The sequence below is a fragment of the Acomys minous genome, assembly GCF_964271855.1.
Source record: "Acomys minous genome assembly, chromosome: 8".
Lineage (NCBI taxonomy): Eukaryota > Metazoa > Chordata > Mammalia > Rodentia > Muridae > Acomys > Acomys minous.
Genome location: NC_140489.1, coordinates 8,518,852 through 8,587,379, shown reverse-complemented (window position 1 = coordinate 8,587,379; position 68,528 = coordinate 8,518,852). Strand labels below are relative to the sequence as shown.

Here is a 68,528-nt window from a genome sequence, read left to right as displayed (position 1 = left end):
CAACTCATGAAGGGAACTGACGTGTGCTCATCACTGCTGGCCCAGTCTACTCCATGTCTGGGCCTATGAAGCCTGGACCAGTCATGGCAAAGGTCCTTTTGTCCATGTGCAGACAGACCCGCCAGCTACTCACCACTCACCACATGTATCACATCTAGTTTGCTTTTTTGTTTTTGTCCTTTTTTTTCTTCTTCTTCTTCTTCTTTTGAGACAGGTTTCTCTGTGTAGCCTTGGCTGACCTAGACTTACTTTGAAGACCAGGCTGGCCTCAAACTCACATCAATCTACCTGCCTCTGCCTCCCGAGTGCTGGGATTAAAGGTATGGTGCCACAATGGCCCGCTGCTTTTGTTTTTCGAGACAGGATTTCACTATATAGCTCCAGATGACCTGGAACTCTATGTAAGGCAGGCTGATCTTAAACTCACAGAGATCCACCTGCCTCTACTTCCCAAGTGCTGGGAATAAAAGCGTGCACCACCATCTCACAAGTGTTTTCATTTTTAGCTTTACCAATGTTACGGGGCTGTTCTGGCAGGATCTGTAGTATTCCCCTAGGTCAAAATGTAAAGTGTATGTAGAAGACAAGATTTAAAAGTCTCATGTCGGGGCTGGGAGTATAGCTTAGTTGATAGAGGCCTTGGCTAGCACCCACAAAGCCCTGCACTCAGTCCTTAACACCCCACAAATCACGCATCGTGGCACATGCCTGTAATCTGAGGGTCAGAAGAACCAGGCAGGATTCAAGGTCAATTTTGGGAGAGAGATCCCTCAGCCTGGGATATGAAAGCCTGCTTTTCAATTTATTTTTTAGTCTCTATCCTAGGGGCCTTACAAAGGTGATAATTAGGAATGCGTGTGAGAGGTGATACTTCCGTTATCACTGAGGACCTGATTTTTGGGGGGTGAATGAGCTGGAGGTAGTTAATGATCCAAAAATCAAGCCTTGAAGAACCGCAAGCTTTCTGCGTGCTAGAAGTCACCAGAAAATGAAATTACGATGCTGGAAAGAAGAAAGGTTAAGTAGGGGTTTTGTTTAGGGGTGCTCACTTGTGCCAAGATATGGCCTGCCTGCTCCCCACCATGTAGTCACACTGATTTAATCCAGTGGGTGCAGATAGCATGGGCAAGAACCCCACTTACAAGCCTGCCAGGCTGTGAGACTGCAGGCTTCACCTTTCCGTGTAAAACAGGGCATCACAGAGAGTGCTGCTGAGGCCGTCTTGGCCCCTGTGAAGCAATTCCCAGGCAACAGCCATTATGTCTCTGAAATGTCTCCTTCAAGCTACACTGCCAGCCTTCTGGGGTTCCCAGGACCCTCAAGAGTCACTAAAAGCCACAGATGCAGGTGATGGGGCTCCCTAAGGCCCAGATGGCCCCTAAGCCTGAGCCTACATGACACCCTTTCTTGGAGAGGATCCTGGCTAGGACTTGCAGCACCCTAGCCATCTTTGTGAGGCCTGTGAGTGCCAGGAGAACTCCCGTCATAAGCTCAGCCTGTGTCATTGGGAGAAACTTGAGTGGCCCACAATCCGTAGCTGGTTCCCGTAAGTCACGCCAGTTCAGAGAAGGGCCCATGTCAGGGAGGGCTTGAAGGGATGGAAACTATGATTGCATCATTGCTTGAGAGCTGTTAAGAAAGGCTGGCCAATCTTCATCAAAACAGCTGGGCCTGGGGAGGAGAGCCGCGCTCCCAGGGACCGCACTGCACTGCACTCCTCCTAAACCACAAGCCTGGCTTCTCTCAAGAAGCCCCACCCCCACTCCCACCCCACCCCCCTAACCAGGCTAGGTGTGCAAGTGCAAGCCTTTAGTCCCAGCACTCAAGAGGGAGAGGCAGGCAGAACTCTGTGAGTTTGATGCCAGCCTGCTTGACTGAGGGAGTTCCAGGACGCCCTGGAGCTGTACAGTGTGTCTTGAAAACAAAACATTAAGAAAAAAAAAAAAAAGACCCTTGACCTAAGTTGAGGCAAGGAGGTAGACCAGGCTCAATTCCCCATCTGGCGAATATGAGTCCGTGGCTTGTTACATCCTAGGAAGGGGAGGGGGCACTACACCTGCAAGCAGCTTACAACTGCTGAGTGGCCTCTGGTCCCAACGTCAGAGGTCGGGCATGCCATTAAGGTGGCTTCTTGGTTGGCCCGTCCTGGCCAGCTTATGCTGATATCTGAGGATGTCATCAGACCCCAGCCCCTTACAGCTGGTGTCCTGAGCAGGTCACTTCCCAGGAAGGCCGGGAGAAGGAGGATGACAGCAGCAAAGCCTACCTTGGTGCCCCCTTCTCTGAGACTTGTTTTCCCCATCTGTCCACAGGAACACACTGGCTTTGTTGAGTGCCATGAATGCCTGGGGTGTCCCTAGGAAACTAGAGAGTCTGGCCAACATCCTAAGTCTGGTGATGACCTGAGAAGTGAAAGGGAAAAACGGTTGTCTTGGCAACCAAGGTCAGGCCAGTGGGAAATGCAAGTCATTAGCCAGAAGGAAGTGGGTCCAGTGACCGGGGAGGACTGGAAGACACCCTGGAATGCCTTAATCTTCCTTCCCAGAGGGTCCACTTCACCACCAGCATGGCCCTTGGGACCTAGGCGACCAGCCACGCCAGCTGGTTCAGTCTGTCCCCTTGGCCAGGTTTTCCACACCTGCCTGATCCCCCGACGGTGGCACTTGTACCCGCTGAGCATTACCCCACAGTGCTTCTCCTTCTGCTCTCAGGTTCTCTTCTTGAGCGCTTCCTCCAGCTACTCTCTCAGCCAGCCAGGGAATGAATAGAGTCAATAACACACCACCCAGGCCCAGCGTGGTGGCGCACACCTTTAATCCCAGCACTCGAGAGGCAGAGGCAGTCAGATTGCTGTGAGTTCAAGGCCAGCCTGGTCCACAAAGCTAGTCCAGGACAGCCAAGGCTACACAGAGAAACTCTGTCTCGAAAAACCAAAATAAATAAATAAATAAATAAATAAATAAATAAATAAAACACCCTGTATTATTCTCTGGCCAGAGCAGCAGTATAGCAGACTATAGCTCTATACTGACTGGTGGATGGCAGGGGCCTATCTACCCCTGTTTCCTCACCTGTGAAAAGGGATGGTTAGGCAGTACCTAATTCATACTCTTATGATGAAACCTATTAGTGATCACAAACACTTAGAGACTAGCTTAGCAGTTCTAAAGGTCAGAGAAAGTCTACTGTCCACCCACATGAACTGGAAGCTGGGGCCTGACTGGAGCTTTGAGTTAGGTCAGTGCCCCCCGACATCACTATCACAGCAGCCAAGGCGTCCATCAAGAACAGCAAAATACACCCCATCCATAGGACAGAATACAATTAGGACATTTACAGAATACAATTAGAGAATTCCAACTCAGCCGGGCAGTGGTGGCGCACATATTTAATCCCAGCACTCGGGAGGCAGAGGCAGGTGGATCGCTGAGAGTTTGAGGCCAGCCTCGTCTACAAAGTGAGACCAGGACAGGCAAGGCTACACAGAGAAACCCTGTCTCAAGAAACCAAAAAAAGAAAAAAAAATTTCCAACCCGATCAATGGCATGGAGAACACCATGCTAGCTAAAACAAGCACTCATGTGAGAACAGTTTCTGGGAGAGATGAGCTTTAAAGTTTGCCTTTATAAATCAAGCTCTCACTCAACCTGTAACCAGGTTAGTGTCATACTTTGAGATCTTCTATAACCTCTAAGAAAAAAATGTTACAATCTTACTGTACTCTGGACTGCAAACATAATTAAGTCTTGCAAGCTCAGCTGAACGCCCAGCTTAAATACCTAGCTTTATCTTTCCTATTTCTCTTTTGTAACTGTTGTGGGACACTCTCCCTGGGGAGATAGGGTCAAATGTCCACTAATAGGGGATAGGCCAAAGTACAGATATGAAGTTCAACTTGGTGAACCAGTGAGTTCTAAGTGGGTTATATGAGGGATCACTTTACAGGAGCAGAAATGACTCAAGACAGCTGTTATTACCAAAAGCCACCTCCAGCATGCTGACTGTTTATAACAGCAGGGCAGGGCCTGGAGCTCACAGTGAGCCACCTATAGGCAGCTCGGTAGGTGGGGGTGTCCTTTACAGATAGCTCAGGTAGTCTGAGAGTCTTCCAGCAAGTCTGGCTGGTTTGGTGGATCTCTGTTTTTCCTAGGAGCCTCAGCTTATCTGAGAGTTCTCAATTGGCCATTCTTTTTTTTTTTTTTTAAGATTTATTTATTATTTATACAATATTCTGCCCACACGTGTGCCCGCCCACCACAAGAAGGCACCGGATCTCATTACAGGTCGTTGTGAGCCACCATGTGGTTGCTGGGAATTGAACTCGGGACCTTTGGAAGAACAGAAGGTGCTCTTAACCTCTGAGCCATCTCTCCAGCCCCCTCTTGGCCATTCTTACAGCTTATATACAAGCTTGAAGAAGGAGAAGCCTAGTGAATCTGGTCACTTTCAGGGTCTTCCTGAAGCTATTCTGAGGTGTTTACTTCTCATCTCAGTTTCCTTGCTGGATGGAAGGTATCACCTCCCCAGCATGCTGTTGTCTCGCCTCCCTGTAAACGCTCTGCATCTCTAGGAGCCTCCCTCCAACAATGAAGCTGCACAGCAAACTCATTCAAAGCAACGTGTGCGCAGCGGGCAGGTCTTGGACCTTAGTGCTGGAAGCAGGGAGGCACACTGTAAACAATGCCACAGGCCTCCCCCAACAGAAGCGCCCATCCTTCTCCCTATGAAATATGTTGAAAACAACTTGTGGTTATAGCTTCATCAGACTTGGTTGTTGATTCTCTGAGTCAGTAGGGCCAGTGATTTTTTTTTCCTCCTTTACGAGATGCTAAGATATCTTATGTAAAACCTGTTAATGATTAAGACCAAAGTCATTCATCCCTTTTTACACTTGCTACTCTGCTCTTCAGCATAGAGGGAAGACCACCTTGACTCAGGATCCTTCTTAGATTAGGACTCTTAAATTAGACTCTTAGACCTATCCTAATTAGACTGTAAGGACAGGAGAGAACCACTCTCTGTTGGATAAACCAGGTCCAATCTTGGGTAAATGGCACCACAATTAGTCTTTTTTCCTTTATGCAGCATCACCACACCAAGGCTGTATCCACCTACTCACAGAAATCCACGGAGCAGACACAGCCATAGAATAGGGCACCAGAGACTCAGAGGACAGAAGGGAATGGGGGACTGTGGTTCAGTTTTGCAAGGGAAGAAAGTTCTGTGGGGCTGGAGGGGATAGCTCAGTTGTTAAGGCACCTCCTGCTCTTGCGGAGCACCCATTTAATTTCCAGCACTCATAGTGAGCAGCCTCACAGCTGCCTGTAACTCCAGCTCCAGGGATCCAACGCCCTCTTCTGGACTCCCAAGCACCTGCACCCAAATGTGTACATACACACAGGTGCATGCCTACGTGTGTGTGTGTGTGTGTGTGTGTGTGTGTGTGTGTGTGTGTGTATGGAGGGTGATTGTAGCTGCACATCAGTTTTAGATGTGGCTGCACATCACTTATAATACCAACAGCTAGAATGCCCAGCACTGTTCAAATGGTACATGCCTTGTCATACATATAATTAAAAACATAAACTAAGAGTCGGTGGTGGTGTATGCCTGTCATTCCAGTGCTCAGGATGTAGAATAGGATAGTTTTGGACTCTAAAGATCTTGTACCACCCAAGAGATAGAGTCCACAGTTGTTATTTGGGGTGGAGAGGCTAAGGCTGAGTTTCGTGCAAGGAGCAGGCCATGCCTCTTGGCCAGATGCTGGCCGGGCAGGGCTTCTGTGATGAACTAGGGGCCTTTGCCAGCCTACTCCTGGCTGCTGCTCTAACCCTCAGGCTGCTAGATTGGGAATTGGGAGAGCAGCTTGCCAGGCTATCCAGACACTTCTTTCCTGTGGGATCTGTTTCTTGGCTGGCTTTTGAGTGACTGTTGAAAGGAGTTAGACTTTCTTGGGCCCTGAAGATCAATTGATTGTGGGTTATCCAAATAGCCTTTCACATTCCATTTGTGTGGGGAACTTCACACAGGAACTTTAACCCTCATCCCGAACTAGGTGCAGGGAAATGCGTTGGCTTCCGCTGGCCTCAAGTCTGCCCTGAACAAGGTAATGTGGGCATCTTGAGGCATCTGTCCCACAACACAGCCCATAGGTTTCAAGCAGACGTGGATTCTTGAAGGCCTGACTCCCTCTCTCGACCCTACCTGAGCAGCTTCCCAACCATTTCCTAATGTTTAAAGTTAGGAGTAGAACAGATAGAGCACAGACTGCGATGACTCTGGGGCAGCGGCAGCCAGGATGTGGTAGGCTGGGACTCCTGGGTTCCTGTCCTCTTTCTGTGTTTAGATGCAGTTGTGGGTGAGACCCTAAGCGCTTGGTCTCCCCTGGGTGCCCTGTGGAGCAGAGGAAACAACTCCCAGCTTGGGCCCTGGGACACTCAACAGCAAATGGCACCCATTAGAATCTCAGGGACAAGCCAGGCAGTGGTGGCGCATGCCCTTAATCCCAGCACTTGGGAGGCAGAGGCAGGCGGATCGCTCTGAGTTCGAGGACAGCCTGGTCTACAATGCCAGTCCAGGACAGCCAAGGCTGCACAGATATGCTCTGTCTCAAAAAAAAAAAAAAAAAAAAACCACACACAAAACAAACAAACAAACAAAAACAAAAAACAAAAAAAACCAAAACAAGACTCTCTTAATCTCAGCACTCGGGAGGCAGAGGCAGGCGGATTGCTGTGAGTTCGAGGCCAGCCTGGTTTACAGTGCCAGTCCAGGACAGCCAAGGCTACACAGAGAAACCCTATCTTGGAGGGAAAAAAATCTCAGGGACAAAAGGTGGCATCTGGTTTGTGTTCTGAGACAGTCTCACTATGTAGCGCTGGCTACCTGGAACTTGATGTGTAGACTAGGCTGGCCTCAAACTCATAGAGAGCTCTCTGCTCTGCCTCCCAAGTGCTGGGATAAAGGTGTCCTGCATCACCACCGCCAAGCAGCCTTCTGTGCTTGCTTCTACAGTTGCCAAGGTATAGAATGGAGGAGAGCCTTCTTAAATCTGGCCCTTGGCCACTGCTCCCCAGGAGGAAGAGGAAGTTCTGGGTTCCCAGGGACAATCCCTAAACATAACCCACCCACATAGCTGCCCTTCCTTCTCCCCTCAAAGCCCGAGCTTAGGCAAGCAGGGGAAGAAGAGAGGGCCGAACAAAAGATGGGGAGGAGCTGAGCTCCAAGCAGAGGCAAAAAAGAAGCTGGTGTGTAGCTGGGAAATTCCTGAATGAGCCCATTTTCCAGGGGGCAAAAATTCCTAGGGGAGGGTAAAACACCCCCTTCCTAGGCTAGCCTACAACCCCACCCTCCCCAAGGCAGACCCTGAGGAAAGACCCGCAGAAGGGAATTCTGAGAGTCTGGCCCAAGTCCAGCCCAGGGAAGCTGGTCAGTGGGAGCCCCCGGGGAGGCAAGCTGTCTGTCATCTCTTATTGTGACCTCAGGGTAAAGATGAAGGGGCTCCTATCGCTCAAAGCTTGGTGGTGAGAGGTCTTAAGAGATCCCACCCAGTACGAGCCCTGTGCCCAGCCGCCTTTAGGATGCTTCCTCCAGGAAGCTTGCCTGTCTTCCAGTCTTCCATGGACACAGCGGTCCGAGATTTAACAGCACGTGGCCTTAGGCGTTGAGGTGGGAGAGGACACTCCCCAGACCTAAGTAGGTGCTGACATTGTGACGTGGGACAGCGGGTCTGGGCGTGCTCCCTGCTACGCAGCCAATTAGAGACCTTCGTAGGACAATGGCCCGACACCTAACGGAACTCGTGGGCCCCCTGATGCCCTTCCCAGCACACACATACCCAGGCCACGCTTGGCCAGCTCTGCCACACTTTTTCAAGCTGTTGGGAACCGCGAAGTGACCCCGCCTCTCTCTATTGGCCAGACCCCGCCCCCCCCAGCTCTGGAATCGACCGGGCCTTGGCCTCCGCCAGCGGATTTTCCGCGGTTGCAGCTGGTGAGGCAGGCGGAGCCCGGGCGGAGCCTGCGACTATTTCAGGCTGTGCCCAGCCAGGGCCAGGACTAAGGCGTCCTGTCCCGGACACAGTAAGTGACCTCTGCCTCTGTGCCTCTGTCCCTACTGCTCTGCGTAGCTTCTAATCTAGTTCTGGCAGAGAGTCTCCGACAGGATTCCCCGAGGGAATGGCCCTGAGTGGCCAAAGAGACGCGGGCGGGATATTTAGAGGTCCCTTGACCTCCAGCATACCCAGTGCTAGGGACCTACAGGGTTTATTCTGAGCCCCTCCCGCCAGGGTCCGGGGTCCCCGGAAGGGCAGCGAAGGGCTCTTTCCTGTTCAACAGGGACAAAAGCTAGGGAGTTTCAGGTTTACAATAGGAGGGTCCCGGCACCCATGGGTCTCCCTTGACTCAGTGGTCTCTTGTGGGGGCATGCGTGTGCTCTCATCACCTGGGAACAGAGGGAGTAGGTTGCTAGACCAGTGAGATTCTCTGTGGTCCAATGGCGTCTTGAATTTAAGGAGGTGACACCATCCAGCCACCAGATGTAGCCATCCCATGTGACTCTGAGCAGGCCCTTTCCTGCCTCAGTGGGCCCAGCTTGGGTGATGCTTCAAAACATCGCCTCATCACTCTCCTCCTGTCACCTCCTGCGCCCCGCCCCCCTCCTCCCCGGGTCGGGGGAGCCTGCAGTCCCAGGGACACAGGGGACTCGCTCTATAAGGCTCATCCTGTGCCAACCTTCTGGCTTGTGAGTTTGCCGCATCCTCCGAGCAGAGTGTGAGGAGGAGTGAGAGGGAGGGCTCATCCTCATCTCACAATGGGGAAAATGAGCTACTGAGGTGAGGAAGGGCACTGTTTAGACTTAGAAAGAGAGGTGTGGCCGAGCCCACAGCTGGGCTTTCCCTCTTGTACAAACAGCCTCTGGCGCTGGAGGGCACTAGGGCCAGACATTCAGGTTGGGGCTGAAGCTCTGTCAGCCAGACCAGCCCTTATGGGTGTTTGCCATGCAAACGGGATAGGTTGGTATAGGCCTTAAACTACCTGGTCCTACCTGGAGTTCTCAGGCCTCATGAGGTTAGAGAGAGGGGAGGGGCTGTCTCTGTTCAGGGTACCTGGCGAGGATGATAAGAGCTAGGGTGGAGGAGCCCAGGTTCTTGTCTAATCAGGGTGCCCTATCTATGCCCTCCTTATCGGACAAGTCCCCCAGGAAATGGGCCAGGTGGCCAAGCTGGTGGGGGCAGAGAAGCCATGGGAAAGGGCTTATCTGAGACCCTAGAGTCCACTGTGCTTGAGGGAAGCGCCCGCCTCTGCAGCTTCCGTTTTCTCCTCCTGTGTGGCGATGGGCATTCCTACCTTCCTTACAGGGCTGTTCCTGGCTCACTTCAGGTCATTTTGATGACCCGAAGCTACAGCTTGGGGTGTTTGTTCTTGGGGTTGAGAGAGGCAGGCCAACTCCTGGTAATGGGACCCTCTGGGCTAGCCTTATTTCCTCTGGTTATCCTCCTCAGTCTGCCAATCCAGGCACAGCAGGGGATGTGGGCGTGAGAAAAGCCAGAGGACGCTCAAGCCATTGACTACAAGGTTATTTTAAACAAAATAACACACATGCTGGGGAGAGAAGACATGGTCTGGGTGCCTAGGAAGGGAGTGGAAACTAGGTTTTGTGAAATTATGTCACCCCATTTGTAAGCAAACAGAGTTAGCTGGAAACCAAGCAGTGTGGGTTCCCCACTCAAGTTGCTGTTGAGACTTCAGGGAGCCCTGTGCCTTGCTCACATGCAAAAAAAAAAAAGGCTCCCTGGGGTCGTTTGTCCAGGGTTTGAAGTCTGGCCAGCGTAAGGGACAGGCTCTGTTCCTCTTGTGGTCCCAGGACAGCTGCTCTGCTTCGCTTGTGGTATATCTCTGTGACCCCAAAGCTAGATAAGAATGCTGAAAGGCATGGGGCTTGGTGGCGCACGCCTTTAATACCAGCACTTGGGAGGTAGAGGCAGGCAGAATGATGTGAGTTCGAGGCCAGCCTGGTCTACAGAGTGAGTTCCAGGAACAAAACAAAAACAAAAACAAACTAACAGATCCCCCCCCCCAAAAAAAACGGTGAAAGGAGGCAGAGGGAGGAGGCGGGCTGATCTCAGTGGGAAGGGTTCTAGGGTTCCATGACTCCTGAGTGGCTGTGAAGAATTTAGCCTGGTTTCTGCTGTCCCATCTCCTCTCTTCTTATGTTCCTTTGCCTCCAAGAGGATGATGCACTGTCAAGGGAGGATTTGCCCACAGCAGAGACTGCGCCTTCAGTCTGGGACTCTGAAGCCTCCAGTCTCTTCCCTCCATAGGGAGACAAGCCGTGGGCGCTACAGTACTCATGGCCAAGGAAGTGATTTCTGGTGTTTTCATTTTTCATCTACAGGCCTGAGCCAGGGTGAGTGATGCTGAAGATGGTGACTTTCTTCCAAGGGCTTCCTGGCCAGCAGTCTGTCCCAGGGACCCTGGACTTCCCTGGAAGCCTCCAAAAGTCACGCTCCACATCTGAGGCAGAATCAGAGGCCTCCATGTCAGAGGCTTCCTCCGAGGACCTGATGCCAGCCCAGGAGGCTGGCATGGCTCCTGATGGGGAGGAGTCTGCAAAGAAAAAGGAGAAGAAGTCCAAAGGATTGGCCAACATGTTCAGTGTTTTCACCAAAGGGAAAAAGAAGAAGAAGAGTCAGCCTAGATTATCCGATCCGGAGGTCCAGCCCAAGTCCGAGCCCGAGCCCGATGGTCCACTACCCACAGGTAGGCTGTGGCCGTAGCTGGGGCCAGAATAGCACCAAGTGGGCGAGGCTCATAAACCACCCAGCCAAGACAGTGGGCAGATGGACCGGCTAAAGCGAGTCTAGAGCACGGGGTTCTCTCCTCAGGTCTTGTCTGGGACATTGGGGGTATTGGTCCCTGGAATCTCAGCTTCCTCTTGTCCCGAGTGGGTTTGTCGGCCTAACGCGGGTTTCTGCTCTTCAGTGGAGGAGATCAAGGAGGCCCTGGAGCGCGGGCAGCTGGAGGCAGCGAGGCAGGTGCTCTCATTGGAGCGAGAGCTGGAGGCTGCAGCAGCGGCGGGTGGCTCGAGCGAGGAGGAGCTGGTGTGGCGACAGAGCAAGGTGGAGGCGCTGTATGTGATGCTTCGCGACCAGGTGCTCGGGGTGTTGCGGCGGCCACTGGAGGCTGCACCCGACCGCCTGCGCCAGGCTCTGGCCGTGGTGTCACAGCAGGAGCTTGAGGACCGTCGGGCGGCGGAGGGACCCGTGGCGACTGCACTGGCGGCCACGCGCCCGCGGCGCTGGCTGAAACTGTGGAGAAGCGTCGTGGCGGAGGTGGCAGCGGAGCGCCTGGACGCGCAGCCGGCCATGGTGCCCGACGGCCGTTCCGAGGCCGAGAGCAGGTTCCTTCACATGGGCCTCACCATGAAGGAGGACCTGGAGGCTGTGGTGGAGCGTCTGAAACCGCTCTTCCCCGAGGAGTTCAATGTGGTGCACACCTATGCTGAGAGCTATCACGAGCACTTTGCGGCTCACCTGTGCACCTTGGCGCAGTTCGAGCTGTGTGAGAGGGACACCTATTTGCTGCTGCTCTGGGTGCAGAACTTCTACCCAAAGTGAGCAATGCCAATGGTTGGGATGCGCCCCTCCCCCCACTCCCGCATCTGTAGGAAGGGGAGCTGAGACACCTGAGCCAGATAGCCAGTGATGGGGTGAAAGGGAGAGAGTCGGGAATTGTACCCAACAGACTGGCTTTGACTTCAATTTCCTGGACCTTTCCATTCTGCACTTGGGGAAAGGGAGGCACAGAAAACAGACTTTATTTTTCACTCTCGAAGAACCTCAGCCCTAGCCCCACCCCCACATCAGATGAAACCGAGTAGGAAGGGCTGGGTCAGAGGCATCTGGACACGGGGGAGGCCAGATCATGGGGGCTTGAGAGAAGACCAGGTCAGGGGGAGACAGGGAGTCTTATGTATTGAGTCAGTTCACGTTTTAATGAATGCACAGTCAGGTAGGGAGGGGACAGGGCGTACAAGAAAGAAGTAGGGAGGACAGTTCTCCAGGCAAGGGGAGTGACATTCTGGGAGCCGAGCTGAGCTGTTATGTCTCAACAACCCCAAACAATAAACACAGCAACAGTGGCGTGGCACTAGGTGTCCCTCTTGGGGAGCCTCTGTCAGACAGACTCACACTGGGAGCCCACTGAGATCTGGAACACCTCAGGCAGGAGACTGGCTGTGCCCAAGGTGGACAGTTTGGTACTCAGCTAGGTCCAGCCTTCCTGTGGGAGGGTCGGAGAAAGGACACAGCAGGGGTGGTAGGTGAAGCCAGCAAGACACAGGGAAATCAGGCAGAGACTTCCAGAGCCAGCAGGCCCTGACCTAGCGCCTGCTGGGTTTCCTTGACTCATCAGGAAGTGCCAGACACTCATTCCCACTCCCTGCAGCATCACCTTCCTGCCCCTGTGAGACTCTGGGGTCTCCTGATCTGAGGTGCAGCTGCAAAGCAGGAAGCTAAAGCCAGCCTGGACATGGAGGCCAAGGGAGGCATGTTGAGGCCTGTGAGGACCAAACTGTGGCTCACGTGCATCCAAACTGGGTGAAGGGCACAGAGAGGGTCATTCTTAAGGTTCTAGGCAAACAAAGGGCCTTTAGGAAGTGCCAGGGCTGGGCAGGTCCCCTGGGAGCTCTGGGCCACTTGAGGCACCAAGAAAGCTCTGTGGGGCAGTTCCAGGACAGCCCTTCCTGGTCAGCCACAGGGCTGCCCTGGTGGGAGCGGTGAGACTGGCTTGCAAGGCCAGCGAGGTCAGAAGCTGTGTTTGTATCTGTGCAAAAGGGGAACCCTGGGGTAGACAGAAAGATCAGATTTGAGAGCTAGCTCTGGGGCAAAGGCATTGTTGGTGGCCAGGGCAGAAGCGAGGGGGTAGGAGGAAACTCCTTCAATAAGCTGGTCAAGAAAGGATGAGGGCTGCCAGGTATACAAGGCAACCTCCAGGCCACCAGGAGTGGATGAGAGTGGGGGGTGAGAAAAGGCAGGGTGAGTCCAGCCTGAACTAAACTGACTGTGGTCAGACATGATCAGCAGGCGAGGGGTGTGTCTGCCGAGGTGGTGGGCTAAGCTAAGGGCGTGCTGCTGGGGGGTGCCATCTCATACCGGTATCTCTCTGCTCACAGTGAGATTCTGAACAGCCCTAAGTTGGCACAGGAGCTGCAGGGCATCAGTCTTGGGAGCCTCCTGCCTCCCAAGCAGATCAGGTTGCTGGAGGCTGTGTTCCTGTCCAATGAGGTGGTGAGTTCTAATGTTAGGGATCGGGCCTGGGAGGGCCAGGGCAGAGATGGAAGAGAAGAGCAGAGACATGACACAGGGCTCCCAGAGTGCGACAGACACTTCTGGTTGAGCTTGGTGACAGGCTTCATGCTACTCTGACCTGTATTTTATTTTCCCCCTAGGCCAACGTGAAATTGCTCATGACCCGAGCTTTGGAGCTAGAGTCTCGGCGCTGGGCCCAGGATGAGGCTCCCCAAAGCCTGGATGGCCACTGCCACAGTGAGCTGGCAATTGACATCATCCAGGTGCCACTATCTGCCCACGCAGGCCCATGGTGTGCAGGGACAGCCACAGCTCGCCTTTGGTGGGGAGAAGGTCACCGGGATTCCAGCCCCATGTCCCAGCATGCACCTCTCTCCCATGCTCTACCTGCCCCAGTCCAGAGAGGCAGCTCCTATGCTCACCCTCTGTTCCCTGCAGATTATTTCGCAAGGCCAGGCCAAGGCTGAGGACATCACTTCCGATGTGGGGGCCCAGATAAAACAGTTGCTGCTGGTGGAGCTGGCTGCGCTACTGAGGAGGTAGGTGTGTCCACAGCACACAGGGTCCCCAGCGCCTCTGAGAGTCATGGCCCTCTGTGCTTAGGATGGGGGAAGCCAAGCTAAGTCAGTCCTGGCATGCCCTGTCAACTACAGCCCAGAATCCTCTGGACAGCAGAGCCTCTGGTGGGGTGACCTCCACAGTGACTCCGTGCTTCTTGCCTTCCTCCTCATCAGCAAAGCTCCCTGGCAGAGCAGTCTGTAGCTTCAAAGAAGATATATAATGAGGATGGGAGTGCCCTGCTGCCCCTTCCCATGACGCCCTCAGAATTCCCGGGTTTCCTCCCCACTTCTGAGAACACCCTTTGGCCGCCCAGTTAGAGAGGGGACCGGGAAAGAGTGGGGCCCCAGAGTCAGGGCAGCCCTAACAGGACTCTGGCTCCTCTGAGCTCAGGTTTTGCAGCCTGTATGTAATATGGTGTTTAGGAGCTATGGCCCCTCCCAGCAGCCCGCAGACCGAGGGGAGTGGCTTATGTTGTCCCAGTGTTTGAACTGGTCCTGAAGGCCCGCCCCTTCTGGTTTTGTCAGCTACCAGCGCACCTTTGATGAGTTTCTAGAGAAAAGCAAACCGCTGAGAAATTATAGGGTCAACATCATCGCCAACATCAACAACTGCCTGTCCTTCCGGTGAGTGCTGGGCAGATGTTTCTGATGGAGAGACAGGGCAGATGGGAGGTGGGTGGGGCAAAGAAGGGGAATTAAGGGTCACAAGGCTGTGAGGAAATGACTGGGCCGGGAGCAGCCACAGCCATGGGGTGGAGTGCCCAAAGAGTCAGCAGGATGCAATTGATTTATTAATTCAGTCTTATTAAAAACAACAACAACAACAACAACAACAACCCGTGAGGCAGAAGTCAAAGGTTGGAGAGCTGGAGACTTGCCAGAGGCAGAAGGGGATGTGTCTGGGGCATGGGGCATACACGGGGAGACTTGGGCGGGATCCCACAGGGAATGTGGAAAATACTGAGGGGCCCAGATCAAAGACCTAAGTAAGGAAGGCTAGCCCAAGGACCACTGTGCGGTGTCGTAGGCTGAGCAGGCTGTCACCTCTTCCTTCTCTAGGACATCTATGGAGCAGAAGTGGCAGATACCTCATGACTCTCTGAGGCACCTGATGGAGCCATTGAAAGAGATCAAGGCTCATGGCTTTGACACCCTGCTCCAGAGCCTGTTTTTGGACCTGAAGGTATGAGGAGCCCCGCTCTGGGGAGCATCCTGAGGCCTGGCACAGAGGGGAAGGCGGGGAGAGGACTACGGAAGAACCCATCTCAGACATGTGGGAGGCACAGATGGGAAGGTGCAGTGTTGCTGGGGATGTCCATGTGGTGGCACCGTAAGTGCTCTCCAGCTGGCCACCCACATCCTGGCTTTGCCTGGAAGGGGCACAGAGCTAGGAGTGTCTAGCGAAGGCTCAGTCCCCACCCCCGACCCCCATTCCTGGCTCCCAGTTCCTGGGGCTCAGGACCTTTGATAGCTGGGTTCCCTCTCCTGAGGGGCCCCTCAGGAAGCAGAGGAGACGGTCCTTGCTTACCTTCAGGACTGGAGGTGCTGCAAAGGGCAGCCTGTGGGTATGGAAAGCCCACAGGGTGACCCTGGGCGACCTGGCACAGGGCTCAGGTCCAGCCAAGCGCAAGGTCTTGTTTATGCAGGAATTTATTTATTTAAGAGGGAGGCAGTAGAAAAGACCTCAGGGCTGCAGACAGGCTGTCCAGGCTCTCCCGAGCCACAGCTGGATGACCTTGGATAGAGGGTACAAACAGACTGCCTCTGCATCCGATCTCAGAGCAGGGACCTGAAAGCCAGCCAGCTCCTGGGAAAGCCCTTGGGACCCCACTGGTCATGAGTGTCTATGTGAGGGTGTCTGCGCCTGGCCGCCCTTCCTCTCCGGGTGTGACCAGACATCCTGCCTCTTGATTGTCCCAGCCACTGTTCAAGAAATTCACCCAGACCCGCTGGGCAAAGCCAGTTGAGACCCTGGAGGAGATCATTGCTACTGTGGACGTCAGGCTGCCTGAGTTTTCAGAGCTGCAGGATTGCTTCCGGGAGGTAAGGCCAGCGATCGGAACAGTCTGGAAATGCATGATGACCAGCAGTGTTCAGTACCCCACAACCACGTGTGTTCACACATGCACACGGGGGAATGCAGACACCCATGTTCACACTTCACCTCTATGTATGCCTGGGTTTTGGGCTTGGGAGCTTCAATCCAGGGGAGGAGAGGAGCCCCTCGGGGGTAGGTGTCAGTGGGTGGCTCACTCTCCCTGGCCTCTGCCTGCCCAGGAACTCATGGAGGCCGTGCACCTGCACCTGGTGAAAGAGTACATCATCCGGCTCAGCAAAAGGCGCCTGGTCCTCAGGACAGCCGAGCAGCAGCAGCAGCTGGCAAAGCACATCCTGGCCAACGCTGAAGCCATTCAGCATTTCTGCACTGAGAATGTGAGCACCCCCACCCACCCTGAGGGCCCTGGAGAGCCCCCGTAGGGCCTTTCCAAGCCTGGCCAGTTGCTTCTCTGAGTCTCTCTTAGTGTCCCCAGAGGAAAGGGACATCATCCATCAACCAGCCATATTTCTTCAGGGCTCCACCGCAACCTGGCTGTACCGTGCCCTCCCCACCATCGCCGAGATTATTCGCCTACAAGATCCCAGTGCTATCAAGATTGAGGTGGCCACATACGTCACCTGTTACCCCGACTTCAGGTGAGCACTAGAGGCCCCCAGGAGCTGGTTTGTCCATGCCCGGGACCCACTGTGCGTTGAGGATGCTGGGATCAGAGTCCCCTCGTGACCACTCAACTACTAAGGCTCCACCAAGATAGGGTCATGACCTCTGACCCATACCTGGGTGCCAGGCACCATGCTAAGACCTTTGCCAGGAGCACAAACATTTGACGTCACCAGAGCCCTGTAAAAAAGGCTGCCTATGTTTTATCATGCGCAGCTGAGGCCTGGGGGAACTGAAGGGATGTGACCAAGGCAACATAACTAGTCGTGACAAGGCTGGGTAGCATGCTCTACAACTCATGCGCTGAGCCTTATGTGATAATGCTAGTCAAAGACGAACGTGAGACCGGGGTCTATCCCTCAGCCTGGGGGTGACTTGCACCCTCACGTTCCTGTTAAGGACCTGTCTGAGGCCCTTGTGAACCGTGGACTGTGTTCCTTCCCAGGTTGGGTCCTCTGATGTGAAAGTTTGAATTGGTCTTGAGTCTGGCTGACCTAGCTGAGCCTAATCTAGTCTGTGGCTGTCCCACCCAGCCTGTTCAGTCATCTATCTGCATATATTGACCTGCATCCCTACAAGCCCCCATGCGCTAATCTATGCACTTATTCTCTTGCCATCCACGTAGCCGATTTACCTGCTTTCCCGTGTAGTTATCCGTCTGTCCTTCTGCTAACCCATCTATCCATTCTCCTATTGCTCTGCCCATCTTTCTACTTAACCTACTTGTCCACCTGTCCATCCATCCAACCACCCACCCACCCTTCCATGCAGTTACCCATCCATCCCTCTACGTTCTCGCCTACCCACCTGTTTATCCACCTGCCCACGGACCCGAGCACACTCCCTCTTTCCTGATCACACCAAAGTCATTTATCAGTATCTTGGATACTGGACTCTGTGCTGTTCTGTTCTCCAGGGTGCAGTGAAGTGCTGGGCAGCCTGGGTATCAGTCTTCTTCCTGTAATTTACAGCCCAGCGAGGGCTAACCATGATGGGGTCATCAGGCAGAAAGAGAAGCGTCCAGGTTGTAGAGTTTAATCATCTTGAATCACAGAGAGTGCTGACCAGAGAGGACAGAAGCACTTAGAGAGGGCGAGAAGGAGGTGCCCCCCTCAAGGGTAACAGCCAGTGCAAAGGTCTGGTGGGCTGGAGAGGGAGAGAGACGGGGAAGGCAAAGCTGCCTACTGGGCAGAGCAGCTAGCTGGCTGCAGCTTCTGATGCAGGGCCTGGAGTCAGGCCTGTTTGTGACCAGTGGGGGTGACAGGATGCTCTCTCTCCTTACCAGCAAAGGCCACCTGAACGCCATCCTGGCCATCAAGGGCAACCTACCAAGCAGCGAAGTCAGGGGTATCCGGAATATTCTGGACGTCAGCACCGGAGCGCAGGAGACGTCCAGGCCCCTATTTTCACTTATAAAAGTTGGTTAGCTTTTACAAGAGTCTGATGTGCTCATGAGCAGCCAGCGGACATCAGGCGCCATCCCAGTCGGGCATGCTCAATGGCCCTGGCTCCGTGACCCCCGTCACCATCCTCCCACATTCTGCAGCTGTGTCTGCCCAGCCCTCTCTCTGGAACAAGATCTGGCAGCCAAGATTAGTCCAATGGGGCCCAGATCCCACTGCGGGGAGTTGACATGTGAGCGAGTGTGCAAGAAACTTCTTGAAAATGATTATTCACCTTGAGTGGACTGCCCTCCGCCTTCCTACACTACAGTCTGTCTTTTAATTGGTCCCCTCCTTTGGTTGGTTCTGAGCAGCCCCCTCCAGCCCCCTAGGACCAGCAACGAAGCCTCATTTATCCTGCTTCCTTCAGCCCAGGGCTACCATGAAAACGAAGGAAGAAGGAAAAGGTTATATCTGATCTGGACCCCGGAAGGAGGTTTGTGATGGGCCATGGCAGAGCTAGGGTCAGAACCTCTTCCATAGTGGCCCACAACCCTGCAGAGTGGCTCCTGGCGGCACTCAGCTAGGAGGACTCTTATCCACTCTCCGTGGGCTGCCCCTGTGTGTGTTGTGGGGACCGAGTGACCCAGAAGGTCTTGGTAGAGCCGGGGACCTCCTGGGCTCTCTCAGATTGAACCTTCCCCTACGTGGGATCAAGCAGAAGGGCTGCCTCTCTGCGTCCACCCTTTGGAGTCCAGGTGGAATGCAGGGGTCCAGCAAGCGCTTAATTAGGCTTCCTACCTTCCTACTGATGCTGTACCAAGTTTCCGCACATCTAATGGATTTGAACTAGAACTTTTTTTTCCTTTGGTTTTTTTTCAGACAGGGTCTCTCTGTGTAGCCTTGGCTGTCCTGGACTCACTTTGTAGACCAGGCTGGCCTCGAACTCACAGTGATCTGCCTGATCTGCCTCTCAAGTGCTGGGATTAAAGGCAGGCGCCACCACACCTGGCCCTGAACTAGATCTTTTTTTACAGTTCTGCAAATCGGAAGTCTGGTACAGGATTGAAATCTAAATGTGGTCAGGGCCTGTTGCTTCTGGAGGCCCCAGGGGAGAATCATTTCCTGGTCTTTCCCAGTTTTTAGAAGCTACATCTCTTGTCTGAGGCACTTCTGACTTCAGAGCCTGGGACAGCTACATATGTTGCGCAGGGCACCATGGTCTACTGTTTCTCATTCCACTGTGATTTAGGACCCCTTGATTGCACTGAATCCGCCTGAGACTTATTAGCAGCCTTGATTCTTGCTGCAACTTTAATTCCTATCTGCCATGTCACCCACTAGTCATTGGCTATGGGGACCAGTGGATCCCCATACGCTGGAAAACAGGGTCTACGTTGGAAAACAGGGAGTCAGTTTCCCTACGCAGGGAAAACAGAGAAGCCCCTGCTTCTCTCTAGCCATGACAACCTACTCAGCATCCACCCAGCCTGGGTTCCTCATGGCTCCAGGCTGGTACTGAAGCCCCTCCTCTCCCTGTGTCCCCTTTCCCAGGTACTTTGCCTTACAAAACTGGCCAGGAGGTGGCCAGTGTGAGCAATGAACAAAGCCTTCGAATTCTCATAGGTGTTAACTTGTTTGATGACATTAATATTGTTAATATTAGTTTTATAGTGTTGGTTTTGTATGTGTGTACTCAGGACAGAACCCAGGGGAATTTTTTTTTATAGCTTGATATAAAACTGATTTCAAAAATGGCTGTGGAGTGGTTTATTCGGGGAATTGCGAGGAGGAGGAAAGGCTGGGCTGTGTCTAGCAACTGCAACCTCCTAGTGTCTGCAAACTCTCTGCTCTGGCTCTGGTTCACACTCACAGTCCTGGCTCCCCAGCTCCTGTGATCCAGCCTACAGCAGGTCGGCCCGCTTCCACGAACCTAGGCCTATCCCTGCACCTCTGCCTCTCTCTCTGCCTGTAAGCTGGTGACTGGTCGTCCTGAGGATGGGGGCAGCGTCTGATGGGAAGGTGAGGTGCCGCCTGCCATCTTGTTAACTTCATGCTGGGACTCAAGTACTGTAGGAAGGACATGGTAGCCTTTTCCTCTGCACCCCAGTTCTGACCTAGGATTTGGGGCAGAGTAGAGTCTAGGGAGTGAAGGCACCATGACAACCCCCTCCACAAAGTTCCAGAAGAATTCTAGGGGGTGATGAGGGATGTGTGTGTGTGTGTGTGTGTGTGTGTGTGTGTGTTGTGCGAGATGTGTATGACTGTTTGTACATGAGTATGTGTGTGTGTGTGTGTCTGACTGTATATATGAGTGTGTGTGTGACTGGTGTGTGTGTGTGAGTGTGTATGAGTGTGTGTGGTGTGTGTGGCTGTTGTGTGAGTATGGTGTGCATGAGTTGTGTGTTGTGTGAGTATGTGTGTCTCTGTATATGAGTGTGTGTGAGTGTGTGCATGACTTGTGTGAGTGTAGTATGTATGAATGCATATGTATGTTGTGTGAGTGTGAGTGTCTGTGTATATGTGTCTGTGTTATGAGTGTGCGTGTAAGGATGTCTGTATGTGACTGTTATGTGTGTGGTGAGTGTTGTGTGTGTATTGTGGTGAGTGTTGTGTGAGTGTCTGTGTATATGAGTGTGCATGAGTGTGTGTGTGTTGTGCGAGTGTATGTGTGTATATGAGTGTGTGCGTGGCTGTTGTGTGAGTGTGTGTGTATTGTGATGAGTGTTGTGTGAGTGTCTGTGTATATGAGTGTGTATGAGTGTGTGTGTCTGTGTATATGAGCGTATGTATGACTGTTGTGTGAGTATGGTGTGCATGAGTGTGTGGGTGTGGGTGTGGGTGTGCACACACACTTGCATCTGGCTGGAGAATCCCATGGGATAGGGGTGGAATGAATCCCACCACAGAGAGAGAAGATAGGCTGGCTGGAGATCAGAACGCAGCTGGGACAGGACCCCTCAGCGCTGCTCCCCCGACTGCAGACTTGTGCTGGTTTGAGTCCCCTCCACAAAGTGCAGGGAATTCCTACCTTACCAGGGACCTCCTCAATAGGATGAGAGGGGACCCCTTGGCTAAGACCAGGGGAAACTAAGCTTCTGGATCAGATGTTTAGTGCCAGGGGCAAAGCAAAGGATGAGAGCACCTGGGAGACCCCAGTGGTTCCTGGCTCTCAGCGGTAAGGCCCAGCTCCAGGCAGCAGCCTGGCTGCCACTTGGGTTCTCCACCAGTCATTTCTCCAGGGAAATCCAAGGAGCAGGGTTTGCCCCAGAGAGGGGAAGTGAGTCACCGGGCTGGGGGCAGAGGCTCTGTCCATCAGGCCCGCAGGCTCCAGGATGCCGAGCAGGGGGAGAGGTCACCTGTGCCTGAGCTCATCTCTGCTACTGCAAGCAGAGCTGCGCACGCACCAGGGCCCACACTGAGGCTTCATTTCTTCGATGCCCACTGTTTACAGAGGCCCAGGCCAACCCCAAGTAAGAAAGTAGTTGAGCACTAAATGCAGCATGGTGGGCGGCTCTAGCTGTGGCTTATGAGGGGGCCCTCAGAAGACAGGTGGCCAGGATCCCCAGACTGGGGGAGCCCTTAGCACAGAGCTGAACTGAGCAGCACTTAGAGGAAGGTGGGCTGTAGGAAACGACCGTGGATTTACAGGGTGTAAACAAGGCATGCGGGGAGACCCTGTCAGGAGGACAAGCCAGAGAGCAGCTAGTTAGACAGTCCGGGGCCCAGTTCACTCCAGCTGTAAAGGAAGGATTTCTAGAATTTGAAGAGAGGACTTAGTGGCTTGGGACCTGGAGGGACCCCTCGGGCTGTTGACTTGAGAAGAGGAGGCAGAGAGGAGCCCCCAGGAGAGAGGAGGGGTAGGGAGGACACTGGACAGAGCTGGCTTGTGTTAAAAAGCAGTTTGAGAGCCTGCGGTTTGAGGTGCTACTTCCAGTGGTGAGGAAGGCCTTGGGGGGGGGCGGGGCTGCAGAGCTGGGAGACAGAGAGAAACTGAGCTAATCTGGGAAGTCTGCAGAAAAAGATTGTGGCTCCTTATAAGACTCGAGTAATGGTAGCACCCTGGGTAAGGAGGTTGGGTACGGGGCCGCCTCTCTCACGGTACTGAGGGTATCATTTTGCACAGCCCCGTGGAGCGGGGTTGGAGAATAGTAGCCATTGCTGGAAGCTAGCTAGACCTTCTCTAGCACTTCACCTGATCTGAAACCCAGCAATTGTACAAAAGGACAAGTGTGTCGGCTCAGTCACTTCCACTGTGGCAGCAAAATACTGGAAACTCCCAAAGTGCCCATCAGCGGGCAGCTGGGCGCAGTCTCAACACAATGGAGGCCTGTGCAGCTATGACAAGAGGCAGGAAGGTCCCTAGGTGCTGACTATCAAATTCAGGTCATAAAAAAAAAATAAAAATTCAGGTCATATAATGTTAAGGGGGATAGCACAATACACAACACTGTGCCATATCCTGCCTTCAAATACATGAAATTATTAGATGAATATATGTTTGAATTTGCTTGTGAGTGTCGCTGGAGTGATTTCACAACTGAGCCACCTGCAGATATTGGCTTTTTATACTTAAACACACAACTGAGGGAACGGGAGCAGGTGTTCTTGGAGGCTCAGCAGGAAAGGAGCTATGATGGTCCCAGCGTAGGATGGTCCAGCTACAGTTAGTATTGCCACAGCCTGAGGTTTCTCCAGCCATACTCAGCACCCAAGTGCAGACCAGGCATCAAGAGAGAGAGCTAAGGTGAGGCATGACGGGGCTTGCTGGGTAGTTCTCACTGAGGAACCATGGGATCTCGGCTGGCAGGAAGAACAGAACACACATGAAGTAATGTTTCGAAGGACAGGACTCAGGTGTCCGTTGAAGGACACACTAGAGCATCTACAGCTGCTGCTGAGGGCGGGCTGGGTGTTCCCTGAGAATGTGGCTGACATCACTGGGAGCTGAGTGTCCAGGGAACTGGTCAGCATCACACAGAGGTCGTTGGGAACAGTAGCTGCTGTCCTTTGAGAGTCCAGGGGGAGGCCCAGAGAGAGGAGAGCAATCACAGCGGCCTGGGGAAGGACAGGCATTTCAGAGAGAAGGTACATCTGTCAGGGTGGGCAGACACTGACCTCAGCAAAGCCTCGGGCTGCCCTTTACCTGCCAGGGCCTTAGTTGTTCGTTTATTGGTGAGATTATCCTTGCTCTACTTTGGGGTATCCCCTGAGAAGGGTTCCAGATCCCTGAGCCTGAGCTTGGGAGGGGCGCAGACACTAAACCTATGCTAGGGACTGGGTGGATCCGGGCAACACTCCTGTGTAGACAGCAGCTGTTATTGTAGAGTCTAGTGTCGGAGGCAGGCGTGTGGGCAGCCAGTACCTGCACTAGAGGGATCCCCTCCTGTGAGGTGGTGGGGTTTGGGGTTATGTGTGGGACTGCACGCACTTAGAGGTTGGGCCCACAGCCTCCTGTGGCCAGGTGCCTCAGAGGATTCTGGAGCTGAAGGGATGTTTCATCTCTGGGAGACTGGCCTGGCCGGGCCACCTGATGATGGCAGGACTTTTATTTGTGGGAAGAAAGGGCAAGCCTATTGCACTCTTCTACTTCTGCTAGGGTCACATTTGTTGGTGTCTCATGGCCACATGACCACATCCACACACAAGAGCTAGAGAAATAGGTTGTTTTTTGAGGGAGGCACCCTTCCCGCCAGTTCACCACGCTTCATCCTGGTTACAGCTGTATGTGTTCCTTTCACACAAAAAAGACGTCTTCCCTTTCCTAGGGCCCCAGAGCCCCATGCAATCGGGATCACGGGTGCCATCAGCCGCCCTGTGATCTCCACGGGGCTGGGTTCTGATGCTCCTCAGCTCAGCTCTACAGATGACGCAATGCTTCCTTTTCTGAGGTGATGGGATGGGGCTCAGAACCTCAGTTCTGCAGAGCTCTGCCACTGAGCTACAGTATTTTGACACACTGGGACACACTGACTTTCCCGCGTGGCCATGTGTCTTGATCCAAGGCTTACGACCTAAAAAGCCAAGATGAATGACACAGAGTAGTCAGCGAGTGATGGGATAGGCTGGCTGCTTTGGGTGACGTCATGGAGAAGGGCCATGGTGGAGCCCAACAGGCTCGTGGCCAGACCCTACTCCTAGCCCAGGAGAGGATGAGCCCCTCTAAAGCCTCGTGCTGTCCTCTGGGGTCTTCTTAGTCACTCTTCTGACGTTTCACGGCCCAGGAGGCTCTGCCTTAACTAGTGGGTCACGGCTGTGGCTTTCCTGGTCTTTGTGTCATCCAGGGCCAACCAAGAGATTCCAGGATGGTGAGCTGCTGACAGGGGACGTGAGGTCCTGTTGACTAACAGGGTTGGAAATAGCAAGGAACTGTCTATTTCCTTGAGGAAACTGAGGAGTAGTGGAATCTCCAAGTATCTGGGCATCGTGGTGCATGCCTTTGCATAGTGGTTTCCAGGTTAGCCAGGGCTACATAGTGAAGTGCTGTCTCAAATTGTAGGTATGTAAATTAATTGATTAGCCGGGCGGTGATGGCGCACGCCTTTAATCCCAGCACTTGGGAGGCAGAGGCAGGCGGATCGCTGTGAGTTCGAGGCCAGCCTAGTCTACAAAGTGAGTCCAGGACAGCCAAAAACCAAAAAAAAAAAAAAAAGAAAGAAAGAAAGAAAGAAAGAAAATAATAATAATAATAATAATAATAATAATAAATAAATAAATTGATTAAATTTAAGAGAAAGATATTTTAAAACAAACAGACAAATAACCACCACAACAAACCCCAGGGAATAGCGGAGAGAGGCCATGGCCACCAACCGTGGAAAGGCCATGCCGCAGTGCCAGGGAAGGAAGGAGTCAAGCCAGAAAGTTCTCATGCCCCAAACCAGAACGCAGGCCTCGGAAAGGACGCAGCCTCGAAGAAGAGAACTGTCGCGCCTGCAGAGCTTGCGGGGAGTCACCCTCTATACTGCCACGTGCGCCTGAAGAGCTTACAGTCCTGCAGAGGGTAGCTGGGCCCCTGAGAACTTGCTGCAAAGCTATAGAGTCCTGAAGGAAGTGGTGAGAGGAAGCTGTGTCCACCATAGCTGGCATCCCAGTTAATAAGGAAACCTCTTTCCTTCTCCGTTGTCCTTCTAGCGCCCCCTGCTGCCGCTGCTGAATATTACCAATATTACCAATTAGCAAGGGATGAGTCCCAGAGCCAAAGATGGACCTAGCCGAGCTGAGAGGCAGCAGCTTCCCTTCCGGCACCCATTCGCTTACATTTAACATTTAATTCTTTGTTTGTTTGTTTGTTTTGTTTTTCGAGACAGGGTTTCTCTGTGTAGCCTTGGCTGTCCTGGACTCAACTTTGTAGACCAGGCTGGCCTGGAGCTCACAAAGCTCCACCTGCCTCTGCCTCCTGAGTGCTGGGATTAAAGGTGTGCGCCACCACTCCCGGCTAGGCAGACGTTTTTGTAGCAGTCCCTTTTGTCCAGGGGCTTGGGTGGCCCTGTGACAGAAGTCGTGAGACTTCTGTGATCTTCCTCAGGCCTTTCATCCATCACCTCCCGGGTTTAATTGTGTTAGTGTCAACAGCAGCAAATTGATCATGACTTTGGCAACATTTACAGAAATGTTTCCAGCAAGTAGAGCAACCTTTCTCTAGACCCTTCTGCATCATGAACCCTCAACGGCATGTGGCAGTGTCATCCTTCGATTTAATAGGACTGTCCTTATGCCCATAGTTGAAGTGTACTCTTCGTAGAGACAACGCCCTTCAAAGTCGGAGAATTCAAGGCTTCCAGGGCGAGCAGTCAACACCCTGTCCATAGGTGTTCTGGGCGTGGGCTCACTCCTATCCCATGTTTACTGCATTTTTGGCTGTGGAAATACAACCGCAGTGATCTCTGCTCCAAAACATGTGTGAAATCCTGTAAAGCAAAGCCCTGCCCTTCCCGGTGTGCTGCCTGAGTGGCCCCTTAATCACATCTCAGAGTCACTTAAGCCTTCCAGTGGGACCACGCGCTTCTGGGTGGTGGGCTAAGAGTAAGGCCAGTGAACCGAATATCAGAGGCCCACTGCTGCACTTGTTAATGGAATGAATTCCTTAGTCAAAAGCAATGGTCCATGAACTGCCAAGATGGCGGATGAGATAGCTGCTGAATCTGCACACCCAGTTACAAGCAAATGAGCAGGAAAGTCCAGTCCAGTCCCAGCATGTCTGCTCAAGGGAGGCAGTGCTGCCCTTACGGCGGAAGAGGTCTGATGTATGCACCTGGATGCCTTCTCCTGGGAATGGTACCACCACGGGCCACGTCCCTGATAAACCAGATCAGTCTGGAACACTCTTCCCATGCCACTGAGCCAGTGCATAGGTCCTACCCCAATTGCTGCAGCAAAGCTGACTCCGGAAACACTGGAATGTCTGGGGAATTGTGTGTCCCCACGTTCACACTGATGTCCTGGTCCTCAGCCCTTCAGAATGTGGCCTTATTTGGACGTAGTACTCACACTATAGGATGTGAGTACTATGGCAGGGTAAGCCCTCAGCCAATGGCCAGGGTCTTTATCAAATGAGAAATGTGGACACACACAGAGAGAGAGAGAGAGAGAGAGAGAGAGAGAGAGAGAGAGAGAGAGAGCGCAGTGCAGGAAGCTGGTGACAGGTGGGAGAGGTTTCTGGTTTTTGTTTTTGTTTTTAGAGACAGAGTCTCTCTGTGTAGCTTTAGCTGTCCTGGGTTTGCTTTGTAGACCAGGCTGGCCTCGAACTCACAGTGATCCGCCTGCCTCTGCCTCTCAAGTGCTGGGATTAAAGGCGTGCGCCACCACGCCCGGCCAGGGAGAGGTTTCTATAGGCCCAGGAAGTTCAGAGACTGTTGTTAACTCACCCAAAGTGGAGAGGAGCCTGGAATGTATCTCCCTCACAATGTCAGGGGTGGGTGGGTGCGAGCGTGTATGCATGTGTATGCGTGAGTGTGTGTGTGTGTGTGTGTGTGTGCTCACGCACGAAAGCATGAGCTTTCTCATAGACTTCTTCACCAAGACGATGAGGCAATAAACGTCTGTCGCTTACGCCACCTGTTCATGGTGCTTTGTTCTAGCAAACCCAGGACACGCACACCCACCAAGAGTCCCACAGAGCTTTGCTCTTTCAACTGATTGGTCAGGCTCTCGTGGCCTGTGGAAACCAATGCTCCAGAAACAGAGGGAAAGGATGGGTTTCGTTAAGGATGCTGGAGACCCAGAAAGGAGACAGACTCATGCCCTGTGCCCTCTGCTCCCAAGTCGTAGTGAGAAATATCCCTGAGAGAACTGGTCAGGGCTGTGTGCAGAAGACAGTTTGCCCTGGAGTTTAACCTCGATGTCTGGTATTGTGACACTAACCAGAAGTGATGCTTGCCTACTGACCTCCTATTCTTATCTTGACAGTAAGACTCTCAGGAATGTGGACCAAAGCCACATCCTGGGAAGGAAAAAGGAACAGAAGCAAAGCAAGATGGAGTCACAGATGGCAACAGCCTGTCACAACACTTCTGGCTAATCAGATCCGATCAGGAAACCGCACCAATGTGGTGAACTCCTGTGGTGTTTGTGAAATCTTCAGATAAGATCAGTTCTCAGAGGTAGCAGTAGACCAGTGCTGAAGTGGGTAAGGAGTTGATTAATCCTAACTAGCTGATTAATGGGTACAGAGTTTGGGTTTACAGGATGAAGAAGGTTCTGGAAGTAAATGGGTGGTGATGCCTTTGGTCTGTAGAACACTGGATGTACTGAACTCCCCTGCACTGTACACTTTAAGAACAGGACCAGGACGGGCCGGGGAGATGGTTGGGTGGTTCAGAGCACACGTTGCTCTTGCAGACGACCCCAGTTTGATACCCAGCATCCACATGTAGGCTCACAGCCATCAGCAACTCTAGTCTCAGGGAACCTGCCTTCCCCGGCCTCCACTGGCACCAGGCACGAGTGAGGTACAGACATACATGGCAGGCAAAACACTGATGCACACATAAATAAACACAAATAATAAACACAAAAAAGAGGTGAAAATGGGAAGCTTTAGGTGTGTTTTGTTGTACAGTTTGTAAATATGAAAAGAGCTGGGCGTGGTGTTGCACACCTTTGATCCCATCACTCAGGAGGCAGAGGTAGCTGCTCTCTGCTGAGTGTGAGGCCAGCCTGGTCTACATACTGAGTTCCAGGCCAGCCAGAGCCACACAGTGCAACTCTGTCTCTGGGCTGGAGAAATGGTTAAGAGCACTGACTGCTCTTCAAAAGGACCTGGGTTCAATTCCCAGCACCTATATGGCAGCTCACAACTGTCTGTAACTCCAAAATCTGACACCCTCACACAGACATACATGCAGGCAAAACACCAAGGCATATAAAATAAAACAAATAATTTTTTTTAAAGAAAGAAACTGTCTCAAAAGAGGAAGGAAGAGCTGGGTGATGGTGCACGCCTTTAATCCCAGCACTCAGGAAGCAGAGGCAGGTGGGTCTCTGTGAGTTTGAAGCCAGCCTGGTCTACAAAGTAAGTCCAGGACAGCCAAGGCTACACAGAGAAACCCTGTTTCAAAAAACCAAAACCAGGAAGGAAGGAATAAATGAACTGGTATGAACTTTTACATCTGTACCTTCAGCATTCTAGACAGCTGAGGTAGGAGAATTGCTGGGATTTCAAAGTCAGCTTAGACTATGGAGTGAGACCTTGTCTCAAAATCTTTAAAAAGAGGGCTTGGACTAGAAAGTTAGTTCATCTGTTAAAGACTATACTCAAACCGAAAAAGACAAGAAAGAAGGGGTTGGGAGAGGTAGATTTCAGAACAGTTAGGAGGAAGAAGGAATAATATGTTTAAAATACACTCTATGCATTTATAGAATTCCCCAAAATAATTTTAGGGGGCTGGAGAGATGGATCAGTGGTTAAGAACACTGGCTGCTCTACCAGAGGTCCTGAGCTCACCATGTGGCTCACCATCTGTAATGGAATCTGATGTCTTCTTCTGATGTGCATGAAAAACACAGCACTCATATTCATAAAATAAATAAATAAATAAATATTTTTAAAAGGAATAAAAAGACATTTTAAAATTGAGACAGTAGCTGGGTGGTGACGGCTCACACCTTTAATCCCAGCACTCAGGAGTTAGAGGCAGGTGGATCGCTGAGTTCAGGGCCAGCCTGGTCTACAGAGCAAATTCCAGGACAGCCAAGGCTACACAGAGAAACCCTGTCTCAAAAAACAAACAAACAAATGGAGACACTTGCATCAGACCCTGATAACGTAGAGTGGAGGCCATGTTCAGAGGGCCCTCAGGAAAACTCCACATGTAACCTTTGTGCTGCCAAGGATGTCTTGTGGCTAAGGCCCTTCCACAAGGACTTGTCCCCAGTGTCAGCCAGCCCTGACTGCAAACGTGCCAGGCCATTGAGCTCCTTATTTTGCAGTGAAGAGTAGTACTGGGGGTTGGGCTGGTGCTATGTATTCTAATGCTTATTACTGGCCCCCAAGATCTGGTTGCCGCCCGGAAGAATACATCCTCATGCACACCTGCCTTTGTTGTGTAAGCTTTACCCTCTACCTTATTCAAAGTTAACTGGTTAATAAAGATGCTGAGGCCTGTGATTGGGCAGAAGAGAGAGACTGGGCTAACGTTCCCAGGCTTGGGATCTCGGAAGGACCACGAGGCCGGGGCAGAGAAGCGAGGACCACGAGGCCGGGGTAGAGGAGCGAGGACCGTGAGGCCGGGGTAGAGGAGCGAGGACCATGAGGCCGGGGTAGAGGAGCGAGGACCATGAGGCCGGGGTAGAGGAGCGAGGACCATGAGGCCGGGGTAGAGGAGCGAGGACCATGAGGCCGGGGTAGAGGAGCGAGGACCATGAGGCCGGGGTAGAGGAGCGAGGACCATGAGGCCGGGGTAGAGGAGCGAGGACCATGAGGCCGGGGTAGAGGAGCGAGGACCATGAGGCCGGGGCAGAGGAGCGAGGACCATGAGGCCGGGGTAGAGGAGCGAGGACCATGAGGCCGGGGTAGAGGAGCGAGGACCATGAGGCCGGGGTAGAGGAGCGAGGACCGTGAGGCCGGGGTAGAGGAGCGAGGACCATGAGGCCGGGGTAGAGGAGCGAGGACCATGAGGCCGGGGTAGAGGAGCGAGGACCATGAGGCCGGGGTAGAGGAGCGAGGACCGTGAGGCCGGGGTAGAGGAGCGAGGACCATGAGGCCGGGGTAGAGGAGCGAGGACCGTGAGGCCGGGGCAGAGGAGCGAGGACCGTGAGGCCGGGGTAGAGGAGCGAGGACCACGAGGCCGGGGCAGAGGAGCGAGGACCATGAGGCCGGGGCAGAGGAGCGAGGACCGTGAGGCCGGGGCAGAGGAGCGAGGACCATGAGGCCGGGGCAGAGGAGCGAGGACCATGAGTCCGGGGCAGAGGAGCGAGGACCATGAGGCCGGGGCAGAGGAGCGAGGACCATGAGGCCGGGGCAGAGGAGCGAGGACCATGAGTCCGGGGTAGAGGAGCGAGGACCATGAGGCCGGGGTAGAGGAGCGAGGACCACGAGGCCGGGGTAGAGGAGCGAGGACCATGAGGCCGGGGTAGAGGAGCGAGGACCGTGAGGCCGGGGCAGAGGAGCGAGGACCATGAGGCCGGGGTAGAGGAGCGAGGACCGTGAGGCCGGGGCAGAGGAGCGAGGACCGTGAGGCCGGGGTAGAGGAGCGAGGACCGTGAGGCCGGGGCAGAGGAGCGAGGACCGTGAGGCCGGGGCAGAGGAGCGAGGACCATGAGGCCGGGGCAGAGGAGCGAGGACCGTGAGGCCGGGGCAGAGGAGCGAGGACCATGAGGCCGGGGTAGAGGAGCGAGGACCGTGAGGCCGGGGTAGAGGAGCGAGGACCGTGAGGCCGGGGTAGAGGAGCGAGGACCGTGAGGCCGGGGTAGAGGAGCGAGGACCATGAGGCCGGGGTAGAGGAGCGAGGACCATGAGGCCGGGGTAGAGGAGCGAGGACCATGAGGCCGGGGCAGAGGAGCGAGGACCGTGAGGCCGGGGTAGAGGAGCGAGGACCATGAGGCCGGGGTAGAGGAGCGAGGACCATGAGGCCGGGGTAGAGGAGCGAGGACCGTGAGGCCGGGGCAGAGGAGCGAGGACCACGAGGCCGGGGTAGAGGAGCGAGGACCGTGAGGCCGGCGGCGTAGAGGAGCGAGGACCATGAGGCCGGGGTAGAGGAGCGAGGACCATGAGGCCGGGGCAGAGGAGCGAGGACCACGAGGCCGGGGTAGAGGAGCGAGGACCATGAGGCCGGGGCAGAGGAGCGAGGACCATGAGGCCGGGGTAGAGGAGCGAGGACCATGAGGCCGGGGTAGAGGAGCGAGGACCACGAGGCCGGGGTAGAGGAGCGAGGACCGTGAGGCCGGCGGCGTAGAGGAGCGAGGACCATGAGGCCGGGGTAGAGGAGCGAGGACCGTGAGGCCGGGGTAGAGGAGCGAGGACCATGAGGCCGGGGCAGAGGAGCGAGGACCGTGAGGCCGGGGCAGAGGAGCGAGGACCATGAGGCCGGGGTAGAGGAGCGAGGACCATGAGGCCGGGGTAGAGGAGCGAGGACCATGAGGCCGGGGCAGAGGAGCGAGGACCATGAGGCCGGGGTAGAGGAGCGAGGACCGTGAGGCCGGGGTAGAGGAGCGAGGACCGTGAGGCCGGCGGCGTAGAGGAGCGAGGACCATGAGGCCGGGGTAGAGGAGCGAGGACCGTGAGGCCGGGGCAGAGGAGCGAGGACCGTGAGGCCGGGGTAGAGGAGCGAGGACCGTGAGGCCGGGGCAGAGGAGCGAGGACCGTGAGGCCGGCGGCGTAGAGGAGCGAGGAGGCAGGAGATGGAGCAGGAGGAGAGGAAGCCGGGAAGGAGGAGCACAAGGCCACAGTAGCTTGCTCTGAGGACTGGCCTGGAGCAGACGCATCCCAAGTGGGACATGCGCAAGTACTGGGGATTGTGGAAGGGAAGCAGACAAGGTAACTTAGAGACTTTAAGGCTTACTATAAATCCAACAAGTTTCTGTGCCTTTTATTTGGAAAATAGCTGAGTTAGGAATAACTGCTGCCATAATAATTTCCTGCATTAATTTATATTTACAGAATAATTAATTCCTTTCACAGAGTTGGTTACTGAAGGCTGGCTAACAGCAGCAAGCACACGTCACCGTCCGGGACAAGTCACTGTGACCAATGAGCTGTTGTCTCAAAATAACTTCAATGTACGTCTTAAAATCTCCCCTTGTGCCAGGTGTGGTGGTGCATGCCTTTAATCCCTGCACTCAGAGGCAGAGGCAGGCAGATCAATGTGAGTTCAAGGCCATCCTGGTCTACAAAGGGAGTCCAGCACAGCCAGGGCTACACAGAGAAACCCTGTCTTTAAAAAAAATGTTTTTCCCTTGCCTCAACTTCCCCAGATATCCGGATGATCTGCCATATCACATACCCAGGTCGCCATCCTCTATACATTCCTGAGTCAGCCTTTCTCCCTACTGCTACTGTGGGTTAATAACAAGATTATAGATTAAAATAAATCTTCTGTGCCAGGCATGACTGGCCACACGTCAACTGCAGAATGTGGGAGGCAAGAGGATTGGATCGAGTCGAGGCTTGACTGTGCGCTGGAGAGGTGGCTCAGTGGTTACGCGCATTAGCTGCTCCTCTGGAGGCCCCGAGTTTGATTTGCAGCACCCACCTCTGGATGGGTTCAGTCCCAGGTGATCCCAACACCCTCTCCTGGCCTCTGTGGGCACCAAACACACATGGTGCACAGACATATATACAAACAAATACTCAATCACAAAAAAATACATAAAGTATAATTTTAAAATAATAGCAAAGGACTGTTTTTAAAAAGTGAGTGGGCTGACTGAGCAACAGAGTACAACTCTATCTCAAAACAACAACAACAACAAAAAGCTGTGCTTTTATTTGGCCACTTTTGGAAAAGTGTGCCAGAGCCTTTGCACTCTGTTTTTTGTCGTCGTTGTTGTTGTTTGTTTGTTTGTTTGTTTTTCCCGAGACAGGGTTTCTCTGTGTAGCCTTGACTGTCCTGGACTCACTTTATAGACCAGGCTGGCCTCGAACTCACAGCGATCTGCCGCCTCTGCCTCCCAAGTGCTGGGATGAAAGGCAGGTGCTACCACGCCCAGCAAGACTGAATGTTTTTATCACCTCTGAAAAAAAAAAACCAAAGGAATGTAAGCTATAAGCAATGAAGTTACTAAATTAAAAGGGAAAGAGATTTCTATATGTTGTCGCAGAGAGCAGGGGACTGACACAGTCCAGAAGCAACATAGGAAGGTGCAGTATTGCCCCTGCTGGGAAAAAGCAAATAGAACCTTGAATGGAATCCAGAGAAACAGACAATAGTTTAGGCCATAGCTACAAACCAAGGGCCAAAGGCAACGCTAATTTGTCCAGTAAGTGTACTACCCCAGGACAGCAGCTTAGGGAATTTTTGTTGTTGTTGGGTTTTTGTTTGTTTGCATGTTTGCATGGTTCTTTGTTTGAGACAGGGTTTCTCTGTGTAGCCCAGGATGTCATGGACTCTCTTTGTAGACTGGCCTTGAACTCACAGAGATCCGCCTGCCTCTGTCTCCTGAGTGCTGGGATTATAGGCGTGCACCACCACATGAGCCCTAGCTCATGGGGGATCTTCATGATGACATTTGTTACTCTTCCTGTTCTCCAAGCTCTGTCCAGCTCCTGCAGACCGAACTGGTGAGTCCACAGTTGGGAACTGACTGGCGTCCTCATTCTTGCTCCCAGCGCATTGAGCCTGGAGCCTTGCACTATTAAACAAGTGCTCCTGCCCTTCGCTATGACCTCGGCCCCTTCTCTGCTCCAGTACTGTTTGTTGTGAGAAAATCAATTTCTAATCATCCAGGAATGTGGTCAGGGTCAGGACAAAAGAGAGGCAAAGGAGAGAGCAGGGCACAAAGTTCAGAGAGGTGCTCACAGGACCACCTGACCCCACACCTGACCTCCACACCTGACCCCACACCTGACCCCCACACCTGACCCCCACACCTGACCCCACACCTGACCCCATACCTGACACCCACACCTGACCCCACACCTGACCCCACACCTGACCCCCATACCTGATCCCACACCTGACCCCACACCTGACCCCACATCTGACCCCCACACCTGACCCCACGCCTGACCCCCACACCTGACCCCACACCTGACCCCACACTTGACCCCACATCTGACCCCCCCACCTGACCCCACACCTGACCCCACATCTGACCCCACATCTGACCCCCACACCTGACCCCACACCTGACCCTACACCTGACCCCACACCTGACCCCCACACCTGACCCCCACACCTGACCCTACACCTGACCCCACACCTGACCCCACACCTGAACCCCACACCTGACCCCACACCTGACCCCACACCTGAACCCCACACCTGACCCCCACACCTGACCCCACATCACTCAGGGACCTTGTTCTTAGCCAGTCCCTCACTTCCCGGGGCTGTGCTGGCTGACTGCAGGTTCACCATGAGGCAATAAGCAGGGAGACTCCTACTCTTAGGAGGTACAGGCAGTGACTGGAGACCTCCAGGCCTGCCACAGGGGTCTAGCTCTGGGACAGCTGGCAGCTGGCCATCTGTGGGCTATGATGTCCCGACAAGTCTTGCAAAAAGCTGAGTTGGTTACTCTTCTCTTTGTGTCTTCACCCCTGAACGGAAAGATGGCTGGCTTAAAAACAGCCCTCATTAAAAGATGGATATGCCATCCGGGCTTGGTGGCGCACGCCTTTAACCCCAGCACTTGGGAGGCAAAGGCAGGTGGATCAATATGAGTTCGAGGCCAGCCTGGTCTACAAAGTGAGTCCAGGACAGCCAGGCTAACACAGAGAAATTCTGTCCTGGGGGGGTGGGGCAGGGGGGGAGATGGATATGCCAATGGACCGAGCTGAACAGGAGCCTGACCACAGTCATAAGGCAATAAAGGAAACAGATGCAAGATGAAGGCAGAGACGCCAACCTTTTATTATGTCCATTGGGCATCTTCAGGCCCAAGCCAAGAGTCTGTTTAGTAAAAGCAGCCTTTAAACCGGGTGTGGTGGTGCACGTCTTTAATCCCAGCACTCAGGAGGTAGAGGCAGGCGGATTGCTGTGAGTTCGAGGCCAGCCTGGTCTACAAAGCAAGTCCAGGACAGCCAAGGCTACATAGAGAAACCCTGTCTCGAAAAACCAAAAAAAAAAAAAAAAAAAGCAGCCTTTAAGTCCCTGTTCTGGGAGCAGAGGACATTGGTGAGGGAGAGAGAGTGTCAAGGCACAGGGAGGCACAGGGCTGACACTAGGCCCTGTCACAGTAACTGTGGCTTCTGTACCTCCCGTGGAAGGCTGGCCAACCTGCACCAAGGAGAAAGCTCCATCATCCTGGCCTGCGCTGTTCAATTCAGCCATCCCATTGCAAGGGGACTCACTTCTGGATAAGATGTGAGCACCAACATGTAGTCCATTGACACCAAGTCCCTTCGTGTGGTGTTGGTGGGCTCTCACACAGTGCCCTTTGATGTACACCAAAGTCCTACTGATCCCCCAAACCCTCACGCCTCCTCCAAGCTCCAACCACTTGTCACCCCCTCAGCAGGGCTTCAGCTGTGGACTTAAATGTAGTAAGCCTGGCCCATTTGTCTCATACCTGGTGACAGATTCAGACTGTGTTGTTTATTCTAAAAGGAGTTTAGTTCAGCCTCTGATTTTCTCGGTGAAGCCTCCTACCATGTGGAGGCGAGTGGTGGGCTCATATGTGCATCTTATAACATCTGTACAAAACACTGGGACCCCTCCTTTGAAGGCTCTTCAACCTGGATTCTATCCCTACTTCTCCCTCAGTGACTCTGACTCGCACGCGCACGCGCGCGCGCACACACACACATGCACCTAGTACAAAGCATATCTGAGGCTGGAGAGATGGCTCAGCAGTTAAGAGCCCCTGACTGCTCTTCCAGAGGTCCTGAGTTCAATTCCCAGCAACCACATGGTGGCTCACAACCATCTATAATGTGATCTGATGCCCCCCTCCCCTTCTGGCCTACAAGCGTGCAAAGCATATCTGAAACACACAGAAGCTGTCTACGGAGAGTCGCACTATTTGTTGGGAGGAGTAAGAGCAACCTACCGAGGCACAGCCCCAGAAGTGCAGGCCTGTGAAGATGAAAGCATTCCGGTCGTTACTGAGTGTGGAGACGCTAGCCTTTGCTGGCAGGCATTGGGCACTCCCTAGGGCAGCCATGCCAGCCTGTGTGCTAGCCTTGGTGCTTCCCTGGCAGACAGAAGGACCACTAGAACACCCTGACTAAAGAGGAGGGAAAGCCTGTCTGCCTGGGCTGGCCATGGGGCCATGAAAGACGAAGGCGAAGGTCACAGTCCCGGTGCTGTCCCTGCTCAGGGAGAAGGGCCTTCCTTCCTCTGTTCATAACTTCACAAGCCTCCATTGTTGGGCACACTGTCGTTATTCCCCTGCTGCCCACTGAGGGCGAGTTGGGAGTTTCCTGAATTTTCCTGCAACAATGGAAGTGACTGATCTGGTGCCCGTGTCATTCTGCATAATTGCAGAATTATGCAGTATGGGTCGGATGAAGTCCTAGAGAGGCCGAGGCTGGCTCCTAGGTATAAGACTTGTTGACTAAATCCCTGCCCCCCAGAGGCAGTGAAAAATGACATCCCCAGCCAGGCCTGCAGGTGGATCGCTATGAGTTCCAGTGAGGCCAGCCTGGTCTACAAAGTGAGTTTAGGACAGCCAAGGCTATATATACAGAGAAACCCTGTCTCGAAAAACAAAAAAAAATAAATAAATAAAATAAAATCACATCCATTCATTTTGCGTGTGTGTGTGTGTGAGGTGCTGGTCATGTGTACATGCCACTGAGCACAGATGGAGGCCGACAACGGCTTGTGGGAGTCAGTTCTCTGCTTTCACTGTGCTTATTTTTTTGATAACTTGATGGGACAAAAAAAAATAACTTATTTATTTATTTATTAAATAAATTAAAGGCGTGTGCCACTGCGCCTGGCGTGAATGTGATTTTTTAAAAAGTAAAGAAAAAGCAATATAATTGCCTCTGTTTTGGAAAAGTTGTAAGGAAATCAAGTATCTGTGGTAGTAGAGTGAGTGTCAAAGTTGGTTTTGGAACTAATTTTCTTTCTTTTTTTGTTTTGTTTTGTTTTGTTTTTGAGACAGAGTTTCTCTGTGTAGCCTTGGTTGGCCTGGACTCTCCTTCTAGACCAGGCTGGCCTGGAACTCACAGAGGTCTGCCTGCCTCTGCTTCCTGCGTGCTGGGATTAAAGGCCACCACTCCTAGTCCTTTTTTTTTTTTTTTAAGATTTAAAAAATTTTTTATTTTATTTGCATTGGTGTTTTTCCTGCATGTATGTCTGTGCGAAGGTGTGGAGTCCTCTGAAACTGGAGTTAGAGACAGTTGTGAGCTGTCATGTGGGTGCTGGGCATTGAACTCAGGACCTCTGGAAGAACAGCCAGTGCTCTTAACTGCTGAGCTATCTCTCCGGTCCAGAACTAATTTTCATTATTCATCCAGAGGCTGGGGAGATGTCTTATAGTGTATTCCCTATCCCTAACTTTAACCCTGTATAGACTGAGGGCTCACATTTTTAATCTCAGTGCTAGAGAGGCAGATGCAGGCTGATCTCTGGACTACATAGAAAGACTCTGGCAAAAAAAGAAAAAAAAAACACAACTTGTATCGACCTTGCAGAGGAGCCAAGGTTGGTTCCCAGCTCACAATTATATAACTCCAGCTCCAGAGGGGCCCCAATATGCTCCCCTTCAGTCCTCTAGCGCCTGCTCACACCCATACACAGACACACAGGCATGCAAACTTACACGTAAAACATCTTTACAAAGTCCTTTTCAGGGGCTGGGGAGAGGGCTCAGCAGTTCAGAGCACTGCCTGCTCTTCCAGAGGTCCTGAGTTCAATTCCCTGTACCGTATGGCAGCTCACAGCTACCTGTAACTGTAACACCATGCGCTCTGATGCCTTCTTATGGTGTACAGATGCACATTCAGACAGAATGCCCATACACATAAATAGATTTAAATTTTTTAACTCTTTTTTTTAAGTACCCTTGAGCCATCAAGATGGCCTTACTGATAAAAAGCATTCCTCATGTATGTATGAAGACCAAGGTTGATCCCTGGAGATTGTCATCTGATTTCCATACTAATGTGCATACACACACATGCACGCACGCACACACACACACTTCATACGTTAATAATGATGATAAATTTTAGAAGTGTTTTGATTTTTGTGGGAAAAATTTTTAAATTATACTTACTTAGCTGATACTAAAGGTTAATGTCTCTCTTTTGTCTCAAGGGCCCACAGGAGATTTCTTTCACTTCAAAAGTAAATTAATGATTCTCCAGAATATGGCCTTTAAAATTATAATGCATAGCCGGGCGTGGTGGCGCACGCCTTTAATCCCAGCACTCGGGAGGCAGAGGCAGGCGGATCGCTGTGAGTTCAAGGCCAGCCTGGTCTACAGAGTAAGACCAGGACAGCCAGGGCTACACAGAGAAACTCTGCATCAAAAGAAGAAAAGAAGAAGGAGAGGAGGAGGAAGAGGAGGAGGAACAGGAAGAAGAGGAGAAGGAGAGGAGGAGGAGGAAGGAGTACAGGTAAGAAAAGGAATCTAGGACAACAGTAAAGTGCCTTTTTCCCTCCTGAACTAGTCTCTGCTGAGTAAACTCACTCTCAGTTCTGTTTGTTTGTTTTTTGTTTTTCGAGACAGGGCTTCTCTGTGTAGCCTTGGCTGTCCTGGACTTGCTTTCTAGACCAGGCTGGCCTCGAACTCACAGAGATCCTCCTTCCTCTGCCTCCCATGTGCTGGCATTAAAGGCGTGCGCCACCATGCCCAGCCACTCTGAGTTCTAAGCCTCGGCTATAGCTGCTCCATCAAAACCACTTACAAGGAAAGGCGTACATTTTGTCTCCCGGTGAAAACTCGAAGTTGCGTGAAAATTCCTAACTTCTGAATTTGCTAATATCTTAGCAATGCAGTTGGTGATTAAACAGAGACTTGCTATGACTTCCAAAATAACTAAGGAAAACTTAAGAAATGTGCCAGCTTGCCTCTCTTGAGGAGTGCTGCCGTGAGGGCTTCTGGGATCCTAAGCAGTTCAGTGAAGACAGAAGATTCTGGGGCACAGTGGCTGGTCTCATCCTGAGCAGGCTTTTCTTGCAGGAAATGTACGCTAGCAGAAATAACAGTACAGTGTGTCATCACCCACATAAAGCTCCTCATTGTAGGGAAAACTGGGAACCCCCAAAACCCCCAGGAAAAGGGAAGAACCAACAATGAGAACACAAAACACACTGGGTCCCTTACAATCAGTCCACACCCCGAAAGCCAGCAGGGACCAGTGCCCAGCCGACAGAACACACCCAGGAGGGCCCCAGGCTGGGCAGACCTGGCGCCCTTGCCCCAGGTTCCCTGTCTCTGTCTGCTAGGAAAATTCCGCTGTCACACTCTGGAGAACCAGGGGCTCATCCGCCCACGGTCAGGGCAGAACAGCCTGAAGGAAAGACTCTGGAGCCGGGGTCAGCAGAGACGGAGGCCCGAGGGCAGCTGATTCTTCCTCTTACTCAGAGTCCAGGACTTCGAGCGAAAGGCCTCAGACCTGGCTGTGTGTACCTCCTGTCCTCTGGTATCCATGACACTAGCTCCACTCCCTGCCGAGCTGTGCTCCAGAGCCCCAAGGTGTGCGGGGAGCCCTTGGGGCTGTCACAAACGCAGGCTTTAGGAGCCAAGGGTGCTGCCTCCCCCACTAACCCAGAGGGCTGGAGAGGAAGGAACCACTAGACAGGCGGAAAGCATGTAAGTGTCACCTCGGCCATTCTAAGCAGAGGTCAAATTGGGAAGAGCAAAGGTCTAAGGCATCGTCAGAGTGGCCCAAGGATTGTTCCAGGGTCCTTTGGTAAGGGCTGTGCTGCCCTGTGGATTTGTAGATTGTCCAAAAACAAAAACAAAAACAAAAACCCCACAAGAGTCAGTGACAAGCTCAGTCTGTAAAATCACTTCCCTGCCCAGACTGACAACCTAAATTTGGTCCTAGAAACCCATATGGTGGAAGGAGAGAGTCAAGGTTGGTATGCTGTCCTCTGACCTCCACAGGTGTGTGAGTACACGCGCGCACACACACACACACACACAAATAAATATACAAATATTTGTTGCTGCTGTTGGAGTTTTTTGGTTTGGTTTGGGTTTTTTGGGTTTTTTTTTTTTTTTTTTTTTTTGAGACAGGGTTTCTCTGTGTAGCCTTGGGTGTCCTAGACTCACTTCTTAGACCAGGCTGGCCTAGAACTCACAGCGATCCGCCTGCCTCTGCCTCCCAAGTGCTGGGATTAAAGGCGTGCGCCACCACCGGCAAAACAAGTTTTAAGCCAACACTTGGGGCATCAGGTAGAAGGGAAAGGGCTAACGAAGGGCAAAGGGTCAAAATCCTGGGGTCACATCTTCCCCAGGATAGTAGCTAATAGTGAGGTGGTCAGTCCAGGGCCATGCCCTCTGACTCTGCTCTGGCAGAAAGGGGCTGAGCCCAGCACAGAGGAGAGCAGAAGCTGGTCACCCACGGAGTCGCCAAAGCAATGCATTCCCTGTTTTCTTCGCTGTTAGAAGATCTGTAAGATTGCTTTGGAAGAGAGAGGTGACCCAGCAGATGGCCAACGGCAGGCCCGGCAACCCCCTGCAATTATGACCCGTGGGCCCCTTCTGCCTGCTGTCCTGACAATGTGTGTCTGGGTCCCTTCTCTTCCAGAGAGTATGTCTCAGATTGCTGGCCCCCAAGACAGGCTTCTCGGATCCCAGATCCTCTGTAAGGCAGTGGCTGCAGAAACTCCTCTAGAGCCTCCGGGAGTCCCCGGGTCTTTGAGGGAAAGGAAACTTGGTCCCCAAGCTACAGGAGGCTCCCCAGGCTTGCAGCTCTTGGAAACCAGGGGCCAGAGGAGGACCGCACTCACAGCCGCAGCTTTTCATTTACCGGGCTGGTTTCGCCCCCTAGTGGCAGGCTCAGGTCCCCTCCCAGGTGCGACCCTTCCAGGCTCTGGGTTCCTGTGAGGACAGCACGCAGCTCAGGAGAAGGTTGAAGCCAGACCTCACTCTCTTTTTGCTAATAAAGTCTCCGGAGTGCTTGGATTATAAGAGTGAGTCGCCAAATCTAGTTCTGTCTCGGCTCCTCTCCTTTTTTTTTTTTCCCGTTGGTTTTCGAGACAGGTTTTTTCTGTATAGCTCAATGTCCTGGAACTCACTGTGTACACCAGGCTGGCCTCTAATTCAGAGACCCAGCTGCCTCTGCCTCCCAAGTGCTGGGATTACAGGCTTGAGCCGCTACTGCTCGGCTTTATAGTGTATTTTGTAAGTGTAAATTTAAGTTGTTGCAAAGACTCTAATCTCTGTCCCTCTCTGCTTCTGTCTCTGTGTCTCTCTCTCTCTCTCTCTCTCCCTCCCTCCCTCCCTCCCTCCCTCCCTCTCTCTCTCTCTCTCTCTCTCTCTCTCTCTCTCATTGTTGGTGTTTTGTTTGTTTTGTGTGGTTTTGTAGTTGTTTTTTTTAATATATAATTATGCAGTGTTTATTTTATAAACACATTGTCTGTACCACCTAAATAATTTTAAATCATATTTATTCTTTTGCATACAAGAGCACAGACAATCACTACTATTCAAAAATTCAAAAGGTGTTGTAGTTGTTGTTGTTGCTGTTGTTTGCTTTTTGAGACAGGATTCACTATGTAGTCCTGACTGTCCTGAAACTTGCTCTGTAAATCAGGCGGCCTTGGACTCACAGATATCCACCTGCCTAGGCCTCTCTGAGTGCTGAGATTACAGGAATTAGGTTTTTTTGTTTTGTTTTGTTTGTTTGTTTGTTTTTGAGACAAGGTCTCATTTTGTAGCCGGGCTAGGCTGGAACTCTTCCAGGCTGAACTTGAACTCATGAGAATGCTCCTGCCTCGGTCTCTGAGTGCTGGGATGGCAGGGGCAGCCACCATATTCTGCACGCCCTGTTACAGCCATTATTCTTGCCTTAGTCTTTCCGTAGACCTGGGGTATATCCCGCTGTCTTGTCCTCTGCGGGAGGGATGCCGCCACACTCCTTGCGGCACGGCTCTGCTGTGTGCGCCTTCCCCTTCTTCACACATCTGAACATTTCTTTTTCTGGCTTTGGGTGTGAGTTGACACGGTTTTCTTCATTTCCCCATAGCTGGGGTGCATCTTGCATCTTATATTTTGATGATCTATTTATTCTTATTTTATGACCATTGTGCTCTGCCTGCTTGTATGTGTGAGTGAGGGTGTCAGATCCCCTGGAAGTGGAGTTACAAGCATTGTAAGCTGTCATGTGGGTGCTGGGAACTGAACCCAGGACCTTTGGAAGGGCAGACAGTGCTCCTAACCACTGAGCCAGCTCTCCAGCCCCATCTTCTATTTCTTTTTCTTTCTTTCTTTTCCTTCCCCCCCCCTCTCTCTGTGGTTTTTCCAGACAGGGTTTCTCTGTGTAGCCTTGGCTGCCCTGGACTCGCTTTGTAGACCAGGCTGGCCCTGAACTCACAGCAATCCACCTGCCTCTGCCTCCCATGTGCTGGGATTAAAGGTGTGTGCCACTCATCTTCTGTTTCTAACAGTGCAGTTCTCGTCACACTTCTGCTGATCCAGCTGTTACGCTTGTAATGTTTTGTTCAGCCCTCTCTTTTCTCCAGCAGGGACTCATACAGAGAAGGCTAGATGAAGTTATTTCACGGCCCACTAATATTCCATTTCTACTTTTAAATTTTACTTTATTTGTGTATCTGCAATGTGCTTGTGAATGTAGGCCAGAAGAGGGGAAATCCATAAAGCTGGAGATACAGGCAGTTTTTAGCCATCTGCATGGTGCTGAGAATCCAACTCAGGCCATCAGCATAAGTGGTACCTACTCCTAACTGCTGAGCCATCTCTTCTGTCCCTGGGCTTCTATTTTTAAAATCATTTTTTCAGGCCAAGTGTGGTGGCACATGCCTTTAATCCCAGCACTTGGGAGGCAGAGGTAGGCGGATCTTCATGAGCTCAAGGCCAGCCTGGTCTACAAAGTGAGTCCAGGACAACCAAGGCTACACAGAGCCTTGTCTTGAAAACAAACAAACAAAAATCATCTTTTCTGTGTGTTTGATTTGGGGTAGTTGCTATGTATGTACGTGTGTGTGTGTGTGTGTGTGTGTGTGTGTGTGTGTATGTGTGTGTGTTTGAGACAAGAGTCTCACTATGTAGACCAGGCTGGCCTGAAATTCACAGAAACCTGCATCTGGCACCTGGGTAGTTCCTACTTCTGATGACTAATCTTAGCTGTCAATTTGACAACATCTGGAATCAACCTAATCCTACCAGTCCAGTTGGGCTTGCCTGTGTGGGATTTTTTGTTTTGTTTTAAGATTTATTTATTATTATGAATACAGTGCTTTGTTTGCATGTACACCTGCATGCCAGAAGAGGGCATCGGATCACTTATAGATGGTTGTGAGCCACCACGGGGTTGCTGGGAATTGAACTCAGGACCTCTGGAGGAGCAGTCAGCGCCCTTAACCTCTGAGGCTTCTCTCCAGCCCCGGGGATTTTCTTGATTGGACCATCTGAGGTGAAAAACTCCACCTAAGTCTGGTGGTAGCTCACATAAAAGGTCACGGAAGAGGAAAGCCTTTGCTTTTTGCCTGCTTGCCCTCACTCGAGCTGGCACTGAAAGATACTTCTTTGGGATGCCAATGAAGACTGAAGACTAACTGCGACATCCAGCCTCGTTAGCTGAACAACGACAGGATTTTTGGCCTTTCCATGAGGAGTAGGCAGTTGTTGGACTAGTTGGGCCACAGACTGTGAGTATGCTAACAAGTCATCCACTCTGTCAGCTCTGTTTCTCTAGATGACTGAACTAGCACTCTACTGCTGTGACTCCAGGTCAGCTCTGTTCTTCTGCAGTGCTTGCTTGGCTAGTACTACTGCCGACTTGTCAGAAATAGAGTTGTTTGTACCAAATGCTGCTGTGAGGTAATCCCGCCAGAAAATGCACACCGCGCTTAAAGCCAAGCAGCAAGTCTATGCCTCCAGTCAGCAGCTGCTCGGGGACTTGTCCAAATCACACAGCCTGAGCTTCGCTGTCCTTTATCTTTTAGACACAAAGCCCACATCCCGGTTGACACCCTTCACCAGTTAGTGAGAAGAGAAACTACAGACGGCGAAAGCAAGGTTAGAACATTTAGGGACTTGCCTGGGTCCTGGAACTATGGACGAGGTCCTCGATGGACTAGGTCTTTGATGGACTAGGTCTTTGATGGATTAGGTCTTTAATGGATTAGGTCTTTGATGGATTAGGCCTTTGATGGATTAGGTCTTTGGTGGATTAGGTCTTCGATGGATTAGGCCTTTGATGGATTAGGTCTTTGGTGGATTAGGTCTTCGATGGATTAGGTCTCCAATGGATTAGGCCTTTGATGGATTAGGCCTTTGATGGATTAGGTCTTTGATGGATTAGGTCTTCAATGGATTAGGTCTTTGATGGATTAGGTCTTTGGTGGATTAGACCTTTGATGGATTAGGCCTTTGATGGATTAGGTCTTTGATGGATTAGGTCTTTGATGGATTAGGCCTTTGATGGATTAGGTCTTTGGTGGATTAGGTCTTCGATGGATTAGGTCTCCAATGGATTAGGCCTTTGATGGATTAGGCCTTTGATGGATTAGGTCTTTGATGGATTAGGTCTTCAATGGATTAGGTCTTTGATGGATTAGGTCTCCAATGGATTAGGCCTTTGATGGATTAGGCCTTTGATGGATTAGGTCTTTGATGGATTGGGTCTTCGATGGATTAGGCCTTTGATGGATTAGGCCTTTGATGGATTAGGTCTTCGATGGATTAGGTCTTCGATGGATTAGGTCTTTGTTCCCACTTTGGCTGGTGTTGGGGCCTATATGTTGGGTTCTAAGGTCAGAATGGGGACCCTAACATGGTGTCAGTCGTGCTAAGTTCTCGAAGCCTGTTCTGATACTACCCTTGTGTTAAGAATGTCTACGTTGTCTACCACACTATGATATTGACACAGACTACTGATTGCAGCGTCTCCTAATGGTTAGTACAGGGTATGTATACAGCATGGATACCCTGGGGTCTCACAGACCAGGTGGCGCAGAGCAAGATGATGGGAGATTTTATCACACTATCAGAACATCGGAGCAGCTTCAAAAACATGGGTTGTTTCTGGAATTTTCCTCTATTACTTTTGAAAGCTGGCCATGAGTCACTCAGTCTGCAGATGGAATAAGTGGGGCTTAAGGCAGCAGCTTGTGTCAGATGACTGAAACCTGGCTGGGTCTGCCTCCTGATAACCACATCTGAGCAAATAGGATGTGACAATCAAAGCACCTGTGGGTTTCGTGAGAACGGGGAGTCCTGGGTATTGATGTGGGAAGACGGGGACAATGGGGACAATGGGGCCAGGCTGGCAACTTGCATGCAGAGCACAGCAAATCCGGCAAAGGCCTGGAGCCAAGAGATACCATGCATAACAAGAACACTTGAGGATTCCAGGTCACTGTTAAAACGACAAAGCAAGAAAGGGGGAAAAAGGAAACCACTTAAATAACCCAGTTTTGAAAATCAAACGATTGAGTTAAAACTGTTTTGGAACAGTGCTGCTTAATCTTCCAGCCAGGTAATCAAAGGCAAGGCTGGAATGGTAGCTTACTAACTCCACTTGTCTCTCACATCTGAAAGTACTCCCCAAAACCACAGGGGAATGTGAGAAATGAAATAAAAGTGCTGGGCCAGCTGTGGTGGTACATGCCTTTAATCCCAGAACTTGGGAGGCAGAGGCAGGAGGATATCTGTGAGTTCAAGGCCAGCGTGATCTACAAAGTGAGACCAGGACAGCCAAGGCTACCCAGAGAAACCCTGTCTCGAAAAACAAAACAAACAAACCAAAGAAAGCTATACAGAGAAACCCTATCTTGAAACTCCCCCACAAAGAAAGAAAGAAAGAAAGAAAGAAAAGTGCTGCTTACAGCCATGCCTCTCTAAACACGCATGAGTGGATGCCACGGAGGAACGTCCTAACACATGGTCTCAATGACCTGAGAAGCAAGGGCGGTTCTCCTGGGCCATCCACCCGCTTGCAGCATGGCGGGCCCTGTGAGGTGTAGGTCAAGGATGGGAGACTCCCACAACTCTGAGAGCTTTAGACCGGAACTTCAAAGCAGTGACATGCTGACCTCTCGTTTCCCAGAGATGAAAGGGCCTTGCCAGGCAGAATAGGCAACCGCAGAAAGTTCTGGCTGGGCTATCCTTGCATCAGCTGGACCAGCTGATGGAGTTGGGAAGTACAGGCACAGGCCCCGCCCAGCAGTAAGAATGGCTTGTGTGCAAGATCATCTCTCTGGGCCTGTGTCTCACTGCCAAACCTCAGAGGCCGTCTGTCGGCCGTCAGTGGGGAGATCTAGCAGGATCACATCAGGCAGGCCCAGGGAGGGCCATCCACCGCTGTGGTTGAGTCAGCCATATGTACATATGTACGGATGGATGGATGGATGGATGGATGGATGGATGGACGGTTGATGAGCAGGGCCCTAAGGCATTGCAAAGCAACCATGTTCCAAAACCATGGGGGCTTGCAAATGCACAGGCTACCCAGGAGGTTGGGTCTGGGAGGTCAGTGGGGAGGAGCTGAGACACATAGAGTGGTCACTCTCTATGTCCATTTTTCCAGTGACCATCTGCTTTGCAGGCAGAAGTTCTGGAATCCGGCTGGCATCTCATCGTACGATGCACAGATAAAGATGTGACCAAATGCCCAGCAGCCTGTCCAGGTCCATCAAACACGGGGATTTCTGCTTGTATGTCACAGGTCAGTTAAAAGCTAGAACGTGCCGGTCGCGGTGGCGCGTGCCTTTAATCCCAGCACTCCAGAAGCAGAGGCAGGTGGATCTCTGAGACTTCGAGGCCAGCCTAATCTACAAAGTGAGTCCAGGACAGCCAGGGCTACACAGAGAAACCCTGTCTCGAAAAAGAGAAAAAAAAAAGCTAGAACATTTTCAGGAAGCAGCTCAGCTTGTGCAACCTGCCTTGGGATGCAGGCCGGACAAGGCGGATGGCTACACCTTCTGAGTTCAAGGTCAGGAGAGCAAGCAGGATCTGAACTCCAAGCTCTTGCATCAGAGCCCAGGATGAGAACCCCACAGCAGGAAGGACCCTATGCTTGTGTGACGATGAGGACAGTAACCCCTGGATTCCTCCCTGTCTAGAAGCTGGCCACAAGTGCTGTCTTCCCGTGGTGGGAGTGGCCCCCAGCTGCTACACACACACACACGCACACGCACACGCACACGCACACGCACACCACGCACGCACGCACGGTCCTGCACCACCCTGGCAGTGGATTCCACATTGTTCCCTGGTGTAAGTTACAGAAAGCATGCGTACCTACCTTCATTTCTGCTCCTCCAGAGCGCTCTCAGCAGTTCGCATTCCCAGGAGAGCATAATTAACTCGTCCTCTTGTGTAAATGGACAAAGACTCAAAGAAGAAGCAGAAATGGATGCTGGATGTCATCCGGATGACTAAAGGACACAGATCAATGGCAGCTCCTGTCTGATTCGTGGGAACAGTCCGCCTCATAGGTTCACAGAAGGGGCTAAGGGAAGCCATCTTCCTGGGTCCGGTCTGACAGTGTGTGTGCACAGAGGACAATTGTTTTTGAAGAAATCTGGCACTATAGAAGTAACGGGTAACAAGACTAAAGACCGCAGGGTGGGGTGGCAATATATTGTTATGGGGCAGTCTGGTGTGACGGTTCATGTCTATAAACCCAGCACTTGGGAGGATGGCCAGGACTGTATTCTTGGCCTGTACAACTGGAGTGTTAAGGTTTTTCACCCAAGAAAAATGAAAGCAGGGCTGGAAGATGAGTGGCTAAAGGAGTGAGCACCAGGTTCAGTGAAGAGAGCCAGGTGGAGGGTTTGGGGAGACACCTCAGTTGTCAGCAGCACTCGCTGCTCTTGGGAGTTCGGTTCCCAGCGCCTGTGGCCCATAACCACCTGCAACTCCGGCTCCAGCGACTCTACTGCCCTCTTCTGGCCATTGCAGGCACAGGCAGATATATAAGAAAATTTTTCTTTTTCGTTTTGTTTTGTTTTGTTTTGCTTTGTTTGTTTGTTCGTTGAGACAGGGTTTCTCGGTGTAGCCCTGGCTGTTCTGGACTTGTTTTGTAGGCCAGGCTGGTCCCCTAACTCAGAGATCCGCCCGCCTCTGCCTCTGCTGGGACTAAAGACATGCGACACCACCGGGTAATTAACCCAACAAAGGCTATCATTAATGCTGGGGATAAGGGACAGATGCCATCTCGACCATGGGTGCTGCTAGCCTGGTTTGGACTCTGGCCCATGCACCCTTTTTATAAAAAGAAATTGCCTTGCTTTCCCATTGTTCATGTGTTCCTTTGCATGACATTGAAACTGTTCTTTCTCAACACATGCATGTGCACTCAGCACCATCCTCATGTATGTGCACAGATGTACAAATGTACCAAAAAGAATATAAACAGACATTCTCTAAAAATGGTCATATATTTAACAGCCAGGGCAGGTCTCAAACAGCTACAGCCTGGGACCAAGTGTAGCCTTTGCATGCTGTATAAATAAAGCTTTATCCTAACACAACCTGCTCGTTTGCTTATGTGCATAGTGGCTCTCACAGTCTAAGAATGGAGCTGAGTACTCTGACAGATCGGCAGCTCTTCAAGTACCTACTGCCTGTCCCTAGACAGCAAGCTGACTAATGACTGGGGTTTAAACATGGGAAAACATGGCTGGAGAGATGGCTCAGAGGTTAAGAGCACTGATTGCTCTTCCAGAGGTCCTGAGTTCAATTCCCAGCAGCCACATGGTGACTCATAACCATCATATAATATGATCGGATGTCCTGCAGGTGTACATGCAGACAGACCATTGTATACATAATAATAAATAAATAAATCTAAAAAAACAAAAACAAAAAAAAAACGGGAAAGCAGGTTTCTGTGTCCTGGATCAAAGACTTGAGTAGGGGCGTGTAGACAGTGGGAAAGGCAGGGGACAGAGTACATCCAAGAGGGAAAGTGGACCAGAGCTGAGGAGAAAGTGCAAAGGTTCAGTGGCTTCGTGCTGGAAAATGGTGCCTATCACACTTTCCAGGAGTGTTTTGTCTGCTGACAACAGCCCCTGTGGGGGCAGCAGGCGTCCAGTCAGTCTTCTTGGCATTGATTTCTTTCATATGCTAATCCCAAAGCTCTCCAAACTGCCTCTCTGCGTCCTGCCCCCAGGCTTCACAGGAACATGAAGGACAGCTGTCCTCCCCACATGTGACACACAGACCTCCAGATGAAAGGATGGACGGAGCTCCTGGAGCAGACACCTGGTACCCCAGTTTCTGTACACGTGGCCTGACCCTGGGTCTCCATGCCCTGTCCACAGTGGTGACTTTAAACAGAAACAAGAAGTTCCCCGTGGGCTCCTAGGGGAGCCAGCCTTCCACATTGGAGACTTCTCCAGGGGAGGAGCAAGGCTTCCCGCAGGTCAGATCACTCTGACCCCTCACCTCTTGGGACTCAGTGAGGCTCCTAGGCCTCCTGGAAGCCTTTGGCTCCTGGCAGCAGAGAGAGGCACAGACCCCAGACAGCTCTGAGATCAGGGCTGGATCAGACCTCAGAAAAGAAGAGGATGGCTCCAACCCTCAGGGGCAACCTTTGCTGTGCCCCTCCACCTCACAGGCTTTTGTGACTGAGTGGGCCTGCCCTCCCTACCTCTGACTGGGAAAGCTTGGCTATCTCTTACCCATTTCCCTCTCTTTGACAGCTTCTGAGATCCCCAAACCCTCACCCCCATCCACCAGCACCTGTGCCCCACCCCCTCTCCCCACCCCCGCCCCCCGCCCCACGCACACACACTTTTTTTTTCCCTCTAAAACTCCAGCGATCCTGTTCTAGAATTCCCTCCTGAGTATGTTTTCAAATTCTTTGATCTGGGAGAAACTTTAAGAATCTACAGAAAGGCTGGACTTGGTGGCACTTGCCTGTAATCCCAGCACTTGGGAGGCAGAGGCAGGAGGATTGCTCTGAGTTCGAGGCTAGCATGGTCTACAAAGCCAGTCCAGGACAGCCAGAGCAACACAGAGAAATCCTGTTTCAAAAACTTAAAAAAATTAAATTGATTAATTAATTTAAAAAGGGACCATGTAAAAGGATTCTGTCTCCCCCAGTGACACGATCATGACTGTTATATGACTGCAGTCATTTCATGGTGTGTTCCGGCAACACATGCCAGTTTGAACCTGAATACAAGGCTTCATTTTTTTTTTCTTCCAGTTATAAGCCCTCACTAGCACTAGGTGGTAGCATGTTTGAGACTACCATGTTTGTAGTCATTAAGGAACTGGAAAGAATGGTGGGCAAATTCTCAAAGACGCAGCATTTTAGCTTGTTCCGTCGTCATCGCCATCATGGCAAAGCACGTGGCAGAAAGCAATTTAAAGGAGGGACAACTGGGCTCGCAGGCTGGGTGGGTACCATCCAGTCTGGTGGAGAAGGCGTGACAGCCTGAGCTGAGGATGCTTAGATACCCACTTCTGCATGGAGCAGGAAGCAGCGAGATGGATTACTGAACTCCGTTCCCCGTAGTATTCTGTCTGCTCCAGCTCCCGTTAAGTGATACCAACACTCCAGAGTGGGTCTTCCCTTCCCTTCCCTCCTCAGTTAATAGTTTCAGGAAACACCCACAAACAAGCCCAGAGATGTGCCTTGCTAGTGCTCTAGGCATTTCTTTCTTTCTTTTTCTTTCTTCTTTTTTTGGTTTTTCAAGACAGGGTCTCTCTGTGTAGGCTTGGCTGTCCTGGACTCACTTTGTAGACCAGGCTGGCCTCGAACTCACAGCGATCTTCCTGCCAATGCCTCCTGAGTGCTGGGATTACAGGCATGTGCCACCATGCCCAGCTTGGCATTTCTTATCTCAACCAAAATGCACTACTGCAGACAGCTTAGAGTTTTTATGTACTGACTTTGAACAAGCAGCCTTACCTGCTTGTTGCTGCATATGTAAGTGAGCCGAAAGAGCAGCTTGAGGCCCTAAAGGGTAAACTGCTAACAGTGAATACAGTGAGCTGTGCCTTCTGGGCCAACAATAGCAAAAGCTAGAAGTGAAATTAGTAAATTCACTCGGCTGTCATCCTGCCTCGAACGTCCATCTGGAGTCCGATACCACAGAGGTCAGCCTTGGAAACAGAACTCAGAAGGAAGGGGCCAAAACACGCATTTCAATTGAAACAAGATTCAGGGCTGGGGCACTGGAGAGATGGCTCAGAGGTTAAGAGCACCAGCTACTCTTCTAAAGGTCCTGAGTTCAATTCCCGGCCACCATATGGTGGTTCACAACCATCTATGATGAGATCTGAAGATCCAATGCCCTCTCTTCTGGTCTCCACCAGAACCTGCACACATGACAGCTACACTTGGACACACACACACACACACACACACAATGTGCATACACACTCACACATGCATATGCACAGACACATAAAATAAATCTTTTTTAAAAACCCACTAGACAAAATTGAACATTCAACAAACCAGCTGGAAGGAAACTGTTTAACAGAATAAAGCCCATACATGAAAACTCTTTTAATTTTACAGTATTCTGCCCACATGAGTGCCTGCACACCAGAAGAGGGCACCAGATCTCATTATAGATGGTTGTGGCCCACCGTGAGGTTACTGGGAATCGAACTCAGGACCATTGGAAGAACAGACCATGTTCTTAACCTCTGAGCCATCTCTCCAGCCCCCATATATGAAAACTTAATTGTGAACTTTATATTCAGTGGTGAAGACTGAAGTCTGGGCATAGTGGTGCACACCTTTAATCCCAGAACTTGAGAGGCCACTCTGAATCTGAAGTCAGCCTGGTTTACATAATGTCAAACAAAACAAAACAAAAACAAAAATTGTTAAAGATTAGGCCATTCTCAGCCGGCCTAAGGAAGCAAGGCTCAGTTTTCCTGCCAGGGCTCATGTCACCCTGGAAAGAATCCATTTTTCTTTTTCTTCTCTTCTTTTGGTTTTGCAGGGATGGCAGAATCCATTTTTTAGGCCTGCTCCTATAAAAGCCTCAACAGCCAGAGACCGCATGCAGCTGGAGTCCTTCTGTAGCTCACTCCCTTGCCTCCTGGCAAAGCCTGGACTTCACTCCCGTCAAGAGCTTGCTTTGCCTCCTCCTGAGGAAAGTGCTTCAGAGACAGTGTGTGTCTCAGGCGTCTCCAGTTCTCTGGTCCAGGAGCTAATTTCTTTTTTTTTTTTTAAGGTGTATTTATTTATTATTATGTACACAGTATTCTGCTTGCATGTACATCTGCAGGCCAGAAGAGAGCACCAGATCTCATTATAGATGGTTGTGAGCCACCATGTGGTTGCTGGGAATTGAACTCAGGACCTCAGCATGAGCAGGCGGTGCTCTGAACCTCTGAGCCATCTCTCCAGCCCTTGAGGAGCTAATTTCAAAGCAAAAGAAGTGAAGTCCCACCCTCATGCCCATGTGATCCAATAGTTGTACCTTTAACTCAATCTTCCTGGAGCAGTTGCGGAGGTGAGGATTAGCGTAAGCGCTGTCCACCCCTCATGTCCACCCCTGGCATCCTCAGAGCCCCCCTGTCTCATGATGGCCTGCCTGGGCAGCTTTTGCCTTCAGCTACCATGGTCCTCAGAGAGCAGATCTGGGTCTACATTCCCAGAGGTTTGCGATCTGCACCCCCTCCCAGCCTCATAGCTATATTGGTTATCTACTCATGTATGGGTGGGAAGAAAAAATCAAAACTGTCTCAACCTTAGGGCTGTGAACAGTAAGCGTGGGTTCTCCGTGTTCTGGGGTGGGGGGAGGTCAGGGGCCTGGGGTGCTGCACTGGGTCTCTTCTGTTTTGTCTGGTTTCTCTGGAGGTGTTCTCAGAACACCTTCCTGTTCAGCTGGGAAGAGCTCACTTCCAGTCTAGCCTGAGCAGCGGCTGCTGGCTGAAACCATCAATTCCTTGTTGTCCACAGGGCCTGTCACTGGTATTGTGACCTATCACTCCAGTCATATTGTTCTGAGAGAAAGAACTCTAATAGGGCAGACCAACCTTGAGGGCCGAGGTCACTATGGGGCATAAACACTGAGAAGTGGGTGTCACTGAGGTCTATCAGGGACGGCCACCACAGATGACATCAAGGCCCCCTGTTACCATGGCAGGCCATGCAGTGTAACACCGGAGTGGGTATTTCTCAGAAGAGGAGAGTGGTGTCATTTGAAACCCCTGAAAGTGTCCTCAGCACCTCAGCAGCCTTAATCACACACGCTGAGCTGCGGTGTGCTACCTGGAGCAGCTCTGCTGAGCCCAGGGGCTGAGGTACTCACTGCCTCTCTTGTCCCTGCTTTCCTTTCCTCAATGTGACACTTGGCCACTTGAGGGACATACTCCTTAGTTATACAGCACAGGGCCACAGTGTCAAGGCCTGGGAAGGTCATCCCACTTCATCCTGAGGTGCTCGGCCTGGGAACCGCACCTGCAGGAGCCAAGCCCCCTGACAGTCCTATCTGCCCCTTGCAAACTCACTTTGGAGTCATTTAGGCCTCCCTTGTCACCAAAGTGACACAAGTAACTTATACCTGGCACATGGACGTTAGAAATATATGAAGGAGGGCTGAAGAGATGGCTCAGAGGTTAAGAGCACTGTCTGTTCTTCCAGAGGTCCTGAGTTCAATTCCCAGCACCCACATGGTGGCTCACAACCATCTATAATGAGATCTGGCGCCCTCTTCTGGACTACACGCATACATGTAGGTGGAGCACTATATACTTAATACATTAGTTGGGGTTTTTTGTTTGTTTGGTTGGTTGATTGGTTGGTTTTTTGAGACAGGGTTTCTCTGTGTAGCCTTGGCTGTCCTGGACTTATGTTGTAGACCAGGCTGGCCTCGAACTCACAGAGATCCACCTGCCTCTGTCTCCCGACTGCGGGGATTAAAGGTTTGTGCCACCACAACTTGGCAATAAATAAGTCTTTAAAAAAAAGTATGTGAAGGAAAATCCTGTGTGGATGTCTTTAACTGTGTGTGTGTGTGTGTGTGTGTGTGTGTGTGTGTGTGTGTGTGTGTCCTAGACAGTTGCTTCCTCCTCACTCCTGAGGGTGGAAGAGTTGACCTCACACTCTGCTCCTTCAGTCTGACCCACCAGCCAGTCAGGAAGGCCCCTGGACTCTCAACTGGAAACTTGGATCTGACTGGGGCCATCTGAGGTCATCCCAGAAGTCCACAGGCAGGAAAGCCTGTCTGGGAACGTTTTCTTGGATCAAGGCCTCATATTCAGAGCGACTGAGACCCAGGGCTCTAGAAGCAATCTTTGCAGCCCTTAGCACAAGTATATGGAGAGTTGGAAAGGCCCATCCATCTTCCAGTCCTAGGGCCAACTCCCCAGGCTAGGAACTGCTGCCTCTGCAGAGCCGCTATCCAGTGTGTGGAGAACCCTAGGTGTCCTCTGCTCCAGCAGCAGGGCTGGTTTTGACCACAGGCCCGAGGCCAGGAGAGTGCTCCCAATGTTCCCACATACTCCTCCTCATCTCTGAAACAGAGCCTTGGAGAGATGGTTGAGGCCTGGCAGGAGGGCCAGCAAGATGTGTGTGAGTACAGGCACACACTCACACATGCACACACACACACACACACACACACACACACGGACATACACTCACAAACATACATACGCACACACATATACACACCTGCTCATGCGCTCACACACAAACATGCACTCACATGCACATATACACACTCACACACACTCACATATACACACATACACACGTGCACAATCACACACACAGGCACACACAAACACTTCTGTGATGGTTTTAAGGCTTGCAGAGCACCCTGACCCAGCCTGTCTCAGGAAGGAGGAAGATTGAACGCAGGAGGGGGTAGCTAGCTGGTCCTTTCTAGGCAGGTCTGTAGATGCGTTCTGAAACACACTCTTTACATGTAGAGGGAAAACCTAACCCGCAACTGAAGTATCACATATCATATAAATAAAAGTGAACAGACCCTGTCACACCACTACTCAAATAACTTTCCACTAGCAAAGTTAACTGTTTCAGGTCACAGGCAGGCAGGGCCCTACGCTTCCTTGTTTGTTTTCGAAGGTTATTCAGCACATGCACATTTCAAAGGTCGGGTTTTAAACCTTATCCAGCACGACTAAACTCCTGTCACACGAAAACGACACCGGACAACCCTTACACCTCTGCCACTGTCCAGCTATGTAGGTATTCAGAAAGAAAAAAAAAAGTCTGAACCGAGAAAACAAAACAAAAACCCTTGGTTCCAGGCACCACTTCTGCAGAAATACACCAGGAGTGGGGCGGGGAGAAGGGGGGCGATGGTGGGTCTGCTTCCCTCTTACAAACTTCTGTTTCCTGGAAAGTAACTCAAAGACAAGGTATGTGAAAACTTTAGGAGTTAGGGGCTAGGAAATGGCTCACTGGGGAAATCACTTGTGCAAACCTGAGGACCAGAGTTCAAATCCCAGCCACATCTGTAATTCCAGTTGTCCTTCACCAAGATGTGACAGAAGAATCCAGAGGCCTGAGAACAACAAAACAGACTCCCCGACTCAAACATGAGGAAAGGGGAGGACCAAAACTCCGTTGCCCCTTACATGCATGTATGCCCACCCACGTATGTACTCACATCACACATACACACAATAAAAACAAAACGTTAAAAAAAATAAAGCTTTAGGAATGAGAGGTTTACACATAAGCTAGAAAAGCACATGTTAAAAATTACCAACTTCTAACTTTATTTCCAATGAGGGATGTAAAAACCAACTAAATGTCGATTACAAGGCAGGGCTGAGCTATCTTTGTGTGCACGCGCCCGCAGTTGTCCCCCTATAGGATCCCCTTTCAAACCAACATGGCATAAGTCATAACTATATTTAGGAATCCATGTTGAGGACATTCTTACTGCTGGGTTCAAGGCTGTAACGGAGAGAGAGAAAACTCTTCTGCAACTGAAGAGCATTTGGCTTTAGTGCACACTTCCCGACCTGTCCAAAGCTCACAATTTGCTATTTACAAAAATTAGACGGGGTCAAGGTGGGAATCAGAAACATACTGATCGCGAAGAACAGGCCCGTAAATTCTCTGTACAGAAAAATGCAGTTTTTGGTTTCTTCTGATAGCACAGTCGGAGGTCCACGGCGGGGAGACTGCAAAGTTTTGCCTAACGTTGAAGAAAGACACGCAGGCAGATTGAAGCACCGTCTGGAGTATACTGAAGCAGCCACTTGTTTACGGATTCGGATTCGATAACTTGCTTGGTAAAGGCACTGGGCGGGTGTGTCGTGGAGCGCTAGCCAATGAACCTCTCGGCGGGCCACGTCTCCGGGGCGTTGGCTGGGATGCGGGGAGCTTCCTGCACCGGAGGGGCAAGGGCCTCCATCTCGCTAACCACCCGCGTGAACACGCGGTCCACCATCATTTTGCTCTTGGCCGTGATCTCCAGGAACGGGCAGCGCCACTCGCGGGCCAGCATGCGGCCCTGAGCCGTCAGCACCTGGCGCTCGGCGTCCAGGTCGACCTTGGTGCCCACCAACACGAGCGGGACGGCGCGAGAGCCCCGCAGCTGGCCCATGTGCTCCCGAAGTGGCCGCACGGCCTGGAACGAGGCCTCGTCGCACACGCTGTAAAGCACCACGAAGCCGTCGCTGTTCCTGATGTACAGGTCCTTGAGGGTGACCAGGTGCTCGGCGCCCACCGTGTCTACGATCTCCAGCAGCGCGGGAGCCCGATTCACCTCGATCACCTTGCTGAACAGCTCCTCCACCGACGGCTCGCAGCGCTCGGGGAAGCGGCCGCACGCGAACTGCGTGGCCAGCGCCGTCTTGCCCACCGCCACGCTGCCGAGCAGCACCACCCTGTAGCCCTTGGCTGGACGCAACACCAAACCCTCCATGGCTGGGACGAGGGGGACCCGGGGAATGGCGCTGGGAGGCGGCGCGGGGAGGACGGGAGGACCGGAGGGCGGGGCGCGAGGCCGAGGGCGCGCGCACGTCCCCGTGGCGCCGGAGAGGAGAGACCCACCCGCTGCCCCGCCGCCGCCGAGGGTCACTGCGTCTCGGTCCCGCGAGTCTCTTCACATCAGCCCCCAGCCTCGCGCGCTGCTCCGGTCTCTACCACCCCATGCTGCGCCCTGGCCGCAGCCTGCCCCACCAGGCCCTCCTCGGGGCCTCCTCTCTCCTGTGGGTCTCCGGGAGATTCCGGCCCTTTTCTGTTTCCCTCCCAGTCCCCGCAGACTAGCTGGGGCCCCTCAGTCAGTCCTGGCTTGGATATCCCAACAAGGGAGCCCCTGGGTTGACAGACCAGAAGGTAACCTGATCCCTTCCTGGCCAGCCCAGGAAAGACAGGGATTTCCGCAGCATTCCAGATGCAGACATGCCCACTCAAGGTCACGCTCTCCCTACCGCTGGCCCCTCTAGGCTTGGGAGGACCCTACTCTCTAGGGCAGATGAAGGAGAAGTCAGTCAGAGCGGGTCCCAGTTCCCTCCTGGGCGCTGTGGTGGCTCACCCCTGGTCCTTCTCCCTGAACTCTGTACAATGTAGATCTCACAGCCGCACCCACTGAACCCCTTCGTGGTTTCGCACCCTGGTGAAGACTCACCTCAGCCGTGTCACTTTGGGGAAATGAGAACTCACTCAACAGCAGGCAGAACCTGGAAAGGCCCAGGCAAAGCCCAGGACCCCCTCCTCAGACCCTTTCCCCCTCCTTAGCCACTCTATGACTGCAGAGGAGAAAGGCTGGGCCCCAGCTCTGGCATTGTTTCCCTGTGTAAACTCCCTGGGGAAAAAAAAAAACAGCTGCCTTGGCTGCCTGAGCGGCTCTGGAAAAACTGAAGTAGTCCACCAGAGGAATGTGCCTTTCTATAAGCTGTGTGGGAACATTCTCAACATACAGTGGTTTCCAAAAAAAGACAGCAAGTCAGCAAAAGTAAAAACTAACACGAAAAGTAAAATAACTAAACATTCCTGGAGACATATGAGCCCCACTCGGGCTCGAAAGTATCCTGTAGATAACTTCTGAAGAAACACAGAGCAATTTTACAGCCTCAGATGCCACAAAACAGACAAGGAAACCCCACACAGTACAACCACACACCAATCTGTGATACTGGCATTGGCGGGAATGAAATAATGACATTTTTGTCTGAAGAAATGAGAAATGTGACAGGAAAGCCAGGCATGGGGCGCATGCCTGTAATTCCAACACCCAGGAAGCAGAGGTAGGTTCAAGGCTAGCCTGGTCTACGAAGTGAGTCCAGGACAGCCAAGGCTACACAGAGGAATCCTGTCTCGAAAACAAAAACAAACAAAAAGAAAAAGAAATAAAAGAAAAAAAAAGGAAGAAATGTGACAGAATTTTCAGGAGACTAATTTGGGAAAGATTTCACCCAGAACACTGTAGAAGTGAAAATACAAGTGTTTGGGTTAGTGTGTAAACTAACCGGTATAATATCGTGTGTGATATAAGAAATACATATCTGAAGCAGGGTGTGGTGGCACACGCCTGTAATCCCAGCACTCCAGAGGCAGAGGCAGGCGCATCTCTGAGTTAGGTCAGCTTGGTCTGCAGAGTGAGGTCCAGGACAGCCATGGCTACAAAGAGAAACCTTATCTTGGGGGGGGGGGGGCTGGAAGAAGGGCTAGACAACTTGTGCCCCTCAAGGCAGAGTTCCTGTAACTAAAATGTATACATAGACATGAATGTGAAAGAAATTTACATTTGAACTTCACCTGGTTCACATGAGGGTCCAAGCCCTTGAGATTGTCCTGAAAATCACTCTTTAGACCAGTCTTGCTTTAAACCCCCATGCATAAGGATTAAAGATTTGTGCTGCCGATGCCACCACACCACTACCATCACCACATCACCAGCAGCAGCAGCAGCAGCAGCAACAACAACAACAACAACACCAGCAGCAGCAGCAGCAGCAGCAGCAGCAGCAGCAGCACCACCTCCCAGCTGTCTTTGAGATTTCTACACTATGGATGATGCTGGGGCTGGTTTCTGTCCTCAGCTGCCCCATACCGTGGGAGCAAAGGAAGGTCCTCCCTGAGGCAGGGCCATGGGGTGTCTTGAATTTGCAGATGGCTGCTTTAAGGGTTCTGTTGTTGCGGAGGCTTTGAAGAGCACTGGTAAGAAGCCAGCCGCAGTCCTTCATATACTGTCGCCGCAGTGGTCGTTTCCTTATTACTGATGGGACTGTGATCCACCATAAAGACGCAGGCTTCCCCTTGCAGGCCCATCTGAGGCCACCTGAGCGCACCACTGCACCTGCAGAGCAGGCCAGGCTCCCTCTCAGGTCCTTCAGCCAATCCCGGCAGAGTGGACTTCACAGCGCAGGACAGAGACGTGTGGTTGGCTGTTCCGGCTGTTCCTGCTCTGACCTCCGCTCTCTAGAGCCACTGGCCCTTCTAATCAGGGTTCCCTGAGCTCACAGAATGAGGCGAGTGGTGGGTGCAAGTTATCTAGAAGTGGGTTCAGGGACCAGGAACCCCAGGGACCCTGGCAAGTCAGAGGCATGGTGCAGAGAACGCAATGCCAACATGCATGCCGCGTTGGGTACTAGAGTAAAATATACCTTTCAAACGCCCACTACGTACCCAGGAAAAAAGCACACTCACTCACTCACAGTGTCCACACACAGTCCACGCTCACGGGGTGAGCTGGGGCACCGCTGGGTCGTGGCTGCACGGAGCCTGGGCTGGAGCAGGCAGTTCACAACTGCACAGTTGGCTGGCCCCTGCAGCCATGACCAGGGGCCACGACACTTAGCCATGGCAACGCCTAAGTGAGTGGCGGAGTCGGCGCTTATGGTTTGAAGATACCCCCATTGTTTGGGAGGGCTGCAGAAGCTGGTAAGCAACACGCCCCTCTCTTTCCTGAGGGTGCAATGTGACCAGCTGCTCCAGGCTCCTGCTGCTATGACTGCCCCACCGTGACACACTGAGAACTCACATTCTTCCCTTCTTGTTTTAGCTGGCATCTGAAACACGAGCGAGCATTGTGCCCTGCCTGACAGTGGAAACGCCTCTGCATGGCACTGTGGGTCTGATGCGAATTGCTGCTCGCTGACCAAGGTTCCTGCAACATAAGGATGTGTTGGTGCACTTCTGTCTCAGGGCTTTTATTAAGAATGAACGTCTGGGGCTGGAGAGATGGCTCAGAGGTTACGAGCACCATCTGCTCTTCCAAAGGTCCTGAGTTCAATTCCCAGAAACCACACAGTGGCTCACAACCATCTATAATGAGATCTGGTGCCCTCTTCTGGTGTACATGCAGACAAAACACTGTATACATAATAAATAAATAAATCTTTTTAAAAAAATGAATGAACTTCTGATTTTCATAATCTCTAATATGTTGGGTAAGAACACTTCCTCACACACACACACTTAATGTTGTAAATATGATTCATAGGTATGAATTTTCCTCTACAGGCTCGTACTTCCCTCACCTCTGCCGTCAAGACCACCTCCGGCTCTTTCACTGTGCTTAGCTGTGCTCACCTCAGACCTTACACGCTGGTCCCCTCCGGGATGCTGTTCCCTCAGCAGTCCACATGCTTTGCTTGCTCACTGAATTCAGGCTTCTTGCTGTATTGTCACTGGCATGACGTGATCGTCCCGTGCTGACTGTTACATGTGGACTGTCCCCCCCCACTGTTACATGTGGACTGTCCCCCCCACCCCCATAATTCATATGCTGAAATTCTAGTCCTTAGGAACTCAGACTGTGACATTGACAAGTAGGGCATGGAGGCATACACCTTTAATTCTAGCATTCAGGGAGGCAGAGGCAGGTGGATCGCTGTGAGTTCGAGACCAGCCTGGTCTACAAAGCGAGTCCAGGACAGCCAGGGCTACACAGAGAAACTCTGTCTCGAAAAACAAAACAACAACAACAACAAAGCATGTCCTCCCTTGGAGCATCTGAAGGGTCCTGTCAGCACCTGGATCTTGGACTTCCTGCCCGGGAACGGAGGCAGTCTATCTGTTGAGGGTGCCAGTCCATGCAGCTCAGTTAACAATGGCAGTCTAGGAAAGGAAGCGCTTCAACCTGCAGATGTCACCACAAGCCAGCGCTGGCCGTCCTGCCCTGCTCTTTTCTCAGACCCTGGTTTCCTCGCTGCTCTGCAGCTCCCATCAGTGCCCAAGCCTGAGGGGTGGCCCCTGGTACAGTGAGTCCCTGGGAGTAGGTCCTCAGAGGGGCAGCAATAGACAGGTTTGGCAAACACCTGCAATTCCAGTACTGGGGAGGCAGAGGCAGGAGGGTTCGAGACCAGCCTGAGTTACATGGCAAGATGGCCTCAGAAAGACAAACAGCAAACCCTTCTGGGCAGTTTCAGTGCTTGGAAAATGTGTTTGTCCTAACATACACATTAGGGACCAGCTGGAGCACAGTGTGAATTTTGCATTTGAGTTTGTCTTTGACATTATGTGCAGTGTGTATGCGTGTGTGTGTGTGTACGCATGCACACACAGGTGCACGCACGCGCACACACACACACACACTTATGCACATGTAAGCACATGTGGAAGCCAGACATCAAGGGTCTCCCTAACTTTTCACCCTGTCTCTTTCAAACTTTATTATTTTAAAAAAGTTGCAAATAAAAAAATTAGAGCTGGAGAGATGGCTCAGAGGTTAAGGGCATTGCCTGCTCTTCCAGAGGTCCTGAGTTCAATTCCGAGCAACTACATGGTGGCTCACAACCATCTATAATGAGATCTGGTGACCTCTTTTTGTGTGCAGGTGTATATGCAGGCAGAACACTGTATACATATTAAATAAATAAATAATCACTCACCGAAATTAACCAAACCCAAGGACCATAGGGCTCAGTTACCTTCTGTGCAGTCAGAGCAGCCACTTGATGCTGCATTTTCTACATCCACTATTGAATATATTTTTACACACTATTCACTACTCAAAATAAAAAAAAATTCATGGCAGAGTTAGAACTAAAAAAATAACTCTCAGCCAGGGATGGTGGCACACACCTTTAATCCCAGCATTTGGGAGACAGAGGCAGGCAGATCTTTATGAATTTGAGGCTAGCCTGGTCTACACGGTGAGTCCAGGACCACCAAGGCTGCATAGAGAAACCCTGTCTTGGAAAACAAAAACAAACAAACAAAAAAATCTCTTTCTGTCCTCTTGCCTAACCCCTATTACCTACTACATGCAGTCCTTCTCAACCCTCGATGAGTCTTTCCTGTTCTGTTTTCTGTGTTATACTGTAAGCACATTATATTTGTTATTTGATTTCTTTTTTGAGACAGGTTTTCTCACTAAATTTAGAACTCACCAGTTCAGCTAGACTGACTAGCCTGCACATCCCCCGGTCCTCCTGCCTCCACCACCCCAGTGTAAAGTCAGGCGGATGTGACTGCTCCCGTGTTTACACAGAGCTGGTCCCCCTCACTCACGTCCCTGTGCTTGCCATCTCCCCAGTCCAGTGTGCAATTTGTTGGGTGGTTGCTTGTTTTACTTTTTGGTTACATTTTTAATTTTGGGGGTGGGGGAGTGCAGACATAGCTCAGAGGTCAGAGGATAACTTGGGGGAACTGGTGCTTTCCTTCCATCCTGTGATCCCAGGGATAAAAACTCAGGTTGTCAGGCTTGGTGCCAGGTACCTTTACCCACTGGGCCATTTGCTTGGTCTCTGTTAGTGTCGTGGTTTTGGAGACAGGGTTTCTCTGTGTAACCCTGGCTGTCCTAGAACTCATTATGTAAGCCCAGACTGGCCTCAAACTCACAGAGATCCTCCTTCCTCTGCTTCCTGAGAGCTGGAACCAGTCATTCACCAGTCCATGCCGGGCTTTTTTTAATGTATTCTGATGTGTGCAGGTGTTTTCCCTCACGTATGTTTATGCACCATGTGCATGGAGCACATGCAGAGGTCGGAGGAGCACTGGGTCCTCAGGAACTGAAGTTACAGACAGCTGTGTGCTAGCCACCATGTAAGTGCTGGGAACTGTGGGGTCCTCTGCAAGTGAAGCCAGTGGTCTTAACCTCTGGAGGCAGTCTCCCGCCCTCTGCTGGTGGTTTGTAGGGAAGTGTATCAGACCATTGAGAGTGGTCTGAGCTCCTGATCTTCCTGACTTCCCCTCCCACACGCTGGGACCTGGCGTGTGTGCTACCCTGCCTGGTTCATAGTTGTGAAATCTCGCCCTTAAGTTGCTCATTGTTCCTGCCTGCAAAGTGCAGGAAACCGTGACACAGAGCACATCTGTGTGGCAATGGGGCTGTCTGGATGGACGGTAAGAGCCCAAGTGAGGCCAGTTCAAGGTGGACAAGTGAGTCCCTGAGTGGGAGTAAAGTGCCACAGAAACGCCCGCTTCTGAACTGGGCTGCGCCTGCAAGGCATCAACATGCAGCCAGGTAGCTGTTACATTAAGACTCTGATCTGGAGATTCTATTCCAGGAAGTGACGGAATGAGAGGCGATGCTACAGGGTCCACCTGTACCCGTGAGTAACCAAAGCACTAAGTTTTTATACTTTTTTGAAGGCAGATTTGTAACAATCCTATTGACTATTTAACATGACCTTTAATTCTATTGGGTGGTTCTAAACTATGTCTCAGCCCAGAGGCAATTGTCTTGGGGTGGGGGCGAGTGGGGTAAGTTCCTGTTTTTGCAACCTAAAGCTGTCAGCTCTGCAGGGTGGAATTCCTCAGGACCCGTCCCCTTCTTGACCCTGCTTTAAAACATAGTTAGGTTGGATCTCTCTTTCCCCCACTCTCTTTGGATAGCTGTTTCAGTCATGAAACAGGTTGTATCCTAATCAGAGCTGTCTGAGAGTCCAAAGTATCTAAAGAGACATATTCTTGTTTAAGTATAATCTGAACAGTATTAATGTGTTCTTCAATAAAAGTTATTAAGTAGTTTAGTATCTTTAACTACTCTTGATTGATCTATATAGAAGTAACATTTTTCCCCCTAGGGCTGCACAGAGACCTCCCTGTTGTAGCAACAGGAGATCAAGATCTCTCTGGTTCTGAAGTACAACCTGGGAGAGGGAGGTTAGAGATTTTTTTAAGTGGGAGATGGAGGTTTTATCTATGGCTGTCTGGAGTCCCTGATGGTTCTGGTTCTGCAAGAATAGGGAGATCTAGGGTAGGTGGGTTAGAAGGGAGGTATAAGCATTTAAAGAACCCCCAATCATGTAGGCTTGGAAAAAAGTGAAGCCTACACACGCCTGGCCCTGGGAGCACAGATTCTAAAGGAGGAATTGCAGCAACTTTCATAGACAGGGGAAAGGTGCCTGTCAATCAACACAGTTGAGGAATGTATCAAGAAACTCAGGGCGAACAATGCTGGTGCCCGCCTTCATTCCCTGTTCTTGGAAGGCATAGGCAAGTGGATCTCTGTGCGTTCAAGGACAGCCTATTCTATATAATAAGCTCCAGGCCAGCTTTGGCCACGTGGGGGAGAGGGGGGCAGGGACTAACTGGCCCTGGCGCCAGTTGAGCAGGCAGGAGATTCTGATCTTCCGGTGGAGACACCGTCCCCTGCTTGCTAAGAAGCTGTGCAGGCAGGGTCTGCATGGAGCACACACCACAGAAAGTCTAGCCAGCATCAGAGTGTTGGGTCAGACACCGTTCCTTCCTTCCTTCCTTCCTTCCTTCCTTCCTTCCTTTCTTTCTTTCAGATGTATTTATTATTTATTTATACAGCATTCTGCCTGCATAAGAGCCAACGGCCAGAGGAGGACACCAGATCTCATTATAGATGGTTGTGAGCCTGTAAGACCCCCAGCACGGCGGTCTTAACGTGGAGACCCCCACCAAGAACCAGCGAGACCAAGGTTTCGGTTGTAACACGCAAGAGGCTTTATTAGGGGGACGGGTACCCGGGCGTCTCAGTCTCTGGAGAGGCTGGCGCGCCGAGCGAGTCTTTCGGGGGCCTTTTATAGGGATGTTAGCGGGAAGCGCGGGTACAGAAGCGAGAAGCATAGTTACAGGGCTCTGATTGGTAAATTTAAATGAGGCGAGGTTATGGCCCAGTCATCAGATGGGCTCTGGGAACAGGGGAGTTTACCCGTTCCCTGGGCCAGAGGGCCAGCCATAAATATCTTGTTTTACAAGGACAAACTGTTTCTGTTATCTCAGCACGCTTTTATCTTTTTTTTTCTGGGCCCCAGGCCTCATCTTATCTCGGGAACCTATTATTCTAGTCTTGCCTTGCAAGATAGCGTTACTGCTGCTATGCTTGCTATAGCGGGTGCACAGGGGAGGGGGTCTTACAAGCCACCATGTGGGTGCTGAGAATTGAACTCAGGACCTCTGGAAAAACAGCCAGTGCTCTCCTAACCTCTGAGCCGTCACTCCAGCCCCAGACACTGTTTTCTAAGAGTTAAACCCTTGGGCATCTTAAGACCTCTAATAAACAGCCTGGTGCTTACATTTCCTTGTGGGAGGATGAAATCGTCCACACCATGCTTGCTAGAAGGAATCCCGTGGCAGTAATTTCTTTAGGAATGTTTAACCTCCCCCACCAAAAACCAATCCCCAGGATTTAAGCGCCTTTCTAGGTTGGATGCTGTCCCACACCCCTAGGAAGGCCAACCTGCATTATTCTAAACAACCTAGGCTACAGGAGTGTACCAAAGGCCCCAAGGCAAGATTCATCTGTACCCACTGATCTTAGGGTCACAGAGGGACCAGGCAGGGGACAAGTGGAGCAGAGGTGTCTTCCTGGGACATCTCCTTCCTTAGCAACACCCCCCGCCTTGTGTTGGGCACCTCTAAGCCTCTTGAGTAGCCTGCCTCCATTCCCCAGCCCGGTCCCATTCTTTTTCTAACAGTGGCTTCATTGTGGTTCTGTCCTGAGGCCAAGACATATTGTCTCTAAGGGGCAGACGAAGCAGTACGCAGAACTGTATAGGTCAGAGGAAGGCATGGGACTGCAGGTTCTTGGGAGGTTTTGTTTGATTAATTTTATTTTTTTGTTTTGTTTTTCAAGACAAGGTTTCTCTTTGCAGCTTTTTGGCTGTCCTGGAACTCACTTTGTAGACCAGGCTGGGCTTGAACTCAGAGATCTGCCTGCCTCTGCCTCCTACACCGAGAGTACAGAGAGCTATGTGGCAGTAGCGTGGAGCAGCAGCTTGAGAAGCTCTGCATGACAAGCAGTAGGCAAATCTCGTGCGATGCGGCATGTTCTTTAACGATTTGTTGTTAAGCTGCACAGTGACGGCATGTACCTTTATCCCAACACTCAGGAGGCAGAAGCAGAGGCAAAAGGACCTCTGAGCTTGAGGCCAGCCCAGTCTACGGAGAGAATTTCAGGGCAGTCAGGATTACCCAGAGAAACCCTGTCTCAAAACAAATAAATAAATACGTGTGTGTGTGTGTGTGTGTGTGTGAGAGAGAGAGAGAGAGAGAGAGAGAGAGAGAGAGAGAGAGAGAGAGAGAGACTGTCAGTGTATTCAACATCTGTATGGGTATCTATAGAGAAGTCAGAAAAGGGGGGCCTGGGCATGGTGGCGCACGCCTTTAATCCTGGGAGGCAGAGGCAGGCAGATCACTGTGAGTTTGAGGCCAGCCTGGTCTACAAAAAACGAGTCCAGGACAGCCAAAACTACACAGAGAAATCCTGTCTCAAAAAACCTAGAAGAAGAAGAAGAAGAGGAGGAAGAGGAGGAGGAGGAGGAGGAAGAGGAGAAAGAAGAAGAAGAGGAAGAAGAAAGAAGAACAAACAGCAGCAGCAGCAGCAGCAGCAGCAGCAGCAGTCAGAAAAGGGCATAAGATCTCCTGAAGCTGGAGATGGAGGTAGCTACAGGCTACCAGAAGTGTGTGCTGAGACCTGAACTCGGGTCCTCTGGAAGAGCAGAATCTCATACTGAACCTCTGAGCCATCTCTCCTGCCCCAGGCATGTTTTGTTTGTTTCTTCTACCCAGCCAGGCTGTCAGCAACATTATTAGCCAATCAGGGATAATTGGGAAGCAAAATTACACAGCATCACTTGGCATATTGTGTGACTATGTTCATCTGGGGTTTAACCAGATCTTGGGGTGGGGGCAATAAGCATTAGAACACATAGCACCAGACAGACCCCCCAACATATGGTATTCAGAGAGCACTACCATGCACAGGGAATAGGACGCAGGACGCCAAAATGACACCAATGAATTTAGGTGCTGGTTCCTTTCTATCCTATAACTATATTGGCAAGTAATAACCAACTTTGGCAATGTGCTAAAATTCAAGGAATTGTGCACTTTAATGACTTCTGTCTCTGTGTGTACACACATGAAAATAGGAAAGGCAAAGCAGCAGAAGTGGAAACTGACAGGGGTCCTACTGGTTTTTGCAACTTCCTACGTTGATGTTCATAATAACAGTAGATCATTGGGGCTGGAGAGATGACTCAGGGGTTAAAAGCACTTGCTGCTCTTTCAGAGGACAGGGGTTCGGTTACCAGCACCCCAGGGTGGCTCACAACCATCTATAACTGCAGTTCTAGGGGACTGGATGTTCTCTGATTTCCTTTAGGCATCAGGCATGCAATGGTGCATGCACACATACACACAGGCAAAGCACTCAAACACTTAAAATAAATCCTTAGGTTTGTTTTTTTTTTTTTTTTTAAGTAAAAAGTAGCTGAGAGTGGTGGCACACGCCTATAATCCCAGCACTCGGGAGGCAGAGGCAGGTGAATCACTGTGAGTTTGAGGCCAGCCTGGTCTACAAAGAGAGTCCAGGACAGCTAAGGCTATACAGAGAAACCCTGTCTCAAAAATAAAAAATAAAAATGGATAACCTTATGACAAATCACAACACTGAATAACCCAAGGTAACAATTTCAGGATCCCTAACGTATCCACAGGCCGGGTCCTGAGGGTGGCCTACCCCAGACTCCAGTGCCCAGTGTCTCCAGTCACCAGGGGCCAGCGGGTCCACAGGGTACCTTCTAGTGCCTCCCACTCTGCTAGGCTGCAGGGCCTGCTCTTCACAGCTCTGGTAGCTCAGGTCTCCCAGAACCCCCTCAGGATGCCAAGGCTCAGAACACTACTCCCTTCCCTGACAGCGTTCACTCAACACATTGGGCCAAAGACTGGGATGTGGTTAGGGTCTCTAGAAAGCCTTCCTGTGTGCTAGATAGAAGGGCCTGAGACCCTCCTGTTTGCTGTACGTATCTGCGTAGCCTGGAAGAGAGCCGAACCTCAGGTGGCACACACCTTTAATCCCAGCACTAGGGAGGCAGAGGCAGGAGGATCTCTGAGTTCAAGGCCAGCCTGGTCTACACGGGGAATTCCTGGACTTCTATGTGGAAAACAAAGAAACAGAACAACAGAACATGTGTCAGTCTAAACGCTGGGATTATAAAGCGTCCCGCCACACCCACCAGGCTCTGCTTTCTACTTCTCCTTCCGC

General features: G+C 51.5%; 2 protein-coding genes across 2 annotated transcripts; one reads left to right on the top strand and one right to left on the bottom strand.

The window, feature by feature from the left end:
• Positions 1-7,806: 7,806 nt before the first annotated feature.
• TNFAIP2 (TNF alpha induced protein 2) lies at positions 7,807-19,727 on the top strand. The gene is made up of 12 exons (XM_084792435.1): positions 7,807-8,081; positions 10,396-10,760; positions 10,983-11,613; positions 13,174-13,288; positions 13,450-13,572; positions 13,748-13,848; positions 14,395-14,493; positions 14,929-15,052; positions 15,790-15,912; positions 16,147-16,302; positions 16,442-16,563; positions 17,874-19,727. Exons 2-12 carry the CDS (start codon positions 10,415-10,417, stop codon positions 18,013-18,015), a joined length of 2,082 nt encoding a protein of 693 aa, XP_084648561.1. The 5' UTR covers positions 7,807-8,081; positions 10,396-10,414; the 3' UTR covers positions 18,016-19,727.
• A 36,136-nt stretch (positions 19,728-55,863) lies between these two features.
• On the bottom strand, positions 55,864-58,741 carry LOC311603493 (ras-related protein Rap-2a-like). The gene has a single exon (XM_084792434.1). The coding sequence runs from the start codon at positions 57,042-57,044 to the stop codon at positions 56,442-56,444; it is 603 nt and encodes a 200-aa protein (XP_084648560.1). The 5' UTR covers positions 57,045-58,741; the 3' UTR covers positions 55,864-56,441.
• Between the last annotated feature and the right edge of the window lie 9,787 nt (positions 58,742-68,528).

Bases quoted from the DNA above. Each gene is read 5' to 3' on its own strand.
- TNFAIP2 (XM_084792435.1), top strand. From the start codon at position 10,415: ATGCTGAAGATGGTGACTTTCTTCCAAGGGCTTCCTGGCCAGCAGTCT. The intron at 13,573-13,747 runs GTGCCACTATCT...TGTTCCCTGCAG, and splicing joins TGGCAATTGACATCATCCAG to ATTATTTCGCAAGGCCAGGC. The intron at 15,053-15,789 runs GTATGAGGAGCC...TGATTGTCCCAG, and splicing joins GCCTGTTTTTGGACCTGAAG to CCACTGTTCAAGAAATTCAC.
- LOC311603493 (XM_084792434.1), bottom strand. From the start codon at position 57,044: ATGGAGGGTTTGGTGTTGCGTCCAGCCAAGGGCTACAGGGTGGTGCTG.